The following is a 61700-nucleotide window of genomic DNA, read 5'->3' on the forward strand; positions in this document are numbered from 1 at the left end:
CATCCAACATCAAGATTGTCCCACTGTTTTTTGAGTGTTATGTAAAAAACAAAACCAAAAAAAAACTATTTCACCAACTGTCTTGACAGTGGGCTGGGTGGACAGGACTAACACCTAAACAGGCTCAAACCCTCTCGATGTGAGTGGCCCTTTGTTGGGGCCCTGTTGATTCATCTCCATTGCTGCTGTGCTGGCTCACATTAGGCCACGCAGTCAGCCTTTTCGGCTGTTGTGTGTTTCCACGCCTAATGCAATTAGGTGAGCACCTTGTGAATGCATGCAACCAAAGCTGCAGGTGTAAACGCTGGCCATAAATCTGAATCAACACCTCTGTGACATGAAGGGGGGAAAAAAACAAGCCGTGCGCTCTGTGTTATCTATTGTGGGGTTGCTGCATAAATGAATGTATTATGGTGCTGTTGGTTCATGAGGTGTCAAGTTTTACTGGACTTGCAGAGGTGATGTTTGCTTCTATCTTCTATCTATCTATCTATCTATCTATCTATCTATCTATCTATCTATCTATCTATCTATCTATCTATCTATCTATCTATCTATCTTTCTATCTATTTATCTATCTATCTATCTATCTATCTATCTATCTATCTATCTATCTATCTATCTATCTATCTATCTGTTTGTCTGCCTGTCTGTCTGTGTCACTGTGTGTTTATGTATTTGTCTATTTTGCAGCTTATTCATTCACAGCCTCCCCCCCCCCGACACTGTGGGAGGGGGTGAGGTGGGGGTAAAGTGAGGACGGGGTTAAATCTCATTGGAACGTGCGCAGAGGACCGCGCTCTCGTGCTTGGAGGTCTCGCCGGCACAAGTGTCTGTACAGAGGTTGACTCGAGCCAAGCAGCGCGCTCTGGAGAAGCTCCCACTCGGGTGTCTGACAAGAGGAAAAACACACTTGTTTTTTTTAACTGTCTTTTTGTTTTCCTGTCTATTTTTTTTTCTTTTTTTTCTTCTTTTTTTTTTTTTACCAGGACGAAGTCATGTTGTCTTGGCTCCTGCGCTCTGGATGGTAATGGGATATTTATTTATTTTATTTTTTTTCCTGCGGAGCCATCACATGTTTCCAGTGGTGGATTTCACTGTTTGGGAATGTGTTTGATGCGCAATAACCTGTTTTTCGACGTTTCCTCCTCTGGGCTTGCCTCCACACTCTGCTTTCCGAATGATTAAATAACACAAACAAAAGAAATCTTCCCCTGCCACTGGAATATGTGGACATTCTACCGGCTGATCCCTCGTCCTGTTAAGTGATAACATGGCTTGAATGGTGGAAATCTTTTGAGATGAAAAACAGCACTTTTGGGAATTTTTTTCTGCTTGTGCGCGGCTCGTGCCTCATCTCGCGCCTCAGCAGCCTGTTGTCCGTGTCCGTGGAGAAACGCGCAACTTTGCCGCGAGCTGGAGCCGGAGCGAGGGCTGGACCGGGAGCCGGGTCTGCAGCTGGTCTGACCGGCGCGCCAGGGCCACACTCGGGGGGCCAGGAGGGGGACCGACGGAGCGCCCCCGCTGTTCGGCCGTTCTGTGGTTGGACGGGGTGTCCGGTGCAGCTGTGGAGCGCAGATGATGAAGACGGTGGGGATGATGATGATGATGATGATGAATGGCCCGGCGGCTCGAGCAGGCACCGGGCTCTCGCCACCGTTGTGTTTACTGCTGTGCGCTCTCGTCGTTCTCCCGCCGTGCGCTCACTCGCACCCGCAGCCGTGCCAGGTGCTGAAACGGATCGGCCACACGGTTCGGCTCGGGGCTCTGCACGTCCAGCCACGCTCGCTCTCCACGGGCGGAGCCGGCAGCGGGTCTGAAGACTGGGACTCCGACAGAGGTGTGACAGGGCGGGTGGAGTTGGAAAAGCAGGTGAAAACAAGTGCCAGCGCGCCTGGATATGGAAGCCTCAGGACCAGAGGCGCTGTTAACAGCCAGAGGGGATCCAGCAGGAGCAGGAGCCAGGCGCGGCAGAGGGAGGAGAGCACCTCGAGAGAGAACCGCGTGTTCGCGCCGCGAGACTCGGTCCTGCTGGCCGTGGAGGCGCTCAACCGGGCCGGATTGCTGCCATACAATTTATCCATGGAGATCGTCATGGCCGTGGGGTCCGGGCTCGGAGAGCTGCCCGCGTTCTCCTCCTCCCCCTCCTCCTCCTCCTCCGCGGGAACCCCCGAGGAAGAGGACCCGCTGTCCTTCGTGGAGAGCGTGTGCCACACGGTGATCGTGCAGGGGGTTTCCGCCATGATCGCCTTCCCTCGGAACCGGGACGAGTTCGTCAAGTTGGAGTTCGTGTCGCTCGCGCTGCAGGTGCCAGTGCTGAGCGTCGTGCAGAGGGAGTTTACGCGCCACAGCGAGGTAAAAAAAAATAATAAAAAATGAAAAAAGTTATTCCGAGTTACATCTGGACTGCTGTTAACAGTTGATAACTGCACAGCTGTACAGGTGTGTGGGGTTTTTTTTCCTTCTTTTTTTTAACCTGCGAACATCGTTTTGAAATATATGAGCAGACATTTCGGCAACAATAGGTGAAAGGAAGAAGTTCAGGGGGATTTATAAGGCCCAGTTCTCCATCAGTGGCCCAGTTATTACACAGAGGCTGAAGAAGGAGGAGGAGAGGGGGGGATACTTTTTCTGTCTGTCTTCTTCCAGAGAACATTTTCTTTTCTTTTCTTATTCAGTATCGATTCCACCAGTCCTGGTTAAATGGGCCAAATTAAGCCAAAGCGGAGACAAAAGCTGCTGCCGCTTCATACTGAATGTGAGGAGCACGACGTGGCTCTGTCCATGGTGCTGGAATCTACGGTATAGCTGGGTGTCTGACTGCAGAGAGCGCCGTCTGTCTTTCTTTCACACACAAGGTTACGAGTGAAAGTGTGATTGAAGTCTACCTGCAGATAGCAGCTCATGCCCTCAGGTATTATATGCATAAACAAAGGCATTGTTGGTATTCAGAGTCTAACTGTGTCTACACAAAGCCAAGAGAGAGACAGAGAGCGCCACAGTATAGCAGAGTGGAGGAATCAATTTGCGTCCATAGTTCATTTTGACACCTTACAACCTGGACAACTAAGATTAATCCACGGTCACACACCCACAGGCAAACAACAGCAGCTGCTTCGGCTCACCCCAGCTGGTGCTGTACCATGTACAGTACTGATCGAGCTCCCTGCCTTTTTCTGTCCGCCCCCTCATAATTATCAGATAAATACATGATCATCTAACCTTATGTTGAGATGTGACTCAGGTGTTCAAGTGGCCCAGTGTTCGCAGCAAACAGCACCATCAATCTTTAAGTCAAACCTCTGACCAGATCCTGGGCGGCTATTGAGTCTCTACCAGAAAACAATTTCAGCAGAGCCGCCCATAAGTGAGAGGAAGTTGGATTTGGCATTTGGCCCATTCCAGAGGGGAATGCACAGCGAGTAGCCCCCGGTGAGCCAATCATACGCCACATTTTGAAGGCGTTTTTAAAACCGAGGTCAGACTTGTTCTTCGCCCACCTGCTCTCTAAATGACTTTGCTTCAGCTGGACGTCAGAAAATGTATAGTTGTTGTTTTTTTTGTATTTTTTTACAGAGAAATATCCCCAGCCCAAAAACACATCATCACAGAAGCTTAGTTGACATATTTTAAGCCAGAGGTCAATTTGTCTTTATCACCATTTTTGTTTTAACCCAAGAGCTGTCAATAATTCTGTCAAAACAATGATAGTTCATTGCAAAGACCATGTAAGGGTTGATTCCACAAATTGTACAAATTAAAAGGGGCTCCATGTAACAATCTATAGTCATTAATATATTAATCACTTTATTGGCTGTATGTGAGCGGATTGTGAAGAGAGGTGAAAAGTGAGATCTTCTTCATCTCTCTGGGTTGCCTGTGGAGGATTTGGAGGAGTTGTTGAATGGTGCTGGGCTTGGATTCAGCAACAGTCCAAAGAATGCGAGTTTTATGTATGTTCTCGGGTGCTTCATCTCAGTGCCTCTCTCTGCTGCAGAGAGCAACAGCAGCTGACCTTAGTTTGCAAATGGAGTCCGCTAATACAATCTAATGACCGGCTTCCAGCAAAGCACATGAGTTCCACGAACCCCCTTTTAAAGTGTGTTTAAGGATTCTGGCTCCAGAGGAAGATGTATGCAATCGAGCTGTAAAGTATGGAATATGTCTGTCTGTAACTTGCATATGTCAAGAACCGTTAATCTGATCTACTTCACACTTGGCAGGTTTGTTGCTGAGGACTCATGGAAGAGTGGTGTCAAATTGCAATTTGTAAATGCAGCACATGCATATTGCATGCATATTAATAAATCTTGAACAAACAGCAAACACTGTTCTATGCAGCAGTGGGGATGTGGCTTCACAATTCTGGCTTCATAGCTCTCCGGACAGAAGCCGGGCTCACACGTGATTCCTCTCAGTTAACCCCATGAGGAAGCAGACATAACAAACAAAGCAACAGAATGGAGATTAATGTGGTGCAACAACGTTCTCTTGTAATATTGTGTAGTGAGGAAAAAAGAAGTAGAAGTCTTCAAGTCTACAAGTTTTCCTTTTCAAAACTGCTGCCTACATTACCCACAATGCAATTTATCCACTGAGTGATATCATGAGAGGCAATTTATCAGATTATATGCAGCTTCCTCTGGAGCCACAAAAGGCTCGAAACTACTTGTATAACATATGCAGTAGAACTCATCAAGACCTGTATACACACCATAATGTGTCAAATTGGTGGAGTTACCCTTTAATGCCTCAATATGTGTTTCCAGGCAGGTGGAGCAACAGGTACAGCACTGGAAAAACAAAATCAGCTGTCGTCATGCCTCCCATAACATCATGATGTAACATTCTCTGGTGCATGTCCCTCATGTATTAATGGTTAGTCAGCTACATCCACTTGGTTTACGATAGCGAATAATCGTCCTCGCGTTGTATGAAAATCAACCTTGATGGTTGGTAGGAGGCAGGATGTGAGCGAAGTCAGTTTCATAAGCTGGCAAAGAAAAAAAAGCTCAGCTCTTTTGCCAAAAACACAAATTGAAGATTATCAGTAGAGTTTGCAGCTGGAATGCGAGCGAGAGAGAATGAGTCAAAAGTGTAAACACTCTAGATTAATCACTGGGATGGTTCATCAATAACCATTCTCTGGAAGAGACACCTGCTGAGCTTGTTAGCAACTGTGTGCGGGCGTGCATGTGTGTGTGTGTGCGGGTGTGTGTGTGTGTGTGTGTGTGTGTGTGTGTGTGTGTGTGTGTGTGCCCATGTGTCTGTGTGTGTGTCCATGTGTGTAACTATTTGTTCATAGAGGTAGAAGAATACACACAGAAACATACACAAAATGATCCAGTGTAACCATTCACTGTAAACCTGTGTAATTAGGTGGCACTAACGGGGCACTTACTGCATACCAACGAGCAGCGACCAGCAGAGTGTATGTGTTCTTGACTTTGCTCACACAACCGTCCTGGGAGGGGCAAACAGCGGCGTTGTTTTTTTTCAAGACTTGCACACTCAAAGAGAGAGAGAGAGAGAGAGAGAGAGAGAGAGAGAGAGAGCGAGAGAGAGAGAGAGAGAGACGCATCCGAATCATTAGTTAGAGTGACGGGCTCTGGGATACTTGCCACCTACTGAGCTTTAGTAATCTATGTGTCTGTTTGTGTCCGTGTCCGTGTGTGTGTGTGTGTGTGTGTGTGTGTGTGTGTGTGTGTGTGTGTGTGTGTGTGTGTTTCCAGGGTAATATCTAATTTCCTGCTCTGTGCACAAGGAAGTTTTTTTGCTGTGAGTCGTCAGCAGGTGTTTAAAGTCCAAATCGCTTCTTAAAAGTGTAATAACAGGTGTAGGTGAGCCAGACAAAACCAGCCGACAAAGACTGATAGATTGATGGATGGACGAATGAATGAATGTGGGGGTATATGAATAGACGGAGAGCTGGTTGGTTGGTCGATTGGTTGGTTGGTTGGTTGGATGGTTGGATGGAGGGATGAACAGGCAGAAAAATTGACTGGGAAATGGACAGCCATAGAAACAGATTGTGCGGAGCGAGTGTGTGACTTTGAGAGAAATGGCTTAGCTCCCCACTGACTCAATCTTGTTTTGCTGGCAAATCCCGACTGAAGGCTGACAGCAATTTCTCCCCGAAAAACAGGGCTTTTTAAAAATGTGGAAAGTTTTTCGATGTCTTTAGAGGATCTCATTACTGTCGGCGTGACCTTTGGCTTGAACTTTGCCTTATTTGTTCATGCATTATTTATTTATTCCTCCCTAAGTTTTATAATTAAGGTTAAAGAAAGTTCACAGTTGAAAATCATATAACATAATGAATCAGCAAGCGACCTTTGATAATGTAATCGGCCCAAAGGTTGTTATGTAAGTGTTGAAATGATGTGGCTGCTGCGTGAGAATATGGAGCTTGTGAACCAAAAAGATGTAGTGACCCCAGAAAGAAGGGACTAGGTGGGATGGGAGTAGGTGGCAATGTTTTCATTTTTGGGGGGAGCTACACAGAGTTGAGGATTTAGCATATAAAAGGCAAGGACTGAGAAACTGCTGGGGAATGGAAACTCCCTGGGAAAGACCTGCCGCCTCTAATAAGAAGAGTAAGTTTTGAAGTGGAAATCTATCTCAAGCTGGCCAACAACAGTGGAGCTTGTGGGAAATAGATACAGCATCTTTGCTGGCAGCTGGGGCACATATGCAAATATGTGTTGCTACTTAATCCAATTATCTACACATGTATGCTCTTTGCATTAAAATGTGTTTGCAGATATTCCCATTATATCAAAGAGCATTTATACAGAACTCTACGTCAAACATGAAGGCGTGCAATGTAAATATAGGCATGAGGTATGTACCATGCTCATTAGATTCAGCTGTACAATCTGAACTGATGCAAGCGCGTCTTGCAATAAGTCCTACGCTTGCTAAGCTGATCACATTCATCCTTTGCAGACAGTATGGTACGAGAGTTTGCTAAACGTTTAGGCAACGCTGCACTAAAGCTCATTTACAGGTTCATCATTGTATTATGGGTTACTACTAGAATACCATATTGACCCCAATATAGGAACGACCCTGATCATAAGACGGCCCCTCTTTTCAAGACTAATCTGCAGAAAAAGACTCTGATAACCAAAATTGACTTTGTCAAAAAAATTCTTTATTTCAGCTGGATGATAACTCTGGTAATGGGCATGCCTTTGTTTCGTTTGTCACTAACAAACTTACATACCCTCCTGTCAGTCTCTTGGAAGCATCCGCGTAGAGGACCACGATAAGCTTTCTCTTACTGTTAGCATTTTTCAGATGGTCTTTTTGGACCTGTCATCTTCAGACGTTATACTCCATAACTCCATATTTCTTGGCTGGCTGACAGTTGCTCTGCTGCATTGACCACCATTATCTTAAAATTAGCATCATAGCTATATTCAGGTCCATTCGGTAAGTTTACATGCTTAAATTCTCAAAAGAACATATCCATATTCTCTGTTTCAGCACCTGTCCCTTTAAGGCCCGCCCCCTCCTCCCTGAATACCCAGTCTGATTGGTCAGCTGACACACACCAGACCCAGCATCGCTAACAACAACAGAGCAGCTGCGCTAAATCGGTTCTTACGTGGCAAGAAAAAATTATGCAAATGTGTGACATGGTGATGTAGTGTGATGTCACAAGGTCACGGCATCAAAGGCGCAACTACTGACACTGCGTACAACGTGCACTGTATCTTAAACACTGAAGAAAAGGACAAAAACAAAAACATTGCTGAATTTGAGGAAACTATGACTTAATACTAATTAAATGATCTCTCCATACAACAAGATCATTTTTTCCGACAAGATATATTGGAAGAAGTTGATCAGTTACAGATAGATAGCTGATTGAATTTAAGAGCAGCCTAATAAGCCTAATTTAAGATACATCGAATATTTGCAAATAATTCCAGTTGCTCCCAGGCCCTTGAAACACCTTTGTGAGTAATTGTACTGTAATGTATCATTTACTTCTTGTTAAAATGTATTTTACAAAGCTGGAATCAAAAAAGTGTTTAGGAACTGGTGTCAAAGTCAAGGCATCAATCTCTGCCACCAGTATTAAGAGTTTTGATTGATATCCATCCACAGGTGACTGTGTTTCATTACTTTAATTTGTGAGCTCCAAACAATCCACAATAGTAGTGTGAATAAACAACAATCACAAACAGACAACAATCTGACAAGCAGCGCGTGAAGTGTTGACAGAAACCTCTGAACAGCAGCTTAAAATGACCAACCATTGTCATGTTTTAAATAATTACTTTAGTCCTTTATCACGATCATTATGCCCGACCTCTTTGTATCAGGGCCTTTCAATGTATGAATTATCAACTCCCTCATGTCCTGACTCATGTGCCAGATGTCTCAAAATTGTGTTTTGTTTTGTTATGTTTTTTTTTTGTTTGTTTTTTTTTCATTATTTAAATCAGCTTGTCCATAAAAAGCTGGATTCTTAAAACCTCATGATGGGTTTAGGCCAGAGGACTCTAGGATTGAAGGATGATAGTGATGTTTTTTGGCTAAACACACAAACACACACATACTTGTGCACACAGATACACACGGTAAGCCTGAAAATATCTTTTCAATTAGATGCTTGTAAATTAATTTGTAAATTAAGCCGATCAGGTTATCGGAGTAATTATGTCGTCAGCATGTAGCTGAGGATAACAGATGAACGATAGGGCTCTGCTGATTATAGGGGGAGTTAGTGGAGTTTTGTCCCTTCATAAATTACACTGGCAGTGACACAAGGAGGCCAGTGGGATGAATGACTAAGAGCTATGGGCAGGTCTTCACGGTGTTCGGAGATGGGGCCGTAGGGATTTCCTGTTGCGGGCTTTGCAACATTCGCAATATATACTTATCCATAGTAAATATGTATTTTTGCAAAAACAGCAGTTCTCTGCAAATTATTCAAGGCACAGGACAATGTTTACGAAAGGAAATGATTGTAATCTTGAAAAAACAAGCTAAAAAGAACAATACCAGGAACCAAGTTAAATCAGTTTTCACACTTTTCCCCACAATGAATCATCTAATCCAGAAAAGATCAATAACCGAGTCATTACTACTTTATTTGATTTGTCCACTGGCTCATGATTCTGCCACTCCCTGCAGTTTTACCATACAGCAACGCTTGCAAGTTTCTTGGCATGAGAACTCACAGCAAATATATTTTGGAGGCAGGAATCACAGAAAAAGAAAGATATTTAAAAAAGAGAGAGAGAAGAGTGATGAAAGAGCGCAGAGTGACAACGCAGCTGGGATTTCCTGGTGCATCGAAAGCAGCAGACCTCCGTTTTTTTATGTAAGAGAGCAGGCTGCCGCCACTCTTTCCGGCAAAATCTTTTCTGTTTATTTACATGAGGAACAAAGAGAGGGTTACAGATTTATGGTGATCACAGTGCAGAAGGGCTGCGGCTGAGAATAAATCCCCCAATCCTCCTCAGGGATGAGAGGAGGTGAGGGTCTGATGCCCTGTGGACTGCATTACCATTTTCTTTCCCTGACACAGGACTTCTAAATCTGAAATAAAAACGCGTTGTATTGCCTTTGTTGGTGCTTTTGTTGCGGCAATAATCCGTCCATGTGTATGCAATAAGCAGAGGAAGTCTTATTTGCATGCCTATTGGGTAGGGTGATTAATGGGATAAACGAAATTAACCAATAGATGAATCTAATGGACTTTTAGTGCAAAGCTTGTGTAAAAGTTGTAAAGTCAATTAAAGAGAGTTGCTGAGGGCCGTTTAGTGTGTGTGCTTCTCTGCGAGTGTGTACGGGAGTGCATAACTAATTGATTGCCTGGGTGGCTGGTATGTTGTGCGCTGGGTACAGTTTGCCGAGGTGCACTGAGGCAGATCTGCCAGCTCATGCAGCCAGATCTGCCCTAGTTAATTTTATCTTTAGTATTACAGGGATGACTGTGTCACCTGTTTCTATCCTATCTGCTCTGATCTTCCGGCTCACTATAATCCCTTTGGAGCAGTGCACTGTGTGTGTGGAGATCAGTAGGTGTGCACTGGGCTGAGGGAGTTAGTGACAGATTCTGTGCTTTTGCCCACTGTAGCAACCAACAAATCATCCATTTTCTACAACAAACAATATTTTCTAAGAGTACGGTGCAACCTTGCAGAATGGGGTTTCACTTTTAGGCATGAAAACGAGTGCTTGACTTAAGTAACTGATCACGGAGAGCAATTAGTCATTTTTATTTTCATGTTTATTTGGGAACCAAATCACCAGAATAAATGTATGTTTCTGCAAACTGCAGGAACCCTTTACATTTCTTAATGTCTTTAACTTTAACAAAACAGTTGGTTAGGTTTAGGCACAAATACCACTTGGTTAAGGCCAGGAAAATATCTTGCTTTGTCTGTCCCCACAAACATGGCTGGGAAATGCTGTGGTTTCACTGATAAGAGGATGCTCTGGAACTCTTGCATTGCATTGATTGCATTGTATTTTTATAAACAAAGCATTCCAACTTTTTGGTAATCAAGGTTGCAAATGCTCCACTTCACCATCTGGTTGTTAACTGTTTCTGTCTGCTGTTTGGTGCGTGTACAGTGATTGTTGTTGAGAGCGCTGAGAGTGAACCAAGGCAGTAGAGCTGTAAGAAAACCATAATTCTGTTCTATGGCTTCGTCACTATGGCCAGATGTGGTCTTTCACATTACAAGTTGTAAGATTTATCCGTGGTTAATAAAAAATAGTATTACACCAGTGTTCAGTTATATTATCTAGTACTGAAATTTGACAATTGGCTGTTGAAGAACTTCACATGATCGCAGAATGTCATTGTAGACATTTGTGGTTCATGTGGCCTGGGAATTAATTTCTGACAACAAATCAATGCACCGACAAAGGAGACTTCTGAAATTGATCCCCACTTGCAGCCTTAAATGAAGATAACATTAACTGTGAACAAAAAAATAAAGAAAGGTAATGGACCTTTCAGTGTAGATTAGGTATGTGGAGGCTCTCAAAGGTGATTTAACATACTGAAACAAAGTGAAACCGACCGCTGCCTGGGAGACAGGAAATCAATATAAAAAAGGCACCATATAGTTTGGAAAACTGTCAGCAGCAATGATGAGCTTATACGTGTGATACAACCTGTACGGTTTCCTAACAGAATATATTGTTGCTCTGTTCAGAAGGTGCTATTGGCCAATTCAAAATGTCACCGCCAGAAATTCCATTTCCCAAATTACAAGGCGGGCAAACACTCAGCTTCTTACGTGCGAAATTTAGTTGAGCTCTTGTTCAAGTTGGAATTTTAACATGTATGCATACACCATATAAAGTAATTATCATTAAAAAAAAACCTGGGAAAATCAAGTTTCTCATTTATTATCTTTCAGTGTGATGGATCATCACAGCAGTTCGCAGCACTATGAGACCACACACTCTGTCATCGCTGTGGTCCAGGTGGGAATCACACACTGTTGCCGCCCGCTGCCCACTGATCTGTCCAGGCCTCATCAATCAAATGATGAAATGCATGAATGGCAATTCCTACGTGTGAATTGCATTATGTGGGAAATACAGTATGTGAACAGCCCCTTCATTGAGTTTCTTTATGTTTGAGGTAAAGCTTCAACTACAAATAGGGTACACATAAAAATAGATGCAGTGCTTTTCTTATGATGTGAATAATGATATTCATGGAAGCAGGTAAGTGGAGGCTGAAATCCATTATATCCAACAGATGGTGTTTGTTCTCAAGGAACAAATTGAATTCTAAGATAGAAAGTAATTCTACTGTTGGATTTATAACCTCCTTGTCTTTTCTTTTTCTCCCCCTTTTCCGCTCTACTACTCCTGTTCCCCCCTCCTGGTGCCCCATCTTCCCATTCTCACGCCTGCGTCCCTCTGCCTTACTGTTCACTTCCTCCTCTGACATCTTTACATTTTCCTTATCTTACCTTTCTTGCTTCTCATTTCTACCCATTTCTCAACCCTTCATTAAAAAAAAAACATCCCTTTCTGTTTTACGTCTATCTCTCTGGCATCTCCATCTGACCCTCGCCGACCCTTTGTCCTCCCCGTCACTACCTGTTTATCACTCCCATCACCCTGACATTTTCATTCCCTCCATTTCCTCCTGTTTATTTGTTTAACTGTCCCCTCATCTCTCTCCCATCTCTCCAATCCCATTCCCTCATATCTCGTCTGTCCATTTCCTTCCATCATCTCTTAAATCTCCCTCACCTTCTGCCCTCGTGCTCTCTCTTTTACCTCCCCTCTCCCAAATCACCCAATTTTCTCTGTTTCTCCATCTTCCACCCTCACCTTCTCTCCTCCTTTGTGTAAACCTTCCACACCCGCTTGCCCAATCTTCTCCCATTACACCCATTCTCTCTCGTGCAATCCCCCCCACAGAATCCTCTCCATTTCCAAATGGCGATGCGGACCGTGGAGGCCCCACCGTCCCATCTCCTCTATTCCCTGCTGATGATGAATGGCTGGTGGGACATCAGTGTTCTGCTCTGTCAGGAGTGGGACATTAGTGACTTCCTCAGCCTCATCAAGAACAACACCCGCTTCCACCTGGGCAATCTTGTCAATCTGACATCCAACGCCTCGACCTCACCGCAGTCTTCGCCATCACTGTCATACTCAGGAGTGGTTTCGAGTGTTCTGACAGGAGCGGAGGCGTCATTGTCCTCTTTACCTTATTTCTCCCCCGCTGCCTCATCTTCTGCCTCTTCCTCCGCTTCCTCCTCTAAATCGGACCAGCAGCAAGCTCTAATGCGGCAGCTGGAGGCCCTGAGAGAGCCTTCATCCACGACGGGAGTGGTAACGTTTGGGTGCGAGATCCGCGAGGTGCGCCGCCTGTGGTCGCTGGCAACCAGGATGATGCTGCCGGATTTTCACTGGGTTTTGGGGGACAGCCAGAATGTGGCTGAGCTGAGAACGGAAGGGTTGCCCCTGGGGTTACTTGCACATGGGGTCATGAGATCCCCTTCTCTGGATCACTATGTCCACGACTCATTGGAAGTGGTTGCGCGGGCGGTGGGCAGTGCAGCCCAGGAGGATCCCGCCCTGGCACTCATACCTGGGACTACTAACTGTATGGATATACAACAGAGCAACGGCAGCTCGGGGCAATACCTGGCAAGGTAGGATAACAATGTAGTTACTTCAATGATAATTACACCCCCACATTCTCACAGACTGAAAATCAATTACCATAAACTCTGCATGTTGTGAACATGAAGAACATTTATGTGATTTTAGTGATTGCTGATGTTTCTGCACCATGAAAGTATTGTTTCAGCACCGGGAAGAACCATTAATGCTTGTCTGTCAAGAAACCAATTAAATTCAAGATAGCTATTATAAACAATGCTGGCAAATTAAAGATTAAATATGTGCTTTTTTTTTTAATAATATAGCAACAAAAAGCTATTTGCTGTGTAAGGTTAGTGGAGTGATGGCATCCTGAGTGTGTTTTCATCTGACACTCACAGGTATTTGTTTTGGCGGCAAGGATGTCCACCTGCCCTGCCTAATGTTACAGTTTGATCTGAGTATGGTGAGCTCCATCAAGAAGCAAAACCCAAAATGGCACCCATCTGGTGAAAAGCTAAATGCTAGAAAAAACAACATTTTTGTCATACTGCCCAGTGCTGCAGCACTGTCTCTTTAAGGCCCCCCTCCCGAATACTGCCTCGTGATTGGTCACCTCACACACATGCCTGAGCCAGCACCACTCACTGGGTCTTCGGCTGGCTGTCATGTTTCAGCTTCTAGTTAGTATTACATCTAACGTTAACATAGGCATGACATTATTTGAACATGGTGACGTAGCAGGACGTCAAGAAGTCACAGAATTAAAGGTAGGACTACTGACAAGGTGTTCAGACACTTCAGGAGCAGTGTTTTCTGTGGGAGATCGGAGCTCCTGTTGGTGTGGGCTTTTTAACCTTCAAGGCCTTGTACATGCACAAGAACCTACATTATATAAAACACTAAGAGAAAAGGCAAAACACAAAGCATAATAGGTCCCCTTTAAGGAAGACAGAGGCTATACGATATAACAAGGTATGTATTTGATAGTCGCTGTCAAATTTGACAGTTTGATCTGAGTTTCAGGAGCAGTGTGTCTTCTCGGCAAATAGGCTGTGAACAGAATACTAATGTATGCAAATGCGCAACTGTTTGCCATTTAAACTTCTTTTTAAGTTTGAATTAGACATTGCAGTCGCATGTTAACACATGAGGCACATGCAGAAGAACGTTAGCATTGATTTGGAGTTGTGTTTCCGACCACCTGGAAAATGCAATTCCAAGATTTTCTCTCTTTTTAGCCCTGTTCTGGCTCTCACCAGCTCCCGAGGGAGACTTCAGCAGCTAAATGCCAAATATAAAAGCGACAAGCGAACTTTGTCTGTCTGCTGTATCAATGTTTTACTTAGGTTTGTGGAAGACTTTGGTTTGTCAAGTCCGCTGGGGAACAACTAACTTACTTTAATTTGGCTGAGGTGGCACCCAAAACAGCTTGGGTGCTGCATCCTAAGCTTTAAATGGAGAGGAAGTGGTCGGGAAAACACAAGTGCTGGCTAATTGCGCACAGTGGGTTTTAGAGTTATTTCTCTGTAAACAGCTGCGTTCTACATTCGAAAACCAAAATGCTGGTGAGATTGGTGCGAATGAACCGAAACTGCAAAGATTTGGGGGAAAAGTGAGCTGAATGACACTCGATAAACTGTGTGTAACTGAAGGAAACAGCCGAGTCAGGTGCTAACGATGATTGTCACTACAAGCAACCTCTGTAACAAACAAGGAGTCATCTGTTCCACTGTGAATATAAAACTGTTGACAGTAATGGTTTCTTTAATATACAACACTTGTCAGCTAAAAGGTGCAGATAGGGTCCTGAAACATGTACCGATCACACCGCTACAGTTTATTTTAAGGCCAAAATCTATTTTCTGCATTGTGGGCAGTATTAAATCTCTCGCCCTTTCTCTCCACTTTGCTGTTGCTTCATGCCTTTCACTTCCTGTTTCTCCTTTGGATCCGCTATAATCCCTTGTGCTTTGGGAATTTACTCCTCTCACATCTGCAGATGTTTGGACACAGTCCAGCTGCAATTCCGACCTGGAATTTGCCTCAGATAAACACATCCAGGCACATCTGCACAAGCAAGCAGCACATTTGAACGCGCACTATATCCACTCAATAACTGCAGCAGTGTGGTTTTAAAAAGAAAAAAAAAATGATAACGTGTGATAAATTACATTTAGCAGTGGCGCAGTAATCCGCAGCTGGGCCACTCGACTTTATATCGCTGGGATGTGGGCATTATAGAGCGTTTGATCACACACCGCCGCATTACAATAAGAGATTGACCTTCTTACTGAGACTCACCTGAATCAGCAGAATGATCGTCCCGGAAGATAATTATTGGAGCGTGATGAGCTCGGAGCGGCTGGAGGAGATTTCTGATTGTGTTTACATTTCTTCGGTTCATTTTAAGCTGCTTATAAAGTGTTGATTAGTTCTTCTGAGTTTTACATATCACAGAACAAAAGACAGGACCTTTTATCAGGCTTATAAGAGCATTGTCAGTGACCCTGTGAAGACAAAGGATTTAGCCATGGATGTTTAGTTTCCGATGCTGGATACTGCATCTAATCCAAGCTGCTACGCACACCTGGGATTTGCAAAAGTCAGATTTCTTTGGCTCAGGGTATTAGATAGCAATATGTGATATACTATAACCAGCTATGGATGCCGGGGAAATGGAAAGGATGTGTTGGTATGTAACCTGCCAAGATAAAGAATAATAAGCACTTTTTTTCCCCGTGAAATGTTATTCCTTTTTTTGTAATTCAGTTTGTGTAAAGCTGTCGGAGTGTTGGGACTGCCACTTCGTTTTCACACTCCGGGGATTAATAGATGTGGACGCATTGCTCCTTTTCCAATTCCTGTATGTCTCTTCAGGTTAGAAGGATTGGGAAGAAATGGAATCAGGTTCATGACCATCATCGATGACTTTAACTTTTGTTCTGCAGAGTGTACATTTATGTGTGTGTGTGTGTGTGTGTGTGTGTGTGTGTGTGTAGTCTATTTCACAGGCTTGCTTTGCTTTTCTTTTTGATATTCTCTCAAATTTGATTGTGGAGGCAGGCTGACTAATTAAAGGGTAACTCCACCAGTTTTGCACATTAAAGTGTGCTCACAGGTCTTGAGGAGTACTCCTGCTTACATGAAAAATGTAGAATAAAGTCACCTGAGAAAGCTGCTTGTAATCTGATAAACCGCCTCCATTGATGACACTGAGTGGCATTGTGGTTAATGTAGGCACCGGGTTTTGAAAAGGAAGAAATTTTCTGGTTTTATATATATATATATATATATATATATATATATATATATATATATATATATATATATATATATATATACATATACTTTTTTTTTTTTTTTTTTTTTTTAACTGTCCATAATGAGTCCAACAGTGTGTGCAGTGGACTGCATTACCCATGATGCAAGACCTGTAAACACACCTAAATGGTAAAGTTATCCTTTAAGGGGTCAGATACACTAGCTCACTTTTACAGCACAACCTGTGGGTTTACGGAGCTTTAACGCATTGATTTTTCTACATTACCCTATGTCTTGTCCACATGCCTTTTGTCAACAGGCTGTATAGGCAGTGGTTGTGGTGCAGACTGACAAACTTCGGACTGTTTTGTCAAGTCATGATATTCCACACAATCGCAGAGGGCTCAAGGACTGTGCACAGCATGCGGGAGAGGGAGAGTAAAATAATAATATGTTGTATATATTCAAGGTAATTTGGTCTTATTTTGTTTCAGGGCTGTTGCACATATGGATGCAGGCAAAGTGCTTAAAACATTAAAGTTGGATATTATTCTTTAATAGTGCTATTTTTAGTAAGTCTGAGATCATCTGAGGGTCTGGGGATGAGAATGAGGTGGATGCGTGTTTGACAAATTAGTATTAAAATGCATGTATCAAGGTCTTAGATAACAACATGCATTCCACACAATATCTAAGCTGAAAACCTGTTTCTTTTCATAAAGGTGCCAATATGGAAGAAGTGGCCACTTGTCGTATTCATAGGGGCTAGCTGGTTAGCATGCTAACTTCAATAGATACCTCTGCAACACAGAATAAAAGATGTCTTTGACAGAACGTCAGCACTGTTATCTGTTAACATTCTGTTGATAAATTTCCTGCAGTGTTAAAATAAATGCTTACATACTGCAACTTTAAACACAACACATTCACATCTTTTAGCATGTTCAAATGTTTAAAAAATGCACATAATGATAGGGCAGACGTTTCGAAATGAAGGTGATGTAAGAAGAACCCTTGGTCGAATAAAGGTATAAAACAACATACATCTGTCCTATATTTGTACATTGTAAAACTGAAATATAGTTTCCACAGATAATGGCCTCAGGGATATGGCAAAGGTTAGGATCTATTTTCAAGAAAAACACAAACATTGGTTTGACATTTGCTCTGTGAAAAGAAAAGCAGATGTGAAAAGGAGACTTCTAGGATACATGGAGGATATTTGCCGCCAGCTTTGGAAGGTGGCAGCAAAACAGGTCAAACTAGGCCGAGGAGTTATGTCGCTGGCCCACAACAGCACTCCGTAGGTGCCGTGATGTTGGAGTGTACAACTGGAGTGAGTTACTATAAAACTACATGGACTTTAAAGTCTCAACCATCAGCACAATTATTCCGTGGCGAAAGAAAATCACTGAACTAATGAGACACAGCAATTAGAAAATCGTCAATCAACAACCCTGCAGCTCAGTGCTTATGTGACTTTTATCGTCGTGTCGACTTGCAGAAACTAAATTTCACTGTATCAGGGCTCGTTAACGCAATCTCACCAAGACTAGACTCAGGTGATGACAAGCTTATACCTCGGCCCTCCTCTGTAATAATCAGCCTTTTTTTTTTAAAATCTCAAGATGATTATTGTGAAAGAAAATAAATTACATTTTCTCACATTATTAAAAGAAGGAAATGGACAGAGAGTGGACTGACACTGGAAGCCATCCTCAACCAAGGTTTCCTTTCATATTAACAAGTGAAAAAGGACTTACTGAAAACCACCTCTTGATTTTTTTCTACATTAGTCTCTATAAAAAGCATTGGTCTTACCTTGTTGCACTTGTATGCCTCCATGCACAAATCAAGTTGCTATTCCTGAGATGGAGTGTTGAATAATGACCAGAGTGCACTTCTGACTCTATACCATATGTCATAACTCCATCATTTTATCCTTTTAGGCATTCGTATGTCAAGCTTTATAGTAATCATCGTGTGAATGTTTGATTTCTCTCCTCAGAAGTTTGGACATCAAATTCTGATCACTCTAACCTCCATTTGTACCTGATTTGAAGTGATTCCCTCAAGGCGTTGAGATATCGTATTCGCAAGAATGGCACGCATAAACTTGGACCGACACACGTACAGATGGACGGACAACCTGATAACCAAATGCCAACGCGCTGGCGACAGCTGTGGCCGGGAGCATTATGTTTTTTAGATTTTCCATCTGTAAAAATCCTAACTTTCTCAGCTAAAAAAATTTGTTAGCCCTCTCCCACATTTGTGGTCAGCAAGTTTTTGGGGCTTCTGACTCCTTTAAAGGAAGCTATGAAGTCTATTTGTTGATTCCTGATGTGACCATCTCACCAACGAACAATGTTTCCTTTTCAAAACAATCAGATTTTTTTGTTTTCCTTTTATTTATAGATATAGCTCCCTACCTAGCTTATCATCTGCTGAACCATGAGATTCCTTTTTCCGAGCCTGTGGGGGGCCCCTGGTCTTCAAATCTGAAGGGTTTTTTTTCGGTCTAAAACCTGCCGTCACTTTTAGTCAGTTTTGACATTTTCTGTTGCAGTGAGGGGACTGCCTTCGGTTTTGTGTGAGAACTGTGGCATCAGGTGCTTGTTGGAAGAGCTGACCTGGAGGGAACTCTTGTCGCCAAAATGGTGTTGAAGCCAGAAAGCATGTGACAGATGAGCAACAGACAGGCTGTAGCGGTTCTCTAGCTGGACATTGAACCCCTCAGGGGAGTGTATAGCACGATTATATGGACTTATTGTGGAGCAGAGTCATCGGCCAAGGAATCAACCAGTCACAGGGAAGGGAAGTAGCTGATGATTTATAGAGGTGTTTGTCGACTGTGGTATCATGGAGGATTAATGGCATGTGAACCATCAGCTAGATGCTTCACCAGTCACAGTGTGACCAAGCAGGTTTACAGCCAGAAGTTGTGAGCTGAGTCACAAAAGTCCAGACAATGAAAGGCTGATTGAAAACAATGAAAGGCTGATTGAAAACGTTCATGTTAATCTATATGAATGGCAATGAAAAAAAACATAGGAATAGAAACTATTAAATACCCAAAAAGATTTTTTGAAATGTTGATTAATGCCAACAAACTAACACAATAAAACAATTAAAACACCACCTGTGAATACGAAAGCAGTCAGGATTATAGTCCACGGCTGAACTAATTTGGACAACAGAATCCACTTCACCACTGCACACAGACAGGTGAAAAGTCGAGGAGCAACATCAAGAATACACAAATACTTGGCTAAATATTTACCCAGATGTTTTCCTCCAGGCTGTGTGATCGCACTAGAGGGCAGGCGTCGGCTGAAGGACTTTCACAGGGATGGTGAACGTTTAATTGGTGATGGGGGAATTACACTGGGAATTGTTATTTGAGGTGTAATTAGTGTGTAATCCTCATCAATCAAGATGCAACTAACTATCTTGTTATTTTTAAAAAAGCCGCTGAATGTGAACTAACAACCTGTTGTTGTACAACTTGTACTAGTATGAGTATCTATGTGTGTATTTCTGTGTGTGTATGTGTGTATGTATTGACTGACTAACTGATTAATTGACCAATGCTTGAAGCTCTATACACCTTTATATATATGCAAATTCACACAAAGTTCTCAATGGCTTCAGGGAAAAGAGAACCAATGAGCTAGTTAATTTTTGGCTGGTGTGTTCAAATGGCCCGAGTGTTTGGGAGCTGGACTCCTGCAATTCCCAATTGAGAAGGCTGGGAATGGGAACATTGCCAGATCTCACTGAGGAAAACTGACAATGTCCCCAAATCAGTTTTTTTCTGTGTGTCTAGAATATTGAAGAATTAAACACACTGACATAAATAATGTGTGATATGAATGAATAATGAAACACATATAATATAATAATGTAGAAAGATTAGCATTACATTATGAGAAATCAGATGTTTAATTATTCCTTATTTCAAAGAAGCTTTAATCAGTTACCGCTGGCTATTCTGCTTGGCTAATTTATTTATTTATGACCCTCATTCCATCGCTCTCTTTTTGTATTTGCTTACTCAGGCTTCGATAACTGACGGTTCAGAAGGGTTTCAGGCTTTATCCTGAGCTCACACCGCTTTTTTTGCCCCCCTATTTATCACTGGGTTCCATTCACTGAGCACTCCGAGAGCTGTACTGTCCGTACATTCATTCAGTTGATCCTATGGGGAAAATTCTTTCAAGGCACATCACTTAGCATTATGTTTAGGTTATAGTCCATAGGGGACACTGAAGTATACTTTATATAGTGCAGCACTCTGTGCAGTGCAGGAAACTCTGCGTCCTCATTATGGGTAAAGAAATATTCCTTTCTACCTCGTCTTCTAGAAATTGTAATTTCATGCCACTAATTCGCAATCATCAGGGCCAAAATGTCCTACTTTTAAAATTTGAAAAAGTTAAATCTGTACAGATAGAAAAATTTGAGCAGGACAAACTGAAATTCATGCTCTCCAGATATGAAACAATTACTGTCTTTGCCTCTGGTGTAATTGGCAAAAATGTCAACTTGCATCCACTGCTCTATGTGATAGACTAGCTCTTAGAGGATGTACAACTGTCAGTTTAAATGGTTTCATGCAACATTTTAGTTGTAAAAGTGTAATAATTTCATCCTCTATGAGCCGGGATTGTCTTGTTCAGCCACTGTTGAACTGCTGTTACAGATGCTGACCACTTGCTAAGCCTTACCTTCTTTATTTACCACAAGATAGCGATGACTGTAATGCCAAAATTGAAACTTCAAAATGGTAGTCCATGGGGGATGTTACATTGATTTTGTTATCTGAAATAACTAGCTAGCTAGCTAATTAAGCTAAGATTAGTTTTAATTAAGCTAAGCTTAGTTTCTAAAGATGGCTAAAGATGTCACATCATGCTAAAAACCTGAGGCTAAAGATACATGTTCCAAACAGTAATTCAGCATCCTCGTCCGTTGATGAATCGCTGACATGAAGCAAACACGTGAATAACAAATAGCACTTTTGCATGTAGAGCTCATTTGTCGAAGTAGTGGGCAGGACCAGGCTACGATGAGGAAAAACGGCGGTCTAAGATCATTTTATAGGCCTGGTTTAGATCCTCACAAAGGCTACTTGGACAAGCAGCAGGCATGATCTGTGTTTATTTTTTGGTATTTTAAACAGCATATTTCACATCAAAAGGTTTGAGGACAAAGGGCTCCAAAGATGAGGACTAATCAGTAAACTTCTCCAAATCCAGTGGAGCAGAGCAGCTAACATTAGCCTCAACTCCTCCTGAAACAGCCTCCACAGAGTTATGAAATGAGCATATATATATCTTGAATTGGGTTTTTCATTAAAGTAACCAGTAAACAGTGTAGTATAAAATTAATCTCCCTTTGGAAGTAACGCTGGTTTAGGTTGTTAGCAAGCTGGGTATTGTCTGCAGCTCACTTATCAGATGAATCCATTCCTAAGCCCTCTGCGCTTGCATTTTTGGTTGTGCACAGGGCAAAAAACAGAAAGCAGCATGCAAACTCTACATCACTCTGACTGCAGCCCAATGCACACCCCTTCAGAGTGGAGAGAAATCTGAAACTTGACAGGCCTGACCTATTTATGACTGTGAACGTATGATTGGGAAATCTTTGTTTGAGGGAGGGACTTAGCGAGCAATTTCTGCACTGTCTTGTTTCATACTGAGTGGATCGGGATCATTAGTATAGCCTACTTTTAAGTGGATATACTGCCAGCACTAAACAGTTTCCCAAGGTAGTGGCCCGCCTTTGAAGCAAAGCTGTGTCACTTGTGAATGCACCCGAAAAAAATTCACCCTAGATAATGTAAAAAGTGTAAAGAACATCAACCTTTCATCATAGATTCTATCAACCCTTCACCTCCAGAGTGAGAGTGACTGGGTAGGTGGCAAAAGATGTGATAGGAAGAGAAAAAAGTAGGGGGGAGAGAAAGAAAGACAAGGACAGAGTGAAAAATAATGAGACAAAGACATTTTCAGGTGAACACTGTGAATAACCCCTAGAGATGTAGATATAGATAAACTTTGGGGGGCAATGGTCCTGCATTAACAGATACATGCAGGACAAATATCAGCGGCTCATCTTATTCACTTTCCCCCCTACACGCACACCAGAAGTGATTTTCTTGATAAAAAATCATTTTAAAGTGACGCATGCCCACCAAAGCCAAGGATGGTTCCCTGATGTGGCAGCCAGCTGAGCTATAAAGATAGAAAATGCTATATAATAAATGCCCCCTTTGAGGGTTGCATTGCCTGAACCGATGTGAGTAAAACACTTTCCATTTGCTTCAGGGAGGAATTGGTTTAACAAGGAGGGATGCTCTTGGCAGACGCTTTTACGGCGCTTTAAAAAGGCAGCTGCATTTGCTTATTTCTGTATCTTTCGGTGTTTAGGACAAGATGTTTCGGTATCAGCTGAAACACATATCCAATGTTTTGATCAAGTGTTATAAGATCTCAGGTCATTCAGCCTGCTATTTTGCTCATTTCCCTGTCTAGTATGGCCAGTGATGTTAACATAGACTCAGCTCAGTAGTTTCACCTCACTGTATATTATGCATGAAATCTGGATGATTCACGAAGACTGAGCACAAGGTGGACATGACATTGAGTTAGTGTTTCTCTTCCTCAGATCTGATTCACCCAGGCGTCAGTCTTGTTAAAATAAGATCAAGACTCCTCTTCCTCAAATGCCACCATGTTCCATTTCATCGGGGGGGGGGGAATCATATCCCATTATAAGAAGAGTTAAAACATGGTATGATGTGGCGAGCAGGAGGTGCTGTTAGCAGTTCCCGAGGAAGTCAAGGTCTTGTTTTACAGCCACTGACCCTGAAACAGACCAGATTTATGAAACACCTGTCTTGCACAGGTAGCTTGCTTGTCGTCATTTACATTTCTCCAAAACCGACTTTTCATTCTTCACCAAAAGAAAAAAAAAACATTGAACAAAAATGATACTTTATGTGATTAGGTACTCAATTACGTTTGAAGTTTGCTTTAAAGAGGAAGCATTTTCTCATTATCAGACAGGAAATGTACTGCTGTGTCAGCAGTGACGGCTGTGTCGCTGAATTGCTGCTACTGAGTGAAGGAAGGTGACAACAGGTCAGAAAAACACTGCCCTTCAACTGCTCTGTGTGCTTTTACGTGTCTGTGTCATATTCTACAGTATGTCTGTAGTGTTACAAGAACTCAAATATCTCAAAATATCTTCAAATATCTGGATGATGTGCAGCTGCAGCCACATGAGACATGTGACAGACATGTGCTGCGCTGCTAGTGTAGGTTGCTTTCACCTGCTAAAATGGAAATTAAAAGCAAGAGGTTCCACAGGTGCACACAGCGCTCACACAGGCAGTGAGGACCGGGTGAAGGCACAGTTATGCTTGATCACTCTGGTTTGCCTTGATTGGCAGCTGATTCTGAGTCACCTCAAGGAAGAGAGATAGTCGATTCCCTCAGAGAACAATGGTTACAATGTAACCTACAGATTCTAAACCTTGTTCTAGATTTAAAAAGAACAAATGCCTAAACTATCAGAAAAGTGATGTGGAGTATATATAGAAGTTTATATGTCTCTAAAATGTAGTGATGTACTTAAGGACTTACTTATGTAAATGTACTTCGTTACATTCCATCACTGGAGCTGAATAAACACATCCTCGTTGCCACAGCTACTTCCCCCCCAAGACTGCGAGAGTTTAGTGGATGTTCACATGTATGAGTTCATGACCATCCAAACCCATCACCTGCACAGCAGTGTGTCAGCCCAACCACCGCCAACTAGTGTGATTAGAGGGTGTCAGTAGTTTGATAATGAGGGGAGCCAATCAGTATCAAGCTCAGTTGTAATGAGTACCCTGGAGTTCTGATTAAGTGAGTGGAGTGGTGGAGGTTTCTGCTCCACAGCCTGTGTAGTACCTCCCCACCCGCTAACTGCTCATGCATGACTGGTAATTTCCCATAAAATCCCTTATAAAAGAGTTAATCGGGAACACCTGCATGTACTTTCACAGCACACAATCTGGACATGATGTTTGTTTGCCGCATTTCATGTTGGTTATACTAGTGGGACAGAGCAATTTTGGAGCAAACTTTGGATGAGAAAGCATGTGTCTGACTTGCTAAGAAGCAACTTTCCGCTGCAGGCGGAATCCTGAAAAAACTCAGCTTACACAACTCCCCTCCGCCGACATGCCCTGTTAGTATTAGTCTGCAAAGTGTCTCTAACTCCAGTTTCCAACAATGAATCACACTCAGAAGTTATCGAAGTCTTGACTCGACACGAAGTATTAACTCTTAAACTGTAATATGTGACCTTTTGCTAAAATGTGACATTTCACTTTTAACACGCAGCACCGTCTGCTCTGTCAGGAATGTGCAGGAGCATGTCACTTCTGCTGTGTACAACGAGGATAAAGACACTCTCCCCAGGTAGCTTTAACATCTACAAGCTGCAGTGAAGACACTGACCTTCAGACGGACTAGTTGAGCTGTCAGGCTGACTTAGTGCCAGTTAAAGATTTAGGAAAGTAGACAAGGTGGTGGAAAGAGGAATTTTCCAGCGAGCGAGGTGACACCGCGGAGATATTTCGGAAAAGGTCACATCATTTACATCATTACCTCCTGAAGGCATGCGGGAGAGTGGTGCATCAACTTGCACAGAACGGATGCCTGCATTCTTCCTTGCATCCAAACATATCCATTCCACTGGACAAGTGTGCTTGTTTGTGTGTGTGTGTGTGTGTGTGTTTGTGTGTGTGTCTGCCCTGGTATCTGACACTCTCAGACAGCCAGTAGCATGGCTCAGTGAGAGAGATGGCGTGATCACCGGACCGTGGTCTGTCTTATCCTGTCACACACACACACACACACACACCCACACACACATTCGATATATCCACAGAGGCCACGAAGATAATACACCTCTCCAGTGCTGGTGTTACACCATTAAACTGAGTTTTTTTTTTTTAATATAAACTAACCAAGTGTAAAATATAATCATACGTTTAAGCCTGTAAATCACAGGTACAGAAATATCTGGAAAACTGCCTAAACCGGTTTAACCTCTAAACTGGTTAATCCTCTTAGATCAATACCTGCTGAGCTCCACTCTTCAGAGGAATTCAACAAATTTACCCTTACTTTAGATATAAAATTCCCAGTATTGGGAATAATGTAGAGGTGTTTGAATCATGACTCATCTGGATCTTTAATCCAGGTCTTTAAAATAACCCATGAGTCACGAATCTCTAGTATCATTAACTCGAATCACTTGAGTCCTACTATAATCAAATCTAAAATGATAAATAGCATCATGCGGAGACGTATACATAGCAAGCTTGTAGCACACTAGCTCACGAGCCGATATCGGAAACACCCGTAGCTCGCAAGCCTGCACCAGAAACACAGCAGTCTTGGAGCTTGAGACTCGAGTCAGAGCAGGATAGGGCAAACAGCCGGCTACATTCTGAATGAGTAGCAAACGAGCAAGTGAAGTCTCTGGGTTAGATGACTTCGAGTCAGTGTGAAAAGCACATCCCTGTCATAGTATAACAGAAGTCATTCTTCTACTTCGTAGGTAACATACACAATGTTCTGCAGTAATCCTAGGCTGCTGTAGGTTTGGTTTATAGATGTAGCATAATAAAATGAAATCAGGTAGATCAGTCTTTTCAAAATAAAATAATTATATATGAATATTATATATAAATATTAAGTAGTATATCGTTAGTAGGCTATTATTATCTCTCTTTTGCAGCCCAACCTGCCTACCTTCTAAAGAGTTACCTTAATCCAGATGTTTCTGAGAACTACAGACTGGTCTCACAGCTTCCATTCCTGGGAGGGGTATGCAATAAGACATCAACAGTTATGTATGTACGTCATACAAAACATTCAGAAAGTGCCCTGGACCAAAACACATGTTCATACCTAAACGCTGAAATAGATCAATTGCCAATTACTTCCAAAATATATGACCGTTAGAGAATACTAGCAACAGGTGACGTAGGATGATTGGTTAGGTTTTGAGTTAAAAACTACTTGGTTGGGTTCAGGAGAAGATCACAGTTTGAGTTAAAATAAGTATGTTATTCTCGTCAAAGGTTACACTGTGTACATAATGTATATTAAAGCTCCTGTTGGTAAGAAAGTTGATTTTTCAAGACTTATTCCCAACTCATCAAATTCCAATGCTTTCAGATGGCAGCCAATCAACAGGAGCTTTAGGTACATTACTTAAATTGAATTAATTCACCATTAACTTTTTTTTATAAACATGACACAAACAGCACTCTCCTGAGATTGTTTAAGCCATCCATCAGCCCCACCTCCTCTGTCGTTGGAATTTGTTGCTCTAAGGCTACCTTATACTTCCTCCCTTGTCCCCATCTAAATTACTACAACCACTAGAGGTCATTTGCTTACAAAAGACATAAATATAGGATGTACTAAGCCACTTGTACAGATGCCCTTTACAACCCTTTTGGTTGTAGGTGAGGACATGCTGCCCGATCAGAGTTGATCTTAAAATAAGCTGCAACAACCATCAGTTTCTGTCCTGCCACTTCTTGACCTCAGAGAGTCTTCCTGGTCCACTGCTGTTAAATTTGTATATGCTCCCGCTTGGGTCCATCGTTCCGTAAAACAACATTTCATATCTTTCATATGCTGATGAAACACAGTTATACATTTCGGTTTCTGCCAACTACCTTAGTCCAATGGATGACCTCATCCAATGCATTGCTGATATCAGACACATGGATGGCCATAAACATAACAGAGATTCTATTAGTATTCGTCTTTGAAAAAAGAGATACAATCTTTGAATTGCTTTCAGTGAAAGCTTGTGAGCATGCTGAAAAAAGTCCCAGAAGCACATGTCTTGTATCTCTGGGATTGCCTTCATGTTATCTTCGAACTATATGCATAGTCTGATGCTCCCTGTCACAGTCAGATTCTGGAAAGCTGGTTCATGTATTTATTTGAAAGATACTAGATAACTGTTGTGCGACTTTTACTGGACTGAGCAAGCACATGTTAAATAACAGCTATAGTTTATTCAGAATTATGCAGCAAGTCTATTGACACAACCCACAAGGTTTGAACACGTTGCTCCTATTTTAAGTTCCCCTCACTGGCTTACAGTTACACAAAAAAAAATAAATAAATACTTTAAAATTCTGCTTGTTGTTTGGAAATCTGTGAGTGGTTTAGCTCATTCCTACATTGTTAACTTGCTTGTTGAATATACACAGGACAGATCATAATGATAAATTATTATTAAGGAAAGGTCTCCTCACTATACCTAGTATAAATCTGAAACCAGCTCATGGTGCCATCGGTCATTATGGTCTTACTCTCAGGAATTCTCTGCAACATGGACCAAAAGCTGTATTAACTTTGTGCCTTTGTCACAAGTTTGTAGTTCTAGTTAATTGAAAGTGTCTGGTTAATGGGTAGAACTTTTAGAATAGATTTTTAGATTTTAGAATCAGTATTCATAATTTTATTCGCTTTTCATAACAGCTTTTTGTGTTATTATTTTAATACCTTCCTTATTTGATATGTTTTTATGATCCAATGTTCCGTTTTATTTTGAAGAACATTGTGTTTATGCCCGTTGCATGAAATCTGCTAAAGAGACAAAAAAGGCAGCCAGCAGAAAACCTTTGTCACAGCTGTGCATCATCACTTTTTGTTCCACATAATTATATATATTATTCTCCCTTATTATGGTTTTATTGAGAGAAAGAAAGGTAGAATTTTAGCTTTTACTGTGCATTACCAAGGGAATATACGATATTGATATGTGACAATTGATATTACACTTTATTACGAGGGTCTTCATTAGTCACCCTTGTACTGTAACCATCATGTAACCAGCTTTTGATCGCCGCTCCTATTTGATATCACGGTCTTTACAAGAAAAGAATACTTATTGTGACATGTTTGATGTGCTGATTGTCAAGTCAAGTCAACAAAGGTACATATACTGTGCAACCAGAGCTTAAATCTTGAATCTAATATTCACTTTGGAAAATGTCAAATATGGAAAGTACTATGTTCTTCTCAATATGTTCTTTTGTTTGTTTGTGTGTTCCAATGACTCCTGGAACTGGCATTTTCTTTAGGTTATTTCCAGGGACATACCTATAAAGAAGGAAACATCCAAGATGCACATGTGTATCCATAGGTTTTGATTATGGTAAGACATAAAATGATCTTTCTCCCTCTTTCCCTCTCATCCTCCCCTGTCATTTCTTCCCCCTCACTGCCCTCAGATTTCTATCCAACACATCATTCGAGGGCCAGAGCGGTTTTATATCCAGAGACTCTCACAGCCAGATTGTCATCTCAGAGGCCCATCACTACATCTGGTCCCTCCAGCTGGACCCCCTGGGCCAGCCAACATGGACCCGCCTGGGACGCTGGCGCAGAGGGAAAGTTCTGATGGATCAGGGGGCCTGGCCGGGTCATCATGGCTCTGGGGTTGGAGGGGACTGGCGCCGAACCTCGCGGCTGCACATGCGCGTGGTGACGCTGGTGGAGCACCCATTTGTATTCACCCGTGAGGTGGATAGCGACGGGATGTGTCCCGCGGGCCAGTTGTGCCTCGACCCCCTCACCAACGAAACCTTGGTTTTGGAAAAGCTTTTCCAGAACCTTAAAGGACGCAACGCATCTGTTCCCACGGACTACAAGAAGTGTTGTTATGGTTACTGCATCGACCTGCTGGAGAAGCTGGCGGAGGACATGGGCTTCACCTTTGACCTCTACATTGTGGGCGACGGGAAGTATGGGGGCCTTAAGAACGGTCGCTGGACAGGACTGGTGGGGGATCTGCTCAGCGGCGCTGCCCACCTGGCAGTGACGTCGTTCAGCATTAATTCAGCCAGAAGCCAAGTCATCGACTTCACCTCTCCATTCTTCTCTACCAGCCTGGGAATTCTGGTCAGTACTTCTCCTCCTCTTGCTCTCTCACGCCTCATCTCTTCTTCATTTTACAGCGATTCTTTCTCCTCTCCACTTGTTATACATCTCACTTCTGTATCTGCTCACTGCAGCCTTCCTTCGCTCTCTGTCATTGACCTCACCTCAGCTCTCTCCGCTTTGTATGCTGGTGGTCAGTATCAATATGGCAGCGTTTTATTGCTGCAAGTCCGACCTTATTGGATTCTAATGCAATTCCCCATATGGGGGGCGAGACTGGCGAGTGTATAGCTTTGTGGGGGTGACCCTATTACTGCAATTACTATGGCTAGTCTTGCTGGCTGACAGGCATAGTGATGGTGGGAATCACTCTCTCCTCTGTTCCTCTTAACATGCCACTATGGGGGCGGGGGGGCAGCCTCTTCTTATATTTGTGCTGTCTTGGGTTTTTTTGCTGTTTTCACTGCGAGCATCTCTCTCCCAGGCAACAGTGTCACAAACAGAACCTCTACCAGCAGATTTGCATTGGAACGGTTTACTGGTGGCGTTATGAAGCAGATTTTTGTCCAATTATAGCCAGACTGGTGAATCTGTGGCTTCCCTGGGTGACTTGTTTTCATTAATTATAGTACCCCCATCTTGCTTTTTTGTGAAGCCTCTGATCCTGTTTCAGTTCACCGGTGGAAAAAGCCAACGTGTAACCATTTAGCAAATATGCAAATAAGTGAACACTTTAACCCCACAATGAAGTAGCTGTGGCATATATAACAACACAGAGAGACAAAAACAGATCTAAATACTTTCTGATTCCCGCCCACACCTGTTTGCAATTTTTTTCTAGTTTACTTTGAGGCAGTTTTTATTTTGGTTAAGCTACACATGAAGAAAAAGATGACAATGACACCAATGTCCTACTCTGATCAGTTTTGAAGGTTTTCCGATCCTTTGTCCCTGTCCCAGGTGCGCACCCGTGACACAGCCGCACCCATCGGTGCCTTCATGTGGCCTCTCCACTGGTCCATGTGGCTCGGCATCTTCGTCTCCCTCCACGTCACCGCTGTTTTCCTCACCCTGTACGAGTGGCACAGTCCGTTCGGCATGACGCCGCGCGGACGCAACCGCGACCGGGTGTTCTCCTTCTCCTCGGCACTCAACGTGTGCTACGCCATTCTGTTCGGGAGGACTGTGGCCATCAAGCCACCCAAGTGCTGGACAGGTCGCCTGCTGATGAACCTCTGGGCCATCTTCTGTCTGTTCTGTCTGTCCACCTACACTGCTAATCTAGCTGCTGTCATGGTTGGGGAGAAGACCTATGAACAACTGTCAGGGATACATGACCCAAAGGTACACAAGTCAGTTTGTATACTTTACTATTTTATTATTTATTTGTATTTTATTGCCTACTTTGATATTTTATTCTATTTTAATGTCTACTTTAATATTTTATTTTATTTTAATGTCTACTTTAATATTTTATTTTATTTACATCTTCATCTTTAGCGCTTGTTTCCATTCATGCGATATTTCTATTTCTACTTTGCACGGAGCATTGGAACAAAAACAATTTCCCCCCGGGGATTAATAAAGTATTTTGAATCTGAATCTGAAGTCTGAAGCGGAAGTTTAAAGTTCCTGAGTATTTACTTCCTTGATCGTTTCTTCTTCTTCATTAATACACTCTTTTCTACCAACGTTAGAGCAGTTTTGGTTATTAGTTTTGACATGAGAGGATTCTGCTTTTTTCTACCTCTCTGAGTTTTTCTCAAGACACAGTTAGAAAACGACAATGTCACCAACTTCCTCACACTAATCGGGATTAACGTTTGAATCAAATCCTTGGTCAGTGTCAGTCAAATAAGCCTTAAGCTCTTATGAAACTCTACCTGAAGACTTTTTAACTTGATTATCTTGTCATGAATATTTAATGTGATTGAGAACGACGTTTGCAAGGGCTTTAGTTTAATCCAAATACACTCACAGTTTTCTTTAAATAATGTTTTCGTCTGCAATTTAGATATGAATAATAACATTATTGTTCTCAGATGTGAAGTGTTTTTTTCACATTTCTTTCAGAATATGGTTAGAAAGATAACATTTTTTTGTTTGTTTTTTTGTTTTTGTTTTTCTGGTACAGAGTTGTTTAAGTTTTACTTTCTATGCAGTTTCTCTGGAATTCCTCAAATTTGAATTTGTACATTATTTCATTGTTTTAACAAGAACATTTCCTTTGAGTGAATAAACAACATAGTGGCTGGGGTGGATAGTCAGTGAACAAAGTCTAGGACTGTATCCAGACCAGTCTGTGGATAGGTTTAGGCAACAAAAAATGCTTTGGTTAGGGATAGGGAAATATTGTGGTATTGGTTGAATGTTCATAACAAAAAAAATAAAAAAATTGAGAAAACACAACATTTTAAAGGAAAACTGCATTTGAGAAAACACAAGATTTCATAAAATAAAATTTCAGAGACAATATTTGAGAAAACATTTGAAATCACAGAAAAGGTGAGACAACCCTTCTTGGTGCTGGACAAAACCCAGTTCAGAGCCATTTCCTGTTCTAGTCGTCTAGACTCCTTCATTCCTCGGACACTCACCTTCGTCTTAATTAATTCATGCTTCCTTTCGGGGCTTCTGAAATGTCATTGTGTTTTCTCAAATGTTGCTGTGTGCTCTGAAATATGACGTGATGGTGTTGTGTTTTGACCCTCAGGGCCACCGTAGTCACTGCTGATTCTTTCTTTAAACAGACCACAACCTTTCCCTAAGCTTAACCTTAAGTGATGCCACTTCCTAGACATAACTATAAAAACAATTAATAATTCTCTAGTCACTGCGAGTGGATAGTTTATTGCACGATTGCCCCTTTTTGACAGAAAACATTTAATTACATTATTGGTCAGCATCACTAAAATCCTCTGTATCATCATTTCTTTGACCTGCCAGATTTATTCACTGATAACATTTCTTCATTATGTTAATAGAAAACATCATTTTGGGAAAATTGTTTTTTACTCCAAACATATTAGCCGTTGAAAATCAGTTGTATATAAATTTCATTTCTGGGACAGGTCCGTCAGTTCACGATGACTAACAGGCTGCTGTAGAGTTACTCTTGGAACAATTTGTTGATAAAATTGCAGACCTAAAAGGGTAGGTGGCCTTTAGGAGAGCCACGCCTGTGAAGAGTACAGTCTTTTAAAGTCAGCAAATATATTCTTTAATTAAATCCACCTTTGTGAGGGCAATTGGTGTGAAGTAATTAATGCTTTTTGTCAACTCACCAAGTCTGTGAATCAAAAGAAAGTGCAGGGATATTGAGATCTGGTTCCAGAAGAGAAAAGGAGAGAAGCCAATCTGTATGAAGTTTCAGGCAAACTTTGCTGCTGCATCTGACAGAAGAAACTCCAACTGATGAGAAGAGAAACTAAAGTGAGAAATATCAATATTAATCAATATCAATGCTTCTTTCCCTCAGTTGCACCATCCCTCTCAGGGATTCCGATTCGCCACAGTGAAAGAAAGCAGCGCTGAGGACTACCTCAAGAAGAGTTTCCCTGAGATGCACGAGTACATGAGAAGATACAACGTCCCGGCAACACCAGACGGCATACATCATCTCAAGTAAGACTTAATGCTGCATGCATCTTGCAGACACACTCATAAACATTCAGGCCCATGACCTACGAAATCACGCTCTGTCATCACTGAGCCCGGTACTGCTGTTATCTGTACTCTAATATTCAGTAACTACCTTAAGTCTGTATCTCATGCTGTCATCCTTCCCTGAAAATCAACTTCTCTCTGGTTGCATAAATGGAAAAAAAAAAAAAAAAAAAAAAAAATCTGTACCATTTTGCAAAACAGGAATGTGAGCTGCGTGTCCAAGGAAAGTTGAAATGTGAAGGAAAAAAAAAAAATCAGTCTCTCCCCACCCCGAGCACGCCTGTTTGCATTCAGATATCCTCCTCCTTACCCTGCCATCGCTGTCATCCTAAGCTGCTTCGACATTCAACCGGCATCCCCGCGGAGCAAAGCAGAATATAGTGAGGAAAGGCAGCTGGAATGCGGGTCTTGGCTGCATAGGACACAATTTGAATGGATGAAACAAGATTTGTTTTTTGTTTTTTTTTCACTGAGCTTGTAATATGCTGATTAGAGGGTTTAAGGGAAAATGTCATCTTTAGAAAATTACATCTGGGTAACAAGACAGCATACAAGTGTGTCACAGTGTGTGCAGTGTTACCATCAGTGTGTTCAGGGTTTACTCCCCAAGGGACACACCACTGGTTATCATTTACATAACCACATACTTCATTTTAAATTTATTGCATACTTAAATCCACTGTAATAGTATATTGTATCTATTGTATTGTGTTGTATGTGGAGATTAAATGTAGATTTTGGGGATTGCCAAATGTTATTACGAATTATATTTTGTATAGTTTTGATTGCAACATGGAACAAAGACATTTTACATTTCTAACCAGAAGTTGAGACCTCCAGATGTGATGAAAAAAAACTCATACTGATATTATGATTACAATATGATTTGTGGGAATGATTATGGGTGGGATTAGGGGGTCGTATTACAGTTTAAACCGTGAAAGCAGCTTATTTCAACCTATGTAGACGTTTCTTGCTAGGCGGTCACGTCTGACCATTGCAAAAATTAACAGCGACAGGCGTACCAGACTTTCATTGTATGGTCGGAGTTGGTAAGGCACTAAAACTAGGTGTAGGAAAAATTGTGGTTTGGATTAAAACGACTGCCGATTCAGTGGTGTAGGAACCCAAACTACATATGTAACTTAAGTGATATGAATTAAATATGTAAGTAAGTTAAAATATCTCACCTTTAATACATTATTTGAATTATTATGACAGCAAAGGAGGAGGACTGGTGAAGCAGTATAAAAGGCGAAAAGGTCTGATTAAGGAAGAGGTCACGCAGGGAGCAAAGAGTTATTTTAACAAACCACTGTAGTTAAGACATGTAGCTAACATTAGTTACATAAGTGATATAGCTATTTAAAACCAAACCATGATGCATTCCTAAACCCAACCAACCTAACCAAGATTGTGGGTAATGAACAACACAGTATGCCACTGTCTTTGAGAGACCCGAGAGGCAAACAAAGGATGGGCGATCCTCAGTTACATATCACACCCTGTCGGTGGTGAGTATGAGTTGTTACCATCAGTAGTGCCTTAACTGAACCAAATAGCTTCCCACTAAATCCAGTCAACCTTAAGATGAAGGTCGCTTGGAACAGTGATATATGTCGTTATGTGAGTCATTGGCAGTCCACTTAGTTGATTTTAAATTTTTCTCCCAAAATGTGAGCTTTTTTTCGGTTGTCTTTCGGTTGCTTTCCTCCCAGCACACTATGTAATGCAATGCACCCATGTCTCGCCACAGCCACTGAAACTAGATACAACTACTATCTGCAGCCTGTCTGCTATATAATTAGAACATTTTGAGAAAGTGCACTGACTTGAGCATTATCAGCCACCAGACAACTGTCTTGTAGTATTTTGGCTTGCTCATTAAAGTGGCAGATATGCTTTTATAAGCCTTAATACAGGCTCACACCTGAAAGATAACAATTTATTTGAGTGGCTTTCATCAACCTCAGTGCTAACAGGTCATACTTCATGATGTGAAGAGTTTCCCGACACCGCTGAAACTGTTACCGTCGCTAATGGTATTTTCCATCCGCGCTATCAGGATGCATACAATTATTTTACAAGCATTATTATGGGAAAATATTGCAGTAAAGGAAGAATCCTGTTTTAATTGTATTGCCTTGGTAATTGGATGATGTCAAGGTTGTGCACTGGTCATAAAATACATAACATCGATAGCATACTCTGTTGGAAAGTCCAAGGATAAATGCTGCAACCCAATTTAGCCTGTAATAATGCACAGCCAGCTAGTGCATAGAAGATAGTGGAGGAATTTTCAAACACTGTCCTTGATAACAAGCAAAAAATACAGACAGTATCTTGAAAAAAGACTTTGTAGAATTCGTATCCCAGCAGGCTTTGGCTGTCAGTAAAGACATTTTGAGTTGATTTGCGAAAGCCTCGCTGAGAGTGTTGTGATTTAATATCTCACCTCCGTATAACAGACTTGGAGGGAATGCAAGTAAATTGGCAGAAACTGCCAGGCAGTAATTTCACTGGCATGTGGCCAGCAAAAGTATTGGAAAACCACAGGCAAGACTGGCTTTGAGAAATATGCGGTTCAGACAAGGCAAAAAAAGAAGAGCGAAGTTGAATGATTTACATCCCTTTTTCAGTGATTGCGCTAAACTGCCCTCTGAAAGGCTCGATAAAATATCCACAAGCACAAAACAATTCATTCTCTCATGCCTTTTCTTATTCATTCTCTGCCTCCAGGGTTTCTTCGCCTCTTATTGTTGAGCTAAGTACGTCTACAATATGTGTTTGATTGGGCACTTTATCTTTCATTGGACCTTGTTTGTTTCAGATCTCAAGCGGAAAACATACAAGCGCCCATGTGCTTCTAGCTATTAAACTTTACCCTACCCATGGAATGAAGCATAATAGCATACAAAGCATAAGAGTTCACAGCCCAGACGAAACAGACCAAATACAGTTTTTTAAAAGCTCGCTCGGTTGCAGCCCAGGAGTGAGATGACAAAGTGGAGTTGATTTAAGTTTAAGTCTCAGGAGGTGTTAAGGTTAATTTTTCATGTGCCACTCTGAAATGTTGCATCCTGAGTTGGTTCCCAGAAGATTTTATGTTTTCATTTCTTCTTTTTTTTTCTGTCTCGTTAGCACTATGGTTATATGTGTCCCACAGTGAAGAGAGTGGGAGAGCGGCCATCTATCCGTTTGTCTGGTCATGCATCGAAAACATTTCAAATGCCACTGATCAGACTCTCATAGAACTTACAGGCACAATTCAGGTCAACTCTCTCCTCAAGCGTCATTGTCTAAACATCCCACACAATGTTTGAAATGTCATTTTTCTTACTTGTTTCTCCTCAGTTGTTTGTTTCGTTAGCCTAAGGAGTGCTTGCTAAATTTGCATGCCAGGAAATCTTGTGTTCTTTACACTACAGCTTGGTAATAACAAGGCAATAGTGGGGGTAGTGGTTTGGTGGGTAGATTAGGGTAATATTATACTTAAATGTGCTCTGATGAGTAACACATCAAAGGACGAACATGTAATGTGAATGCCATTCATGTGGATGCCACTTGATATGCACCACCCACCCACCAACCGCTACGGACCAAGTACACTCCTTCAGGGCAATGAAGCCCCCCCATGGCAGTGGCTCCCTCAGTTTAACAATGCGCCCAGCTGAAGTGCAAAAAATGCTCAGAAAAACATTAGCTCAAGGCATCGACCTGGCCTCCAAATTCCCAAGATCCCAATCCGATCAAGCTTCCATGATATGTGCTGTAAAAAGTCAGATCCATGGAGACCCCACCTTAGAAACCACAGGACTCATAGTATCGGCTGCCAACTCCTTGATGCCAGACACCAAAATACACCCCAAGAGGTCCTGTGTTCATGCTGCGAAGGGTCAGAGCCAAGTCTCATCCCTGGTGGGCCCTCTGTGAATCACATTTGTTCTGATATGTCCCACAGATGCTCCAATCGGATTGGGATCTGGGGAATTCAGAGGCCAGGTCAATGCCTTGAGCTCCTTTACACATTCCTTGGGCTACTCCTGCGCTGCTCTTGCATTGAGAGCGGTACTCCCAAAGATACCGCCACATGAATGCCAAGAAGTGCGTTGAGATGTAACAAGATGATCAATGTTATCCACTTTACTTGTTAGTCTTTAGCCAAAAACTAGTAGTGTAATAATAATAATGAGGAAACACATTTATAGATACCAATGAGGCAAAACTATTGAGTAATAGTTAAGCAATATGTTATAAACTTGAATGGCACATACCTCCGCCAAGGCCCAAAACTCCCCTTTGATTAAATCAGGCCTTATTCCAATCCACTAAACCTTCCACAATTGCTTAACTAAAATTGTAAGATCACCAGATGTAGGATCTGCATCAAATTGTGCTAACTCATAGATGCCAGCTGTCTAAACTCACTTGACCTTATCATAAGGATCCATGAGCATCCAATGAAAATCTAAAAAAAAAAAAAAAAAAAAAAAGAATACTACTAAACACAACATTAAAGAAAGTGACAAAAAAATCCTGTATGAGTCCCATTTTCCAGATCTGCACCAAAAGTTAAAGCAAAACTCTTGACAAAATGCAACCTAGGGTCTTTTTGTGAACGTACCCAAGTCAAACGTTTGCTTAAAAGCATAATTATGATGAAAGCGCCACTTTTAAGATTGACCGTATTTTTGTTTTCAGGTCAAAATCATTTTCAGTGGGAGTGCAAGGGCAGTACTATGTTAGCATCAAAATCGCTATTTTTGAAACACTAAGAAGGCTTGTCACAACATAAAACTTTGCTCATAGTATCACCAGGGTCTCTACACATGAACATGAGCATTGAGAACATTGTTTGTGAAAAGAAAAAAAAAAAAAGAAGAAGAAGAAAGTTTTTGAACAACTCACGTTAGCAGTTGCTTGTTGTGCTCACTGCCGTCCTACCGATTGAGAAGTATTTATCTCTGCACTCGTATTTTTCTTAAATGAGGCTCCTTTTTCAACATCTAATACTGTTTTTCACAAACAACAAAACAACAAATTTTCCTTGCATTCATATGGAACGAAGCTTTAGGAGCGTTCTACCTTAACTCTCCTCCATGTTACGTTGCATTCAGAGATCGATACTTCCCGACTAGCTGGACAGCAGCTTCAATAGGGTCTATTCTAGGCTGGGACAATTCCAAGGTTTGTGGAAATTCATTTTTTACCAACCAACCAACAAGCAAACACAGGTAAAAATAACACCTCCTTGTAATGATGAGTTCAAATGTGTTGATGTTTTCACAATATTAGAGGTTAGTCTTGGTGCAATACCTTCAAAATCACATGCAAATTCCTTGGAAGTCAGTGCTATAGAATTGTTTGACAAGTGCAACATGTGCGCTGGTTGAATGCTGTATAGTTGGGTAACTATTAAAGCTTGAGCTCTCACCATTTCAGTCAAGATCATTGCACTTGTCGTATCTGCTTGCTGTGTGTTTCAGGGCTGACCCTCAGAGGCTGGATGCATTCATCATGGACAAAGCTCTGCTGGACTACGAGGTCTCCATAGATGCAGACTGTAAAACACTAACAGTTGGCAAACCCTTTGCTATAGAAGGTAAAACATGGAAGCTTATTATTTGACAATTTATTTATTTAAGAAACAAAAGTGTCATTTATGTTTTTTTTTTCCATCTTAATCAATTTGTTGAGAAATGAATTGAATTATTGCTTGATTAAGAACATTGTAGATTAAAAGTATTATTGTAAAATGGCAGAATGCCATCACAACACAATTCACTGATATGTTTTGGTTTTTAATTACCACGTTCTCTCCGTCTGCATGACTGCACCATAAGCATTTTTAGGGCAGCCCTTAAATTAACAGTATTAATCATTAAACGTTTACACATCAGTTAATCTTCTGGCTTTCAACAGCTTAGATTCTCTTCTGTCCACACTGTTAATCTCTGGTCCATTTAGCAAGCTTCTTCCTCCCACTGTGAAAATGTTCCCGTGGTGGTTGCTTCCATTACAGGCCACCGTAGTCCCAGATTCCAGAGTTGTTGTTAATTACTTAATGCACTCTTAAGCCTTCAGGATGCAATACAAATCAAGCCATGTACTTCCTACCACAGTGAGTTACTTCTGTAATAGGCTACTGCTGAATTTGTCACACTTTCCTGGCATGCTAAGGAATTTTAAGATTGACTTACATGTCAAGGAGCTGCTTTGTTTTCGAGTGACAGTGGTGCTTCTTATAAGCGCTGGTAACATTTGCCAAGACTCTCCTCTTACTGCTCAGCTGTTGTCTTTCTTACTCTTGTGCACAGCTGAAGAGAAAGACGGTAATGGTAGCACATGGAGGAGAAGTGATAATGATTCTGCTGTTGTGACAGAGGAATAACAAGTCTCTACTGTGTATTTCTACTGGCAGGCTATGGGATTGGCCTCCCTCAGAACTCTCCACTAACCTCCAACATATCAGAGCTTGTTAGTCAGTACAAGTCAGATGGCTTCATGGACATGCTGCATGACAAATGGTACAAGGTTGTGCCCTGCGGGAAGCGCAGCTTTGCCGTGACAGAGGTAAGAACAGAACCGCCTGTTACATAAAAAGCAGCACATGCATTGTTTTCAATAAGACATTTAAAGTGGCAACCGAGAACTTCCCCCCTAGCATTTCCAAGTGGCTTTAGCCTATAGTTGGCACCGCTGTTGCAAAGACAACTGGATCATTTCTGTCTTCCTCAGACTCACAGGACTACTGTGAGGTCATTCAATCATTTCAGTAGCAGAAATGGATCGGCAGTTAACCTTCTTTTTCTCAGATGGCTGCATCCCCAGTGGCAAACAAGATAAAAAGTTTTATAGTGAACACAGATGGTTACATTATTCTATATCCATTGTGTAGTGCAATCAACATTTAAACCCATTATTGACACAATGATACTTTAAATCTATTGCCAGTTTAAATGAATATTGTGTTTTAATGCACTCGATCTTCCTGTCCTATTTCCTCTTTCCTCCCTTTGTCTGTTTCCTGCCATTTTTGCTCCTCAGCTGTGTCCCATTAGTTAATCACTGCCTGTGTGTTTGAGATGTTTGCCTTCCCTCAAAAATAATAAAGCTGGTTGCCACACTGTTTATGGTGCTCAAGGTGTACAGAAACCCCCCCAAAAAAACATTTCAAAAGCTCAACTGCAATGTCTCTGTCCAGAAACCTGACCAGGTTATTCAAGATCAACTCACACCAAAACAACAATGGGAGGATTAATGGATGGATAAAAAGCACTACACATCAACCTGAGTGTTTTTGATCTTTGATATGCATGGCGGCCGGAAGCAACAAATGTGTGATACCATCTGGAAGCACAGCTTTACATTTGAACCACTTGCAGGGGCGACGATGGAAAATGAAATGTGCTGTTACATTAAATGTTTCACTTGGAGCAACCTGCTGAAAATGATCATCAGCTAATTGCATTGGTTGTCCAGACCGCTACATCTCGGTTTGGTTTTGTCTCACTGCTCCAGTAATCCTCCATTCCAGCTGCAGCAGGCAGCTACTTTCCAAGAAACAAGCAGCAGACAAACTGAGTGAGTGACTACCTGGTTAACACGGTGAAGCACAGTTAAAAAGCTATTAAAGATATTTCTCTGAGGAGTAAGTGAAGACCTAAGTGAGAGTGACTGCTGGACATGGTATGTTAGATGGCCAGAAGCATGGCTCTGAAATGAGCGCTGACATCGCTCTTACTTCATTAATTCACTAATTTATCTAATTCACTATAAAGCAACAGTCAGTATATATTTTACTGAATAAAATCTCTTTGGTTTTTCAGAATGCTAAATAAAAAATACCATTGTTTTTGAAAAGGCCCTTTAAAAGCATTATCAATACTCGGACTCTGCTTCTTCTTTCGCCATTTTCTCAGCTGTTCTCTCAACTTCTTTCTCCTCCACAACCTCCACGTACAGTAATTCCTCCTTATTTATTCAGACCCTAGCTGCTGACCCTCCAGCTGCTAACCAACCTGTGTCCCCATAACGTCAGTGCTGAACCGTTTGGGCCCCGTGGTCCAGTCTGCTCTGCTATTATCGAGCACTTAGCTCTTTTAGCAGCCTGGCTGTCTCTATACCCAGCTGTGACTCTGGAATCCCCAAAAGTGGATCCTAGCTCAATGCGGACTGCACACTCCCTATTACTGAGCATGAATTAAATACTCACTTCTTCTAAAATGAAATAATGTCCTTCATCTGCCTCATCTTCTCCCTGTATTTATACTTTTCTTTTACATCACCTATTTGTCTTAGCTAGAGGCTGACGTTACGTTTTCACAGTCATATAACCTTGACTGGTTGCTCATTATGATGTCTAATTAAGGAGCACTCCTGGTGTGTGGCTGTAAATAACAGCAATACCTAATACATAAATGCAAATTACCATTTTATGAGTTGGATATGAGTAGCAGTGGCAGTATATTCAGGTGCCACAGATTCAGTGTGGCTGAGGCGAGCCATTTTCCACTGTGTAACAGCTTGACGTGTTACAGATGCTATCTACAGCTGCAGACATTTAAATTGCTCCAGGCACATTTCATTTTTGCTGTATCATGCCTCCACCTGCCTATGCAGATGGCAGAGGAAGCTGCTTGACCAGTGTTTTGCTTCATCTGTGTGTCATTTATAGTAGCAATTTGTAAGATATGGCCAGATTTTTTTTTTATGTCTGTCTTTCCACAATCACCTCTTGTTTGGTCGGAATACAGAAAATTGTTAGTTCACCCAGTAAGATGTGAAGATATTCTAGCTCTTCGTGCCGGTTTCACCTGCTGCTGATGTCTGGCTGTCTGTCCCTGCAATCCTCTCCCACCCTCACCTGATGTGTCTTGTCACTCCCAAAGCTGTAGTCTTGGTCAGAGCTGCTGTAAATCGCCTCCATACTGTATCCACTGTCTTCAGACTGACCTCTGTTGGTCCTGAAGGCTGTGTTCAGTCCCAGTTTAGTGTCCAGCCATGTGAATTGTCATGCTGCCAAATCCAGTTGAGCTGGTCTCCATGGCCCATGGTGACTCCCCCTATAATCCAAGGTCTTGCTCCAGACAAACTCTATTGGCACTGGTTCTAGGGCTAACTGAGCTATGAGCTAATTAGCTAGTTGGATAGCAAGGAAAAAGCAAGTCTGTTATTCTGGTGATTTTCTGCTACATATGATATCAGAGATCAACTTCTGCCATATTCTACAAATGACACCTTTATCCATGCAGTTAGTCGTAGTATCAGAAGAGTTTTGGTGTTTACATAATTAGTACAGGAGCTTCGGACCACTGGGAGAAAGATGTTTTCAGCCCCGTGGGCTTGCAGTTTAGCATGCTAACTTCAATAGATATCTTTTCAAAACATACATAGACATCGTCGACATAATGTCAAAGCTGTTATTTCTTCACTTTCTGTTTATTATTTTAGTACATTTTTTGTTTCGAATGAATATTCGTATTGCCCCTTTAACTTCACATACTGTATTAGTCAGGTTCCATGCGGAAATCACAATATGTTGATCATGTGCATCTTCTTCGTTTTACATTGTAGATAAGATTGTGAAACGAGTTACGTAGAATGTGTGTAATTTGATGAAATCAACCTAAACTCATATTTTAACATGTTGCTCTCATAAAGCTTCATTGTAACCCAGAAAGTCTAACAAAAGTAGTATGTTTTGGCAAAGTTGCAAAGTGCTGTCAAAAGAAACACTGGACAATATGAGCAGGAAGGTCATGTGATATAAGCATTATGAATTACTCACGAGGCTGGCTCAGTTTAGTCCTGCTCAGCAGTTTTTTTTTTAGCAATCTTTTATTCCGATGAATGACTGCTACACCACCACCAGCAGCAGCAGCAGCAGCCTGGCATTCTGAAAAGATGAAAAATCTGATGGATTGGCCTCGGCGAGGTGGCCAATCTCTCTGGCATTGGGCCAACTCTGTCACCCCAAAGAAGTTGATCCCATTTGATGTAATAAAATCAATACCAATAAATGACATATTATTCAATTACCTGACATTAAGGGGGCCAAACTTAACATTACCAAGAAATAAATTGTGATCAAAGGCAAGAAGATTGTGAGTGTTATGTGCTTTATCGAAGGTATTCATAGATTTTTGCAGGAACTTTATACAATTAATCAGTGAGTGTAGTGAACCAAAAGAAAAAAAAATAATAACATAGAAGTAGAGCTCTGATTATAAGATTACTGTGAGAAATGATTGTTCTATATGGTCACATACAGTGAAATGCATGCCTGTGTTGCCAGGATTGGTTGAATATGTGCTTTTAAAACTGCTGAACACCAATAAGTATGAGGAATGTTGGAGCAGGTTGATACACAATAACTGTCTGACTGATTTTTAATGCACTGAAGCTAAGTATAAGGTTAGATTAATGCCTTGCATCCTCAGGATAATGCCACCCCAATTTTTTTATCTTTTTCAATTCAAATGAGTTCCCATAAAGTTTGAAATGTCTTCCCCCAGCAGTCAGATGCTACTGCTGTCCGTATCGGAGCTAATCATCCGCTCCCACTTCAAAATTTCATTATAGCCAGCTCGCCAAGTCACGGCGCCGCAATGACGAATTTAATCCATCATGTTTTTTTTTTTCCCCCCCCAACATGACTTTATAATGCAATCATTGCTGCTGCGGCTGTGTCACAAGCTGTTCCATACTCAGCAGTAAAGAGATTCATATGGGAATGTACATCTGCAGTAACCGCAACAGGTGCTCCATTAAGAAAAGTGTGATGTCACAGTGGTAGACGGCTACGCTGGCAGACTAACAAGGGAGGGGTTTTCTCCAAAGTGACACATTCGGCGTAGAGTGAGTGCAAATGAAGATGTGGGCATCAGAGACGCAGAAAAATCATCAAATCTCAGTGATTTAAAATGAGACACATGCTTTATTTTCCCAGGAGAGGAAACTAAGTGAAGGTGATATCATTTTTTCAGGTGTCTCATTATCTGGGAAATGTTCTGTATACTATAATATTCTGTGCACGGGCAAATGACATTTTCACTTCAGTCACTTTTTTACACTGTTAATTATTCATTTTGGAGACTAATATGATTCCCCCGCTGCTTCACACTGTTGTTTACTTCTGATAGGAGTGAAAAACAGAGTTGAAAGCAAACCTGAGCAACAGTCTCCTCACACTCATTTCTTGTTTCCCCCGCCGCCCTGATTGTGCTGTTATGAAGTCAAGTTATGGGAAAACAAAAATGCATGATGCATTAGGTTTGTCAGCGCAGCGTTTTGTCCATGTGAGCTGTTTTTAATGGAATTTTGACAAAATAATGGGAAGCGATGACTCCCGGGAGGTCGGCCAAACTTGCTAGAACAGAGGCGGTACAGTATGGGGACTTCTGACTGTGGTGAACACATCAGTGCGTTCACACATTCCACGGGTCAAAATGGCAAAAAAAGAAAGAAAAAAAAAACAATAATACAATTACACAAGTTTTATCATTAAAGAATGAGCTGGAGAAACAGTTCTTGGTAAACACCAAGCAAAAGAGACTGCCACACCTACAAGTGAAAACAACACCTGCTGGAATAAGATAAGGACGCCACAAACACATGCAGTTTTACGATTGTTTTCATGTTTTTTCAATAATAATACAAATATGAAACACAGGACAGAAGTAAAATAGAAGACAATAGATTACAAAAAGCATAAGACAGGTGAATGTTATCAATGTTAATGACATTGAGCTGAATCTTAATTCATCTGCGCAGTGGTAAACCTTTTGTCATTCCTCACAGGTGATTTATTCTATCACTGCCATTTTTCATGACTTTATAATCAGTTTGTGCCACATGATTTCATATTATTTTTTCTTTGTTTCTGTTTTAATGAGTCTTTTTTAGAAATACCAGTGTCTTGGGTCCAGGGGACCCCAGTCAAAAGCACCCAATTCTGCCTGTGCTGTTTAAATAATGGAACCATTTATTGTGTACATGTTTGCACTGGGTCTTAATATAAAATGCAGCACTCAATCAGGGACTGTGCAAAAGGCTGGAGATTGAATGACTGATTGTATTTGGGATAAGAACTGCATATTGTCTTAAAGAAAACTGAAGATTTTTCTTCTCACATAAATAAAACATGCAAATGACCTGTGACTCCTAAAATAATGATATTTTTTTTTAGTGAATATGAGTTAGAAAGCTTTGCATTTTAACAGTAATCACTGTTATAGAGTGTTTGGTCAGTACCACTTTATCCAATCAGGACAGAGAGCTTCATAAAAGAGGCGTTCTTGTCTGCTCGTCAACACGCAGCGAGCAGGATTCTTCCCGTTTGCTGCTATATATGGTGATTACCACTCTGCGCTCATCTGGTGAAGTAGAGAGGTGGGGATTGCTAACTGCGAAATATATAGGATTTTAGCTAAAACGACGGCAACGCAAACATCAGCTTTAATCAGACATTAATTATAGCACTATGAATGTTTTGAGAACATCTTGTTCGCATCCTGACCCGTGGCTACTCACTGCTCAGTATTCATGGGTCAGACCATATCCATCTTCGAACTGGAATTTCACTTTGATCTCAAGTGAAGATCTTTGTGGCTGGATCTTACACGGTTGTGATGAATATCTGTCCATGGAGAGACAGACAGACATATAAACACCTGCCAAAATACTCAAACCCTCCTATGTGAAGGTTCTTGCTACAATAATTGTCTCCATGAACGGATATGGATATGATGAATGATTAAACATAAAAGTTTCAATAGTGTTGTTATATGACTGTTTTACCAACATGCACTGGACTTTCTCTATTGTGCTTTACTGCAAAAACAACTCCTCCTCTATTAGATGCAATAGATATGCACCCCTGATCTCTTGTCCTCTGCAACTCCTTCTTTCTTCCCTCCATGTCTGGGCTCTGTTCTCCCCGCCTGTAACCTCTCTGACTCACCGACTCTCCAGACACTGCAGATGGGCATAAAGCACTTCTCCGGTCTGTTTGTGATGCTCTGTGTGGGCGTGGCCTTATCTCTGCTGACCACAATAGCGGAGCACATTGTGTACAAGCTGGTGATCCCGAGGGTCAAGGAGCCGCGCTTCAAATACTGGCTGCACACGAGCCAGGTACTGAACTCACACACACACGAATGCAAACGTCAATGACGCCGGGCGGGTCACACTTTAAATCGAGCCGTGGCAGCCAAAGAAGAACAACACCGCAGTCACTGGAATCACATAATAATCAACAAGTCACAGAAGTATTGGCCCAAAATTCAGTCCTAACATATTTTTAGACTCTTTCTCACGCTCATGCAAAACACACACAGTCTTTGAAGTTGCCTGTAAACAGCAGAATCACCACAGAGACGCAGACAAGAAGACTTCTGTGGCTGCTAACGTGTTGCTTGTTGTTTTTTCCAGAGATTACACCGGGCGCTCAACTCCGTCTTCAACGATGACAAACTGCCTACTGTTACCAAGCCCGAGAAGAGGTACTGTCCCCTTGTCTGTCACCCGGCGCCTGGGCTCAATACACTTTCAGTTCAATCGAGTATCCCAGCAAACAAATACATCAGCGTGAAATATTGATGCTCAGTGTAATGTTTTTTTAATGACATTGATTCGAGGACAACCCCAACTGATTGGACTGAAAAATGAACTGAGCCCAGTTGTGTTGCAAATATTCATGATGCATCCACTGCATGTTATTTTCACTTGGGACTCAGAAGCAGGCTTGTTGCTGGCTTGCAGAGGCCCCAGCATTAAAGTAATTGCGTCAGTCCACTGTTCGGAGTCGATTAGTTGAAAGACACAGCGCGCCATTTCTCCAGTCAGGTGCCACTAAGCCACAGCAGAAGAAGAGGGCACAGTAAGACAGTGTGTTTCGAAAAAGCTCCAGTCGGATGGTAAAGAAACATCTTGAAAATATGATGTAAATGTGGTATTTCTGTTTGTTTAATGTGATGGTAATGTGGCATTTCTGTTTGTTTCGTACATTGCATTTTCCTTATTGCTCCACATGGCGCTGCAGCAGATATTTTAGGTCACGTGTGTCATTTATCTACAGTATGTGTTGATATTTATTCACATTAATTTAAAGGGTACTATGTAGTTTAGGAGAACAAATTAAAACTCAGAATTTTAATATTAATAATATTAATGAGGCAACAATAAAAGAATGTAGATATTTTCGTTCCATAACTGAATAAATGAGCTGTTCTCTGAATTGAACCAGAGAACAGAGGTTGTTTGGTAGTTTTTTGTAGTAAAGCTTCATAAAGAGACAACATGCAATGCTGCTACCTTCTGCTTGAATACCAACCCGCCTTTTTCATATAAGGTGTAATAGTGAGAGAGAGAAATCCATCACCTGTGATGAAGCAGAGAACTTTAACAAGGAGAAGTATGAATGTGTTCACCATCACCGTAATGTGACACAGACACAAATGCAGATTGTTTCCATGGTCTTTTGAATAGCGGAACGAAAACAAGACTTTTGTCCGCACAAAGATGCTCATTTATTCGTCTCATTCTGCCATCATTGCGCTTTGTTGCATTTTGCTTTTATCCGCACGCAGACTTGTCCGCCCCATGCAAATGTGGATGGAAGCACGCACGTTTTCGCGTGCGTCGTGCCTTTGTTATCGTGTATTGTTTCTCCCCAGTGTGGTATCAAGCCACTGCGTCCCTTATTAAATGCAATTTATTCTCTCAGCACTTCAAATCCCCAAAACACTGCAACATAACCGTGTTACAAACAGCGCACAAAGATGGTTAAAAGGATGCCAAGAGGCAAACACCTATTGTATTGGATTTCGTTTCGCTGAATTACATCGTATTGTTGAGATGCTAAATGGAACTATTATCCCAATTTGTTAGGTAGCTGATTGTTGAGGATTATTTCCTGGCCGTCAAGTACTGATCCTTTAGTCACTGGTGGAGTGCCCTCTCTCCACTTTAACTACATGACGAATTTCTTTATGCTGGTGCCCCACCGCATAGAGCTGATGCTCTTTTTATCTTATTCACCCCAACCCCTCAAACTCTCTGAGTCTGCCACTGTGTTGGGTTGGTGGTCGGCTCAAGCTACCAACACAAGGCATCATCAGTATTTCGGGATTTGAATTAGACTCAACGATCATTCTTTCTTTCTCCAGAAACGCTTTCTGAGAGATTAATTGACCCACTTCCAGTGCAAAGTGTCATTGTCCACATCTATAATGCCTTATTGCGTTTATGCTTTGATTTATTTTATAGTATTGTATAAATCCTGCTGGTTTGCCGGCTCTGGCTCGCAGGCCCGGCTTTGGGCAGCCCAGCACTGGAACACATCACACATCACATATGTTATAACCTCGTTGACCCCGATAAAAAAGCACGGGACAGGAAGCTCATTTTGCTCGAACGGCCCATTGGCCAAATGATCAGACGGCGAATAAGTGACATCAATTAACATCCGAGTGGCAGTTTAGGGACCCACTTTTAATCAGGGACTAAACAGAATGGTCACTCTGTCTGAAGCTAATTATCAGTCAGGGAAATTGAGGAAATAATCTCGCGCTGACGTCACAGAGCATTGTTGGGCGCAGTGGGTGAGCGGGGGCGACTTAGTCAATCATGAGAGCTCCTTTTTGGGCTGTCTCAGGCTCCTTTCAAACGTCGCCTGGTCCAGATTAGTTACATAAACCTTCACAGCCATTGTGACACCGCCACAATGTGTGAAGCCCCTTTTATTCAGATGTGATCATCACCACGTGTAATGTCACACTGGAGCCTCCTCCTCTGACGCCATCAGATAAGCTGATAAGCAAAGTGGGATATGTATCACCCTTTTTTAAGGCTTCTAAAGGGAGATCAAAATAACCGTCAAGCTCATGCCGAGCAAACGGCTTCCATTTTATCTCGCTGTGAGAAAAACTTCACATGCGTCCCCACTTAGCACGGCCGACGGAGGGGACGCTCAGGTGGAGCTCTCAAAGTGGGGATCAAACACACGTAATAATTATGGAGCCATGGCAATGTGAGGGATGCCTGTGAAAATGAGGATAGATTACCTACTGCTGCATAATTACGCTCATTCAATCAGGCTCCTCTGCATCGCGCCTGCAAGCTGTCTAGGAGTCAGAAATTATTACTGTCATATTGTCAGCGTCCTGCAGGAACCCCTGCGCGTCAGAAACGGCTGTCCTCATGTCAAAAACCTTCAGCGCCACCACTTAGAGGAAGTGCTGTATATACACGTGCGTCCCATCAGTGTGATAAATATAAGGCATTATGAGACCAAATGGAGCATATGGGTAAAGAATTTAATTGACCTAAAACGACAACTTTAGGGTGGAACCGTTAACACATTTCTTTTCCGCGCTAACAAGTCCCAAAGGCATCAGAGAAGAGTCTGTCTGAGAGAATTACGAGTGGGGTCTGTAATACCCTGAAACACTCTCCGATGTCCAATTAAGGTCCTGTGATTTAGTATCAAACGGAGTGTTAAGGTCATGTAGCTCGAGAAAAGACATTTAACCCACTAAACCCCTAAAATAAGATTATTTGTCACATCCAGTAGACCGAGAGTATCAGTTACAAGTCGGCTGCTGCATTTGTGAGGAGAAATTATGGGAAAAGGGTTACTGCTCCTACTGCTGTTTTACTTATTATACATTATTTTGCAGTTTCATTTTTTTTAAGTCAGTTTCCCTGATTGTGTTTGGTTCGGTATGTATTCGTAATATCTGATTCTGGTAACACTTTAGAATAGGGAACACCTTAAAATAGCTTGCACCAAGGAATGCTACCAAACAAATTAGACTACATTAACTTTGATTAATGAGCCATTGTACACTTTTTTCCCCGCCGTAATAATCGACTTTGACCTGATACGATCCCATATTACAATACCTGAAATTGCATATGTTCAAGACTGTTTGAAATTCTTCTTTTCTTTTTCATCTCAGCCCTTTTGTCCCCACCGCTTTTCAACACGAAGTGACACCCTTGATAATAAGCTTTCAGTGGAAAGTAACTGTGTGAAAACCCTGAGTTAAAGGCCTAGTACTTGTTAAATATACATGCAGAATAAAGCATTAATGAGTGCTTTGCAGTGACTAATAGAGTCAGCACGCCACTAATATGCATGCTAATAAGCAACTACTTAATGGATGATGTATGCCGTCTAATCTAAAGTGTTACCCTGACATTTTCCCAACACCCCTTAATTTGATCTACACCATTCCAGCTGCATATTATTCATGAAGTATAACATAGTAAAGCATGCAGTCCCTGTGATGTTTTAGAGAACAGCTTTTATATTTCGCTATTCATTCCTCAAGAGTTGAAATTTCCAGCAACTGGAATGACTTTCGACAGTTTCGAAATAATTGTGCAGTCATTGTGGTCCCTGCTCTCACCCCTGCTGTGTTATTCTTCCACAGGACTCTATTATCACGATTTTAGAGGAGTGTAATCACCGCCAATGAGAGCCACTCTGTAGCAGTTGAGTACAAGAAGGCCAAATTCGACATTAGAGTTTTCCCTCCATGGGGCGGTCAAGAGGTCACTCAAAGTTGTGCAGAGCTGTACCTTCCAGAGCTGGAAGGCATTCAATGTCTTGCTTAAGGGCACTTCAGCAGGAGGCATATCTTTCTAGCGCACCTGCGTCCCGCTTGACGAAGGGCAGCCTCTCTGTTTACTGCGCAACAAGCTGTGTCTCTGTCTTGTCGTGACTGCTGGTAGCAACATCTGTACGGACAGATGGGTTGGGATGTGGTGGTCGGTGGTGAAATATTCCATTCTAATTCAATTCTACAGATGTCACTCGGAGATCTGCAGCAGGTAAACACGTGCTTCTTGATGTACAGAATGTAAAACAAAGAACTCTCCGTTTTGGAGTTGGCGATAAAGACGCTCTCCAATGTCAGTGACAGGAACACACTGATATGTTTTATATCTCTTACATGTAGTAGTCTCCCTTTCAGATGCGCATAATCTCACACAGATACTTTTGGACAACCCAAACGTCAGAATTATGCTGGCAATGTACATTTCTGCAAACCATGGATATGTGGACAAATGTGGGGACTTTAGAAAGTTCCCCCCAAATTGTCCTCAAGTACAGAACTTAAATAACGTAAATGTTATAAGCTACATTAGATCACTTGAGGCCACGAACACAGTTGGTCCCAAGGTCGCCTCAAAAATATCCCCAAAAAATCATTCTTACAAATATTGAAACAGAGGCTTGAACTGTGGCCACCAGCACCATCACCTCCACCTCCTGATATAACAGTCAGGTCATAAACCTGTAATGTTAACGTGATATGACAGGTATTGTACAGCATATTGGAAAATTCTGATCATATCAAGGGCATCCTAACATTCCAGAAAACAAACAATGATTTGCATTTCAGTTTGCTTTTCATCTTACCGACACTGCATGGTGCACAGTTCCCTATCTGACCTTGATGTCATTACTTCTTGTGGGAATTTTACCAATATTCTGTATTTTCCAGTGAAGTGATGTGAGCGCTATCTTAGTCATTACATCCATTCATATCATGAAAGTTTAAAGTGCTCCTCCTTTCATGTGGGAGCACAGATAGACATGAAATTAGAGGCTGGATGGAAAAAAAAAACAAGAGGAACAGGACTCCTGAGCTATGTGGAAAGGCTGTGCTGATGATAAGAATCGTATTGATTTGAATTTCACCTTTCAGAGCAGCCGTGACAAACAAACCAAAAACAGTAGACGAGAAGCCAAAAAAGTCAAAAAGAGAAGATGACTTACTCACAGAGGAGTTCTTTGAAGGTGAACTTCAGACATAAAAGCTTAGCCAGCAGTTGTGTTCAGTTCAGACATTGAGATGCCTTCCACCGACCTGCCCGAGACCATTGCCGGCTGTGACTTAGCATAATTAGTTAGAGAACATCTGCACTATAAAGTCCAGCAACGGCTATAAAGATGCTGAAACGGAGTGATTATCTTTAGACTTAAGGCTTAAGAGACCTGATGATGTTAGCCGCGTTGCAAAATCTCCTCTCCATCATCGTGGCCATGATATAAGCACAGGTGCCTCCTTGTCAAACGTTGCGTGTGTCAGTTTAAGATTCTTTTTATGTTTTATATTCTGACGTCTGATCCTTCAGCTTAAGTTTTCTTTTGATGTCGGGAGTATCTCATTAGATTCTTCTTGTCATTTCTTCCTCTTCTTCTTTTTTTTTTTTTTTCTTTTTTATCGCCGGTGAAAATACCTTTGATTCGGAGAGTTCTTCAGTTAGACTTCACATTCGTGTGATGGGAATCTCTCTCGTCTTTACTCCTTTAATGAAATCACGGTTACTTTTCAGCCTGCAGATCTGGTCCAATAGATGTGAAAAAGTTTCTGTTTGAGAGAGGAAATCGAAATTTGTTCTTTTCTGAGGCACCAGAGCCTTCCTATACAGTAAATGACTGCAGAAACACTCGAGCTGACAGGGAGTAAAATATATATTATATTGTATTGGTACTTTACTGGGATGTGTTCTCATTTTTAGTGATAGGAAGCACAGAATGTTCTCAGGAGCTTTATATAGGACTTAAATTTTAAAAAAAAAGTTTTTAAAGGATTTTTTTATATTGTACCATACATCTACAATTAAAGTACAATATGTAACTTCCAAGGAAGCTCTCTCTCAAAACAAAGGATGTTTGCAGAGTGTTGAGTAGAGGGCTGGGCGAGGCGGTGGGTAAGAGCCGCTGCTAAGCTGCTTAGAGTCGGCGAATGTCTGGATCAGAACCAGACACTCTGGAAAGTAAACACCTGGAGTCACTTCGTATTCTGCTCTGATCAAGAACCATTTACGGACGGGAGGAGAGCTCAGAGATTACCTTTAAACTTTTGGGATTAAAAAAGTGGATTTATCTTCACTCCTGTTAATCAACACGACTGCAGCAATGATCGCATTTTCTTGTATTTGTGCTCTGTGATGTTGACTGCCAACTGGAACCGAAGGGTAAATGTACTATACTTTATGGATGTAACGTCACAGAGACGAGAGGGGCAAAGAAGAGTATCAGAGTCTCTAGTGAGTTCGGCAAGAGTTATCCTGAATTTAACCATGCAGATACATTCACCCTCAGTATGTGTAGTTGCCCGCTAATGTTATCTTGAGGCTTACCCTCTCCTTGAGTAAACTCTTGGATTTTGGTGGGTTTTTAACATTTTTGGAAACACTTTTTGATAATTCCAACATATATCTTTGAAATCGATTAGCAATTTGTTGAGTCTTTAAACAAAACTTTTCTTGTTTCCGTGGGGTGATGCCCTTCAAATCCACTGACTCACCAACTCATGCAGTTATTATAATGGAGCAGTAGAGCACACAAAATTCAACACTATGCAGCTGAATATGTATAAACCAAAAGTTAAACATTTCACTAACAACAAAGTTATATAAATGTATCATTTATCTGTGCGGGGACGACTTTCAGTAAAACATATGTGGGCTTTGATGAAGCACAAAAGCAAGGACACTCACTGGTATTTTCTTGAAACTCAAGATGACACCAGCCTTGTGTAATATCCAATCATGTACTGCAGACCCCATTTACTCTCTCCTCTCTTCCTGTTGTGTGCTGAGGCTGTGGAAAAAAAAGGGAGAAGCTTTGGGCAAAGGTCCAGGGTGACTTGATGTTGCAGGAGTTTTCATGGTCAGTGCAATCAAAGGGACTGATATGTCACCAAGGAGAACCGGGCTATTTTTGTGTGTGTGTGTCTGTGTGTGTGTGTGTGGATTTAAAGCGTCAGTGAAATAGCTTTGAGTTGTTTTTTTTTTTCTTTCCGTGGTGCGTCGTGCTTCCACAGCACAAGAAACATGATTATGCAGGATAAATGAGTTGAAAAGCAGGCAGGACAAATGCTGCAAAAAAGGACGCTGATTGAGGATCACTCTGCTCCTCAATGTCTCCCTGGAGGAGCACAAGGAAAAAGGATTTGTCAAGTGATATATGTTTAAGCCCTGATAGAAGATGACATCAGTGATGCTGTGTCGAATTTACTGGTCAAACTGCCACGTTACTGCCGCTGGTGTTCATTAGCTTAAAGATGAAGGTATACCTCCAGGTTGGATGGGAGAGTTCGGTGGGATCAGTGCTGGTGCTGTAGGGATTTAACGGTTCATAATTTTGATTTCTGCCAGGGAGCCTTGACAGTCATGGTCCTCTCTTTTGTCTTAAGTACATGCATGTTGTGGAAGCTATTTATTAAAAGTTTTAATGACAACCGACATTATATTTTAACAATGACATTGACACCATTGGCTGCTATTCCTGCAGCATCCCAATCCTTAATAAGCTGCACAGTGTTTATCAGATGTACTTTTCATACTAAACTATAATGGCAATGTTCTGACAACTTGACCAAAAGGCCAGCTTGTCAAGCCACGAGGGCACTTAGCACACTGGGGTTAAAGGAAGAGGGGTAAAAAGGTCAGACAGTGACATCACTAACACACGCAGGCATCCATCACAGTTCACCAACCTGCTAGAGCAGGCTCATGTATCAATCAAATTATGTCTTGGTCTACTCTTAGTCAAGTCAGTTCAAATTAATTTCTATAGAATATTTAAAACAAACAAGTAAAAGAATAATACAAGATCATGCGTTGGCTCAGAGTTCTGTTCCAGAGTTGTGGCACTGAATAATGGCCAGAATATTTTCTTGCAGAATATTATGATGTCATACTGCATTTGGCCACTGACCTTTTGGATATTGAATGTCATCATTCCAAATCTTCCAATGATATCATAATTATTGTATATATTCTTGAATTATGGCCTAAAATGAGTCATAGTGGACATTTCTACCAATTCTGTCTTAATTTAATCAAAAGTGTTTTTTAGATATTGCGTTCAGGAGAATGGGGCACCATGAAGTCACAATAACCTTTGACCTTTGGCCACTAGAAGTCCAAGTGAACATTTGGACCAAATTTTATGAGATTCACTGAAGCCATTCTTGAAATATTGGGTTTACAAGAATGGGATGGACAGATGTACGGACAACCCGAAAATGCAATGCCTTAAGCCACTTCTGTCACTAGCACAGGGGTATAACGGGCAGAAAAAAGCCCACTAAATAGTAGCAGTTAATCAAAAGATCAAAAGCTACAGACAAAAGGTGGGTCTTGAGTTGTGCTTTGAACAACCCAGTTGAGGTGGCAGATCTAATGTGGTCAGGCAGTTTGTTCCAAAGGTTGGAGCCCAAACTCGCCCTCGAGCTTCTGCCAAACCCAAGGGACTGTAACCTCTGCGAAGGCTCAAAGCTGGAAAAAGCTGCCTCTTACCATCACACCACCATCTGTTTATCAAATTTAAAAGCAGAATCTAAAATCATCCCAAGGTTTTTTTTTGCGTAGGGTTTCAGAAAAGATAACAGTGAGCCGAGCTTCCCACACAGGGCGCTGATGGATTAACACCAGGGGTGGCCTGAATCACCATAAAATCTGCTATGACACACACACACATTCAAGTGTAGAAGCAATTATCAAACCTTTTCAGACAATTTTGAAAGGGATTGCGTGGGATTCTCATTAAAACAACATTCTACAGTTGGCCTCACAGCTCTTTGAGGTTATACTGTGAATTAAACCCTAACTTAAACATGCTCATGATTCTGATTGTTGGCATCTTGTAAGCCATTGTCAGCATATCAGCATGTCAGCATAAACAAACTGGTAATAAGCACCCAATACAGCTGTGGCTTATTGGGATGTCATCAGTTTTTCGGGCAATTAATAATAAACCAAAATAACTGACTAATTAGAATCTTCAATGTCAATTTGAAGGTGAAGTAGCCAGTTCCAGAGAAAGACAGTTGATTGTTGTGTGTTTCAGATCATCAAATACCGCTGTATTGAGTTGGTGGTAGCCTTGACCCACTAACCAAAGCGTTGCATGTTGCACTTATTGGCGATCATTAAAATTATTACAGTACAACCTGTAGGGTACATGAAGGTTTGTACACAATTGCAGGGCAGTCAAACCAATATTTGTCAAGATTTCACTAAAAAACACTAATGTCAACCATATGATGAAGGCCTGTGCAGTTCATCCTCTGGGGAGCAGGAATGTCTGTAAAAAGTTGAGTTGCAATCTGTCCAATAGTTGTTGAGATACAGTAATTTAGTATGAACCAAATTACTGGACTGACCAGCTGACCAAACAACCAACCAACCAATAATTTATCATTGCCATCTGTAGTGCCAAGCCGCTGGTGTTGCTAAAAATAAAACACATTATGTAAGACAGAACAGAACAATACACTAAGGGACAAATAAAAAAGGGCATTTTATATTTAATGGGACATTCGGAGAGAACACTTGTACAGGCTCTTGGCGAGCATTCACACTGGTTGTTGTATTCATCCAATGATCTCTGGAACTTTCCCATAAAGCTGTTTGGGGAAATAAGTCTTCACTTTATCATCTTGTTCAAGGTCTGGTTCTCCCTGAATTTCATTTTAATATACAGTGTCGATAGAATTGTGTTGTATGTGCAGCAGCAGCAGCAGCAAGAAAAGATGCGGTCAGATGATACACATCTCCTTCATTGGCATTTCTCGGAAGAAAACAGAAATGCCTGCTCATATTTCCCTCTGTATCTGTTCTATCTTCAGGTGCAACGAGGGAAACAACCAGTCAGCATCTTGGAATCCTGCAGAGTCCTCCCACTGCAACAGGCGTAGGGTCCTTCCACAAGAGATGCAGAACGACCTGGAACGCCCATCGTCCCAGGATCTTCCTCCACCACCACCACCATCTCCCCTGCCTCTTACCCATTCTCTTCCCCTACTGGAGAAACACCTGCCCATAGTGACCAACTCTAATGGTCGCTCTGACTTGTTAGGGCGGGCGTTGGGACAAGGACTGGGGCCGGGGCAGGGAAGCTCCGGGCAGGGCATAACATCAGGACAGTGCCGGGGTTTGGGTGCTGGCGACTGTGGCCCCGGCATGGGTGTGGGTGCGGGCAGGAACCCGCTGGTTCAAGAGCTGTCAGAACTGGAAGGTCAAATCCTTGTAATCAAGCAGCAGCTTCAGTCAGCCATGAGGAGGAAGAGAGAGCTAGAACAGTACCAATCAGAAAACCAGCAAGCTAAACAGACTGCACCCAATCAGCCCACTACGCACCAGTCTAACCAGTTTGCTCACTATACCCAGTCCCACCAGCAGACTAACCAACACACAAACACACTCCCAGAGTTCTGAGGGTTTTCTCTTTGTCCTGCTTGGAGAAACTTGGCTAGACATGGGACCTCCTTTTGGTCCTGGAGAGGGATCCTTGTCTGAATTGTGGAGTTTGAACATTCAAAGATTTCTGGGAGCTGAATCCTCCGTTAGGCTCAGGGGTTCCCCTGAACGCTGGAATGAAACGTTCTCCAGGTATCTGATCCTGCTCTGTGACTTCAGCAGAACAATACCTGACTCCTGGAACATGGGGTTTACTCAAACGAGAGGCAATGGACAAAGGTGAACCAGGGACCCTGAATTAAATCTGTTCTCACTAGCTTGTTGCCGTCACTGAAGAGCTGTGCAAACCTTTCTCTTCTTAACTTCCCTTCCCCCAACATCTTCACCTCCTTGTCACTTCTTTCTGATCCTTTGATTTCTTTCCTTTGACTTCCATTTCTTCTCCTTTCAAACCCTTCCTCTTGACCCTCTCATCCTTTACCTCTAAGCCTTGTCTCTTCAAGGGTACAGATTTGCTTGCCATGATGATAAGCTTCATCACAGATATGACCACTCTGGTATTTAAGCTTAATGGGCTAATTCACCTGAGTCTTATGTTGAGACACATTGAGAGTGTAAATGACCTGAAGTTGAACCTAGCCACTTAAGTCTTTATGTCCTTGTGTCTTGCTGAAATCTTGTACCTTTAAGGGGGGGAGTAAAGACATACAGCTGTTGATGATTGGTTGGCTATCAGTGATGACCTAATGTTTCTGGCCTATGACAATGTATTACGTTTGGCTTAGGTCATTTTGTGTCCTTTATTTTTTTAGTGCGCCTTTTTGTGGGTTGGTGGGGCAGTCGATACAAGCAAAGAACAAAAAAGATATGATGCTTCAGCAAGACATCTCTATATTCATCAAGAACCTCTGGTTGGCATCTGGTGGAAAATGGGACGATAAAAATTCTTATTTTAGGGATCACTGTATAATGTTGTCCTGCACTTCACCGATGCACTTCTAGTTTATAAAAGAAAGCTGCACCTAAAAGTCATCATTTAACTTGTCAGAACTTGACTTATGGTCTAGAAGTTTTTCTTCTTCATGATGACTTTGGGGTTATAAAAACATGGAATCAGCAGAAGTACTGTATTAAATGATAATAAATCCAAGAGTTTTCAGCTTTCTCAAGCAGGGACCCAAAGAAGAAATCTCTAACCCAGCCTATGGAGATCATCCCGGTGCTCCTGTAACCTTGGACAAAACATAAGAAAAGTTCACCCAAAAATAAAAATTCAGGTCTTATCTACTCTCCCCTAGGCCCATGAAGAGCTGGGTAAAATGTGCTGACTCTCAAACTTTCCATCAGCATGGGGTGAGCACATACTGACTGAATTTTCAGTTTTGGTGGAACTTTTCCTTTAAATAGTGAATGCAAACGTCAACTTAGACCAGATGTCAAATTCTGACATGTTATTTGTACAAGACGAGCATATACAACTGAACACACTGAAACAGTCCCTCTGTGATGAGACCTGTTTTCTTGCATCGTTTCTGTTTGCGTTTGGATGTGTTCTGTTATTAAAAACTTACCTCTCTTCTTTGCACTTAATTATTTTTTCTTCAATCTCCCAAAACTGCTGTACCTATCTTAGACAGCAATATACAGATGAAAGTAAAAAAAAAATCAAAAAGCAGTATAAAGGACACTTTTAATTATTACATAATCGTAACCTTGACACTGTTAGGTATGGCCGTTTGATGTCTTGATGTCACCTGCACACAACATGAAATTAGAGATAACTGACTTAAATCATCAGAAGTTTGATGACCTTCATACTAAGCTAGCAACTGTGACATGGCTGCAATGTAACCCTTGTGGAACTGAACTTGCTGAAATTGTTATTCCACATGCCTGACAATATTATGGAAGCGATTCAAACCAATCTGTCAAAGAGCAGGACCCTTTTTGTAACCAGAAACACAAATCTCTATGAAGGCAAGGTCTCGCTCTGAAATCTCTTGAGAGGTGAGTTGCTGCAGTTTACTTATCTAGATTGGTGGTCATAAGCATTTTCACATCAAGGACCCCTTAACTGACACAAATTTCCTGAGACCCCCATTTGATGAGATTTTATCCTATGGTACCTCATCTGCTCTAAGAATTGTGCATTCAGATGTTTTATTACAGAATTTGTATGAAACCCATGACCTGAATAGTCATACATCTGTCATTGTGTTACTCTCGAAAATAAATTATTCCCTTTCTGCCGGGGATCCCCTGCAACCACCTCAAAGACCCCTGGACCCACTATAAGAATCAGTGATCTGGATTGTCAAGATCAAATTCTGAATATTCATTCACAACTTTGGAAAGAAATTCTTGCTGGCAGCTCCTCTGTCTAAACTTCAAAGCCCTCTCATCAAATCCGACTTGTCGCCTCCCTGTGCAAATCACCTCACGTAAGAGCAGGACATCTTGTAGAGCAAGATTTGTGGATTTGTTTCTGTAACGTTGTTTATGATATCAACCTCAAGCTGTCCGTGGTGAAACAAGCACCTTCATTGGCTGTAATTCTGTGGTCAGAGTTTGCCCAGAGGATTTCACTGTAGCCATCACAGCTGTGCCGTGGCTGCCACGAACCAAAAACTTTTGGTAAGTGTCAGTCATTTACACACCAAAACTTGAAAATAGGGCCCACGCTTCAAACTATTCCCTTTAAGGGATATACTTGCACTGATATGTAATGACTTCCCAGCTTGTGTAAGAGGGGGAAAGATGAAACAATGTAGCCAGAGGTATAGAACAGTGGTTGACATCCAGGGCACGCCAATCAAATTGCGCATTGAGGAATCATTTGCCAGAGTTTCTTTTCCAAGTTGGCCATTGAGATTCAACTGCAGTTACTCATTTCTATCCATCTAAATAGTTTCCATTATGACTTTTAAAAAAAACACCCTGCAGCTATACACATAACCAACCGACTCAGAGCTTTGCTGCACACCTTGAAACGATATTCAGTTGTTGCACCATTCTTCAGTCATATTGCTAGGGGACAGCAATTTGGACAGGGAGGCATACTCAGAACAGCTAAGGATGACATTTTATAAACACATGGCATGGTCAAATGCTGCCACACACACACACACACACACACACACACACACACACACACAGGCACATACACAGATGGCCCCTATCTATTTAGCCAGTGTGTCTGCAGGGTAAGCGCAGGCTGTCACAGCTGAAATGAATACCTGACAGAGCAGAAGAGCAAGTGCACTGGCTGAGCCGTCAGCTTTCTTTGTGTCTCTGTGTATGTGCCTTGCTTAGCTGTGACATAAACATCACTGAAGTCGCTGCGCTCGTAACAGGATGAATCAACAGAAAAGCTAAATAAGAGCCAGGTTTTAGCGTATCTATGCTCATTCCAATAACTTGTCTGGTTGGCTGGACAGGGCTGTGGGGTGAGAAGGAAAGGCCTGCCGCACAGGATGTGACACTTGGTACATGGGATAAGAACAAAGTCATATTCAGATTGACATTTTGGGGGCCCGTCTAAACACAGCCTTGCTAAATTGTCACGATTTCCTCCTGACTTGTTCGCGGAGGCAACAATGTGTAGCATCATGTATCTCCTTTTGAAACCGCCAGCATTAGCAACACAACGTGAGGAGCAAAATAAACATCCGTTTTTCTTGCTCGAGAACAACCCTGAAGGTGCACTAGTCCTCCGAGAAACTTTCCATTATTATGAACTCAGAATCCATTTAGTGAAATTGTCCTTCATGCTTCAGTACATACTGTATGTGAAGAACATTTAAAGCACAGTGTTTTTTCCCCCCTGAACTAATCCTCCCAGGAGACAACTTCCTCCAGACACTTTACTTTCCACTGCACTCCCTACATGTACCAAATAAAATGTTTAGAAGTAGGGTGACATCATGCTTGGCCATTATGCCAAAAGTCACTCTGCCTCCCATTTACCTCAATTGATTTGACCTGTGTGTGACTTCATCCAAGAAAAAAAGTGATCTCAAGTGTTTGTGAATGGGAAAAGTCATTATCATAGTGTGCCATCACCCTGTTTAGTATAATATGACATCTCTAGTCTAAAATCTGCAGCCCTAGTTTCACAGATTATTTTACAGACTCTGAACACTCCGTTCAAAATGTATTGTTTTTATGCCCACGTTGGAACCATGACATCACATATTTTGTCTTGGCTGAACGCAGGGGACATTTTTGTTAAACATTTTTGTTGACCTTACCTTCAGGCTGTAGATGAGCTGCTGTTTAGATTAAGGCCAGTGGTAGACTAAGGATGTTTGAGGGGCAGGGGCGAAGAAAATAAAAAGGGCACCCAGGGCCCCTGCACCCCCTAAGTCCACTAGGGCCCATTGCAAAAAATAAGGTAGAATCTGCATGTTGCAGAAGTATTATTGCAGGTCTGCCTGCAGCAAGTCTTTAATTAGG

The 61700-nt window shown here is 41.7% G+C and overlaps 1 protein-coding gene across 1 annotated transcript; it reads left to right on the forward strand.

Moving 5' to 3' along the window:
* The first annotated feature begins 857 nt into the window (after positions 1-857).
* grin3a (glutamate receptor, ionotropic, N-methyl-D-aspartate 3A) lies at positions 858-58823 on the forward strand. Its single transcript, XM_037116301.1, has 10 exons — positions 858-2355; positions 12418-13157; positions 28700-29369; positions 30309-30692; positions 32827-32972; positions 38501-38616; positions 39436-39587; positions 45990-46151; positions 46449-46519; positions 56675-58823. The coding sequence occupies exons 1-10, from the start codon at positions 1579-1581 to the stop codon at positions 57261-57263; spliced, it is 3807 nt and encodes a 1268-aa protein (XP_036972196.1). The 5' UTR covers positions 858-1578; the 3' UTR covers positions 57264-58823.
* Positions 58824-61700: the final 2877 nt, after the last annotated feature.

Source organism: Acanthopagrus latus, chromosome 12 (assembly GCF_904848185.1).
Source record: "Acanthopagrus latus isolate v.2019 chromosome 12, fAcaLat1.1, whole genome shotgun sequence".
Lineage (NCBI taxonomy): Eukaryota > Metazoa > Chordata > Actinopteri > Spariformes > Sparidae > Acanthopagrus > Acanthopagrus latus.

Bases quoted from the DNA above. Each gene is read 5' to 3' on its own strand.
- grin3a (XM_037116301.1), top strand. From the start codon at position 1,579: ATGATGAAGACGGTGGGGATGATGATGATGATGATGATGAATGGCCCG. The intron at 13,158-28,699 runs GTAGGATAACAA...CACTGCCCTCAG, and splicing joins TCGGGGCAATACCTGGCAAG to ATTTCTATCCAACACATCAT. The intron at 46,152-46,448 runs GTACTGAACTCA...TGTTTTTTCCAG, and splicing joins ACTGGCTGCACACGAGCCAG to AGATTACACCGGGCGCTCAA.